The following is a 72,089-nucleotide window of genomic DNA, read 5'->3' on the forward strand; positions in this document are numbered from 1 at the left end:
TGCACTAACTGTTAATGTAGGCCCAGTTTAATATGCAACTTAATTTCATACAATATGTAGTAGGGGGTCCCTGCTACATCTCACTTTAAGTAAAGGGGTCCTTGGCTTAAAAAACGTTGAAGACCCCTGATTGTAAGGGGGAAACAATGCCATTAAGGACAACCCCAAAACATTAGGACAAAATCATATGACTATAATAATGTAATATTAAAATCATACCTGCAAACTCAGAAGGGCTGAAAAAGGTGACACATCTCTTCTGTGTTTTTCAGACAACGACAGCTACAGTCTGGTGTTACAATCCTCTCCAGTGAAATACAGACACACTTTTACACCGTTTAGATGTCAGCATTTTAACCGTGTTTACTCCCGCTGCTAGCTAACCATAGGCTAACGTTACCTGCTGCCAACTGTAGTGTTAACTATCGTCCCGTGCGGCGATGTTTCAGTTCCCTCTAACGTCTGTTTTCGGAGCATCAGAGAGAAGCGCAGGCATCTAAGTGGCACCGAAATAAGGCACCGAAATCAGCGTTGCTATTCGGTCCGGTAGATAACGGTCGTTAAGGCACCGGTGTCGTATTAGCACCGGGTCTGTGCAGGTTTGATGGATCGCGTACAAACCAATAGGGTGTCGGAATGACTATGTTTATACTTCTCATCCAACCACAATCAAATTCCCTCTCTCCGGATGGAGCGATCTGGATAGGGTTTTTTGTGTGTGTTTTTTTTGAACGATGACGAGCCGGAATGAAAACAAGCCGAACTGAAATATGAGTAACGAGGCTATTTTTAAAATGTAAGGAGTAGAAAGTACAGATAATTCCGTGAAAATGTAAGGAGTAGAAGTAAAAAGTATGCTGTAAAATAATTACTCCAATAAAGTATAGATACCCAAAATTTCTACTTAAGTAAGGTAACGAAGTATTTATACTTCGTTACTTGACACCTCTGCCTACAAAACTGGACCCAAATCTGCACTAATGAATGTGTTTGGGCGAGCAATGGCTCAACGGACTGTGTGGAACTGGACTCCCCTTTCATCGTCTTTCATCTTACTGTTTTTGTGCTGTTTGGTTCAGTCATCTTAACGTGAACACATTATCTTAACAGCTTTTTTTTTTGTATATATTTGTTTCTGTATTTATTATTTATTTCACATTACTGTCTAATATGTTTGTTTGGTCACGTATGCAAGAATCACCAAATTCCTCATTAAGGGTAACTTACTGTGGCAATAAACCCTTTTCTGGTTCTGATTCTGATCAAATTAATACAGAATAACGTCCTTTCATCAGAAAAAATAAAACATATTCTAATATGTCCAACGTTTTACATGAGTGCTTTGAGCTTTCTTATTGATAAGCTTATACTTTATGAATTATTAAGATTAAAAACCATTCCAACCATGATATACACTAATAGTCTTTATTCAGTCCTGTTGCACTTCTAACTCAGCTATACATTAATTAAGGTCACTGAGTTTTTATGATTGATGATGATGATATATATATATATATATATAAAATAACTGTGATAGAAGCCCACCCAGCTCCACATGGCATGTCTTTGACTGTAAACTGGCTGTCAGATGGATATGAGATGGAACAGTGCTCTGTTCTCTTAATGGCAGCAACAGCTGTAGTTTAACTGCATGGTGGCAACAACAGGAGTAAAATCTAATATGGAAACCTGCTACAACATACTTCTTTATCAAGTCTGTTTTGAAGAAAATGAGTAGTAGAAGAGAAAGAATCAAAGTACCCTGAAGCATTTTAAGATAACACATTTATAACTGAAGTCAAACACAAAGCCACAAATGACAGCTACCAACATCTGACCTTTGTCTGCTCTGTCATCTGAGCAGTGTGTGGCAGACGGAAAAAGACAAACGCATTTCCTTTGTCGTGTCTTCTTTATAGCTCAGCCCTTTTATTTCATATTAGAGAAACTATATTGATCCCATGCAGGGAAATGAAAGTTACATTACAAGGAACAGGCCAGACTCGCAGTAGATATTTGTGTCTCCAAGCATCAGGCAAACAGGTCTACTTAATGTGAGTGGTAAATGTGGACGATAGTGGAGGGTAGTGTAGGGGCTTAGTAGTGGGAGTGTCTCCTCCTTCCTCGTATAAATGGTCTCCCTCTATCTTTGTCAGAGTTTAGTGTCTCCACCAGGCTCTCAGGTCATCGGTCCTGCAACAGTTTGTCTTCCCATCTCTAAACTTAAACCTCAGGCAAAATGGAGGCCATCAAAAAGAAGATGCTTATGCTGAAGCTGGACAAGGAGAATGCACTGGACCAGGCCGAACAAGCTGAAGCAGACAAGAAAGCAGCCGAAGACAGAAGCAAACTGGTAGGTTATGAACACAGATCGAATGACATAGAAATAGTCTCATTAAACAGGTGTGACTCAGTGTTAGAGTTCTCTGAGGCAGAGGAGGATTTCTAGCCATAAGGTTACCTGTCACTCCGTTAAGTGACTGAGATGTTTCTCTCTCATGAAGTTATTAGGGGAGCAGTTACAAAAAGCTATTAATCACAATTTCATTTGTTTCTGACTGATATAAATCTGAGGTAGTATCTATCATCTCTGGATGGTATCTTCAAACTATTTCCCATTATGGCTTTGGATGATGACAATCTGATCAGTCTAAGAGTCAAAGAGTTCTACTCAGGCCTGAAGCTGAGACCCGAACCCGGCCTGTCTGCATCTTTAAGACCCGACCCGACTGAATCCTAGAGACGTGGAGTTATTTGTTTTGCTTTGCTCTGCTGCTTTTAATCTTCCCACTGCCCAACCTGAACCACCTGAGCCCAATGCTTCACAAAACAAAATGGCCCGAAACCTGGAATGTTGTGAATGTACTACCTTATCATGGGGGAAGAGGATCTACCTAAATGTATCTTTGGACGGGACAGCTTCATTTGCAAAATGAAGAGAATGCTGGAATCCCATCCCTGCGCTACCATCTGTTCCACAATGTATAATACTGTAGAAGAATGTCTAGTACTTCACTGGCTGGTAGAATCGGAGCACCCAATTATAAAAAATAAAAATGTCTGTGAATAGACATATTGACCACTTTATTCATGAGTTGGCCCTGATTATTTCTCAATCAGCCTCTGAGCAGCACCTAGCTAATAACGATTACTTAATCATTAGTTACTCTTTTGTGTAGCCCCAAGTGAACTGATTGATACATCATACTGAGTCGATGTTGAGTAATCCCTCACAAGGCTATACTTCATGATTATCTGATCCTTACTTACCCTGTACCCGTAAGGAAAAGCATAATCACGTCATGTTATCTCATTGTTAAATAACTTGCACTTATGCGAGGAAGACAAGCAAAATAGTGCTATTAATTGTAGCTCACACCAGGTAGATTGAGATGGCGGGAAGAGGCCTTTCAACTTGCTGGGCACATTATTTTCATGTGGTCTTGCTAATCACTTTTACATCTTGCAGAGATCTAATCCCAAAGTTACCCAGAACACATCTGTAGGTGATCTAATCGCATTCCAAACACAATGGAAAAATACGCCACCCCACAAAACGTAATGGAGAATGCAGTTTATTTGAATGATGACCCAATTATAAGTAGACAGGATTAGGGTAATACATGCGTTGCGGACCAATGGTGGAGAATGATCCCCCAGATCAAAAATGATTTCTTCTGTGTTCTTAGTGTTCACCATGAGATGATGGTCAATACACCACTGCACAAACTTTTTTACCCTCCTCACTAAAGCCAGTGTCTTGGGCTTTTCCAGGTGTTACAAAGTAAAGTGTATTATGGTTAGTATTGCATCATCGGTGACATGATTGTCTTTACTGTATATGCAAATTGATAAGAATCTAGCTGTACATTTATGTTTGACTTCAGCTCTGACACCATTATCTATTCCAGACACTTGATTACAATGTAGGTCAGGGCTATAATCCTTAGAGAGAGAGAACTATATGTGACTCAACAGACCTTTGAAAGACAGAGACCCAGACCGGTGTTAGTTTCTCTGCACATGTCTTCAAAAGGAAAGCTGAGACATCACCAGGGCCCGTTGCCTTATTGGTGTGTGTTCTTTTAAATAGTTGTGGGACTCATTTCTATCCTTGGAACACAATCATTAATTGTTTTGGTGTCAATGACACTGTCACGTTCTAAAAATAAATCTTGTAAATCAAACCTACCATAAAAGTTGTCATAGTTTGGCATAGCGTTTCCATCTGCTGTGTACTGTGGTTTCCTAGTGGGAGTCATATTTCTAATAGATTTCATGGTGGCCCACAGTTTCTTCATATTTCTTTGCACAGAAGTCCTTTCCAGTGGATTGCCTGTTTTGTCTTTTAGCTGTGTTGAGTTTGTGGTTCTGCTCCCTCTGTGCTGATCTTAGTTGCACTTAATAAATTGAATTTATATAGCACTTTTCACGAACTCAGAGTCGCTTGGTCCTTAATTCTGCAAAGCAAGCCTCCTGTGTTTGATACAACCCTAGACATTCTCTGTACTTGTAGATCTTGTTTTGCGTTGTTGGGAACAGAAGTTAATATAAGCTGTGATGACTTCTGTTTTGTTCAAATCAAACTCACGAAAGATGTATTTGCCCAACTAACAGCCAGCGTCTGGTGAACTCTCTTTCTCCATTGTATAATTTTTTTACATTATACTCTATTATTTGAATATGTTGCACTGTTATACTACAACATATACTATATTACATGTCTATGTTAATATGACCTATAAATGTTAAAGTGCAAAGAGTACGATTTTTACATAATTATAGCATCGTTAAAAGGTAATCTTGGTGAAAATGTCTATGCAGCCTATGAGCATCAGTATGCTTCACGTGAAGTGCTTTTCTGGGGATTAGGGTCAAATTCCCCTAAAAGTGAAGCCAAAGATGAATCTCTTCAAAACTGCATTCTCTGTAACTTCCGGCAGGGGGGTGACTCCACTGGCTCCAAAAAGAAGTCTCTTTCTACAGAAGTCTATGAGAAAATGAGCCTACTTCTTACTTGATTTATTACCTCAGTAAACATTTTCATAATGCATGTATGTCTCAATCGCTAGTTTCAAGTCTTCACTACAGCATGATGTTCATTTAGTAAATGATGTAGAGGATAACGCAGGGGATGCTTTAGGACCTGTCAATCATAACAGAGGCTTGGCAATGCTAACCATAATAACACTGTGGACATTAAAATAGACCATTAATAGAAAATACATCATTGCACTCAGCAGGGAGTTCCTTTTATGTGGTGCTGGTTTGCCCCGCCCCCTATGCTTTAGCCATGCCCCCTTTCATCAAATATCTTGTTCAGCATTTGGTAGCACCTTGTCACCCAGCTAGCTAGCTAGCGCTAGCTGGTAACTTAAGGAAGAGTCTGCAGATTTTCTGTACTGCTGTATATGCAGATGAATGGCTCTACTACCTGGAGGTCTGTGTTTACTGGCCAGTAAAACTCCTCCTGATCACTTGAAGGGTTGAAAATCAGCACCAACCATAGACGCTACTGGCTACTGTCATGCCCCCAGCTCCACCCTCTCGATAACACTTGTCGCATCCGGTTTAAAAAAAACAAGATGGCGATTGCCATACTGCCAAACTCAATGCTTCAAAACAACAGTCCACAAACCAATGGGTGACATCAATGCTGCTACGTCCATTATTTTTACAGTATGTGGTGTTAACACACCATGCCAATGTTGGATTTGGAAAGGCTGCATTCAACAATTTTTGTGGCTTTGCGAAAAAAATCCGACAGGCCCTGATGACATATGCCGATATGAACTAGTTTGAAGCTTCTCGCCTTACATGTTGTCTGCAAACAGGTTTTATCAATATATAACCGTTGAGATCATGGGCCAGTTTAAATTGAGTCAAGGACCTAACTACAGCCAGAACATATCCAAGTCAGGGACTTACGTCTGTTAAGGCCCTGATACACCAACCCGATAATCGGCCGTTGGACAGTCTGGAGAGGTCAGTGACTCGAGTCTGTTCGGTGTGTTCCGTGCCGTCGTCCGTCGGAGGAGCTGTCGGCCTTCATTTTGGCCGACCTGACTTGCTGGGTCAGAGGGCGGGCAGCCAGACTCAATGACCAATCTGATTGGTTGGAGTGCTAACCCGGAAATGACGAGCGGGATGAGTGTGACTAAGCCTCTCGAAATCTGACGAAAATCTTTTAAACTGACCTTTGTCGATCTGAAATGAAGACAGATTCAGCAACAGCATGGCCTATTTCTCGCTGAAAATGTTTTCAGAAACACGTTTCGGTGAACTATCTTAAAATATGAGATCGTATTCCGAACGAAGCTGCCATTATGCCCGGTTGAAAAATCCGGGAGCAGCCAGACCCAAGTCACGCTTTCGTCCAATCAGCTGCCGGTTTAAATTTTTTGGGCGACAATCAAGTCGGCGTCGCTTCGGTGTGTTTGACTTTGCACTTTTTGGACCTCGGGGAGCCAACTGATCAGTCCGACTGCCTTTTCTGCCAACGGTCGGCCATTGGGTTGGTGTGTCACGGGCTTTACATATGTGGGTTCATATTATAAAGTGCTAATTGACTCTCCTCATTTGCTAATTACTACGGCCACTAGAGGGTGACGCCCAAAAGGGTAAACGTAATTATGGGTCGTTATAAGCACAACGGACCTATATGGTAATTTTCTGGGTGAAAAAATCCATAGTCCTCATTATGAGTAAAACTGTAGTTTATCTGAAGTTATTATGAGGCTTCATTAAGGTCAAGTCAGTTTTATTTATATAGCCCAATATCACAAATTTGCCTGTATAGGGTCTGTACAGCATCCAACACCAATGTCTTTAGACCCTCACAGTACTACCAATAGATAATAAAATAATAATAAAATATATATAGGCATTCATTAGGACAAACATTATACATGCAATGTAAACATATTTGAAGGAAATAGATCCAGGAGGTTGTCGAGAGTTTTCCAGGTTTGACCAAACAGCTAGAGCCTGAGCCTCACTGCCTCCTCTCCGCCATGGAGACAGCAAAGTAGACAGGCTACACAAACACACAGGAAGCTAAACTTCTTGCACTTGGAGTTAGTCATATTGATTGGAAAGCTTCCAAAGTTACAGTCGTTTTGGTATTTCATTTACTCTTTGCACAGGATGTTTCCCATTAGAAGCATGTCAGGAAGGGATCTTTTAATGGCCAGTATGAAGGACTGATCACAGCAAACAAAAGGTGCTTCAATGTACATGTTGGCATGTGAGTATTGTTTTGAGACTGACCTTTAACAGGAATACATATATTATAATCCAGGGTTTTACAAACAATGTATTAAGCATGCTAATAAATTGTCTGATGATTACATTTTTGAACGTGATATTGCAAACCTGCTGACTCTGTGTTTAATCTTCTATTCCATCAGCATGAAGATGAAATTCTGCAAATGCAAAAGAAGCTGAAAGGAACAGAGGATGAGCTTGATAAATACTCTGAAGCCCTGAAGGACGCTCAGGAGAAGCTTGAGGTGGCCGACAAGAAGGCTGCTGATGTGAGTAATACAATTCCAAAAGTGCAATATGCAAATGTTGTGATTAATTCACTTTGTGACATGATATTGTCTATGCTTCACCAGTTATTCCAGAGAATAGAAACATACTCCTCTGTACCAGAACCTAGGCCTAGATATACAAGTGTTAGAGTGGAGTTGCCTCTTTAAGTTAATTAGTTAGTTCTTTAGGTTAAAGGTTAGTTAAGTACCTTGTCTATTTGTATTTATTTTTTCTACCTGATTATGTAGATGAACTGTCACTGCACAAAGTAAACCTGTAAATATCACTGACTCAGTAACCTGAGGCTCTGATTAAAGCTGTGATGCTGTCTGTATAAATCAGGCTTCTCCCTTACATTCCATTCCCATCATGCTCTGCATGGACTCCTCACAGCTGTCGGGGGGGATTCAGAGCCCTATTTTGGCAATGATGTCAGCCGCTCAGTCTTGACTGCAGGCTTAACAATGGTCAGAGTCCATTTTAGGTACTTAATCCATTCCTCCTGGGTCACAGTATGGATTTAGTCTCTTTCCTTTTGGAGTCAGTGATTTATATAAAATGTTTGCTACATATATATATATATATATATATATATATATATATATATATATATATATATATATATATATATATAATAACTTTACCACCAACCATGCTAATCTACAATCATTAAAGAGGAAAGAAAACATTCCAGGCTGTAATCTTCTGCCTCCTTTCAGTTTGAGAGAAATGAGTCTACATATAGAAAGTACAGCTGTCAGCAAGGCCATTGTTCTTTTAAAAGAATGCCTGGCAAAAATACCAATGTAAGGGCAGGGATCTAGGATGAGCAAGCTCCCAATTCTAGTTCATCAACTAAAATCACTCACATCTCATCCATCCCATATCACAGAGACTTTCCTTTTTTCAAAAGGTCAAAAGCAAACAAATAAAAAGCAACGTGTATGTACATTTTAACATATGGGAATTTATTTAAACGCAACCCATATAAAATAATCCTAAATTTCATTGTAGATTTGACCTTGTTCCGTTCATTCCCGGTGCCCCACTTAACGAGTGACTTCAAAGCCGTTACCATTGGAACCGTGATGTAAGGCTGCTGACTCACCGTTACTCGTGATTTTCCAACTACAGTATGTGTAGAATCAAAAGCATTCGTGCATTACTTCTTAGATGGTTTGATGTCCGAAGAGAGAACAGTAAGTCCGACTTTGTAGACAACAGGACATCGGAAGACAAGAACAACAGGGGATTTAGGAGCTCTGGGCCCTGTATGGGACAATATCAACACTGCATTTTCGATTTTCTCTAACCTTTAAATTACTGAACCCCAGCAGTTTTAGCAAGGATATCATAATTTTAAAAAAAATCATACACAGAACTGTACAGCAGAATAACAATAAGCCTGTAGCCACTGGGCATTTTACTATTCTTCTCTTTTATTTAGCCTAAAGTACTGCATGTCATGATTTTAAATAAATCAACAGTTTGTGGGTCAAAGATGTGGCATGTCAATTATGGTGTCCAAAGCATATTCATAATGCAAAAAATAAAAATAAATTTAAAAAAATTACATTATACTACTCAACTCTCCCCTCTTTACTCACTTTTATAGGTATTTATTGAAAAAAAATAAAATTCAAAGAGCTATTGAGCTCAGAAGTACAAAACTGTCCCTCCTGGGTAACGTTCCGGGCTTAAAATCTAAGTATAAAAATGTGACAAAAAAGGCAAAAATAATAATAGGCGCATTCATTATCTACTTTGGCATAATTGTGTCGATGTTTGCAGTGATACCTACAAATATAGTAACAATCCTACCCATATTTGTAAATGTTACTCAAGAAATACTTTTGTCCTTACTTTTGGATTTTCCTAATGTCCTTCCTGGGTAACAGACCTTAAAATCCATAAATTACCCATAATGCAATTGCATAGTCATGAAATATGATATTACATCATAAAGAAGATTTTGGAAGACCCCAAAACAACTGGAGAGTTTAGGAATTCTCTCTTAAAAAAGTTTTTATTTTGCTTTTTCGGTCACTTGTGCGCTATGTCCAAAAATCATGTGTCTTTCTGGATAACGCTAATAAAACATATTTGATGTTTTGATGTTTAAAAAATGCCTATTTCATGTGAAATATGTCATTAATGTTTCAAAGGCTAAGATATATTTTAGCTGAGTATGCAATGTTTGACAGAGTTTTGGTGGGAAAATCATGTTTTTGTCCTTCCTGGATAACAGTTTGTCCATCCTGGATAACGAAGATCTTCTGTCACCCAGGACATGTCCTGTGTTATCCAGATTGGACATGTTAATGAAAGTAGTTTTTTTTATTAGTATTTATCAATTTTCAAGCATTGTGTTGATAATTTTAGATTATATTAATACAATAATATGTATTTCTTTAATCTTTTATGCCATTTTTGCATTAAGTCATTCCTGGCAAACGGTATGTCATCCTGAGTAACAATGACACAGTCAAGTAATTTAACACAGATTTTCATGGTATTACACAGTCATGTTTTCCTTTTTGTTGAGTATACAATAAAAATCGGATAACCTTTATTGTAAAGCATTTTAAGACATCTTTCATAATTTTTCTGATTTTGGCATGGAATATTGTTTGACCAAAATCCAACGATGAGCCCATTTAATTATAAATACCCAAATATATCATATAAATTGTGTTACAAATTTAGTTTTTTTGAACAGTCCATGTTTGGTTAGCTGTAACTATGGATATGCCTAAACATTTATATGCTAAAAAGGTGGACATTTAAATATGTTTTAAATCCATTCCCGTTACCCAGGAAGGACATTTTTCATGGAATAAATCACGATTCATCACAAAAAAATTAAACTGCATTTCTAAATGAAATTCCTGTTGTTAAGATGTATATAGAACACTCCAATAAAAATAGAAATGGCATTTTTTGAACTCTTTCATTTATTTTCAAACTTGAAATCCTTATTTGTCTTTGACCCTTTTACGTTTAGCTGAATATCTGGGTTGTTACCTAGATTTTTTACCAAGTAACAACTTGACTGTACAGCTTTATTACTCAACAATAAACTATAAAAATACTATGTATTAAAATACCCTGAGTCCTAAATGCAAAATTGGTATAGCGCTTCTCCTACCACTTTTCTCCTTGCCATGTACATTATTTACATAGGTATTTGTCTGTGCAGGCTGAATGTTAAAGCATCGCAGCAAGAGTTAACACGTCTGGGCCAACACACACTTTGTCACAGATGGAGTACCACGATGTAAGGCTATTCCCATCTGCTGGTCTTCAGCAAGGAACTTGTTTTCCATAAGGTCCAGTGTGTCTACACTATGTGATAACAATTTTTTTTTTCAAATTGGTTTCAGAATAAATGTGCAATTGATTTAGCATTGGAATTTGAAAAAAGAGCCGAGGAAAAGCTACTTCCCTGTAAGCAGTTCAGACCTGTGCAGCCGGTGTGTCTCTCAACCATGTTTCTCTGTGCTCAGGCTGAGGCAGAAGTGGCTTCTCTGAACAGACGGATCCAGCTGGTGGAGGAGGAGTTGGACCGAGCTCAGGAGAGACTGGCGACGGCTCTGCAGAAGCTGGAGGAGGCTGAGAAGGCTGCTGATGAGAGCGAGAGGTGATCTCCTGCTGTCACTGGGATCAGAGGGATATGGACCTTAAAAGCCATGTTGGAATAGTACACTTAATAAAGGACAACTCCGGTGCAAATTGAACTTAGGGTTTAATAACACATGGGTACCTAGTCGATTGTTCTCTGGGATTTGTTTTCATGCTAATCGAATGTGACCAGTTTTCGCGCAAATCGCTAATAAGCTTATATAGCTATGTTACTGGTTACTGGTTGGACGGCGTTCGACTGGTCGTGTTTTCCCAAGATGGCAGCCGCCTGTATACGTGAACGGTCTTTCTAAACTGTCTTTTTAATAAACTGTCTGTACACTTACAAAGTTCTCAATGCTTAAAGTTTAAATGAAGGGACCCTCATTATGCAAATATTTGGAAGTGTGTGACTAGGCGTTATAAGCTGATTAGCGGTTTGGGCTCACATTTGTTTAATGGAAACAAATGAAGAGAAGATGGAGCTTCATGTGTTATGAATCCCTAGGTTCACTCCCTAGAACAGACAGGCCAAACACATTTAATATTAGTTTGTGTAGAAATGGCTTTATACCTGTGACCCGTAATAAAAGCTAGACTAAACTAAATGAAAATGGACAAAATGAAACTATCAAATCTAAAAACCATCATGAAATGTTTTACATTGTTAGTCAAAAAATACAAAATAAACAATAGCGTGAAATCAATCAATCACACACTGTAGCCAGCTCCAGATTAGTTCAGCAGTTTTCTGGCCTTCTGTGTTACACTAACAGGCATATAAATACAGTATGAATGAATGAACCTCTTCCACAGGTTAGGGAGAGAAACGCCACCCTAGAAACATGTAGAGCTCCTTAAAGGGGACAGATCATGAAAAATTCCCTTTTTCAGTGCTTGTGCACATGAATAAACTTTCTGTCCACATAATAAATATCTCTTTTATTGGCGACTATCAAGGAGTTGATCCTGTTTTTAAGCCGTCTAATATTCATATGGATATATCATATGGATGAATAATTGAATGTATCATTTCTTGTGCAGGTGGCTCGTAAGCTGGTGATTGTAGAAGCAGAGCTGGAACGTACGGAGGAGAGGGCCGAGCTGGCCGAGGCGTGAGTTCTCTTCTCCTCTGATTTGATTGGCTGTGTGTCACAAGGTCATGAGCTGATCAGTTAGGGCCGGCCTTCCTCGCTCTCATCAATCATAGTCCAGAAACATTACAAGCTGTCACAAAACACTGATTCATTTTACAAAGCACTATGTACTCTGTTTTGCATATTTCTACTACCATTGGCTGATTTTAGATTCCACACAGCCAGAAGATTTAAATGCTGCTAAAAAGCCTTAATAATAATGAGGATTCAGTAATATAATAACACACTGATGGTCCACTCTACACAATGGGCATTTGTAATTTGAACATTCAGTTCGTTTTGCTTCTGTACTTCTATTTTAGTACATTTTGAAAGCAGAACTTTTAAGGTTTGCCATTCTACAACACAGCGTAGCACCACCAAATGCAGTTCGCAGTCCCTTTATTGAAGTACGGAGGATGGGAAGGAGCTGCTCTGTAGGCTGCCGCTACCACAGCCCATTCTTCTTACATGCACTGGAGTATTTCATTGTGGTATTACTACTTGGTATTACTACTTTCACTGAAGTGAAGGACCTGAACACTCTTTTTACAATGTGCAACTCTCTCCACTGTTCACAGTTTTCTCCAAACTAATCGGATGTCCTTACTATCTCCTGTTTCTTTTCTTACTACCCTGAAATCAAACTAAACCAGAAAATGCGCAGAACTGGAAGAGGAACTGAAGAACGTCACCAACAACCTCAAGTCTCTGGAGGCCCAGGCAGAGAAGGTAGGGCCGACACAGCATGGCACAGCAGGGTTAGCTTTGGTTTGGCTCGACTTGTCCTCCTGCAAATCCACTCAAATGTAATACTAAGACTGTAACCTGTGTGAAGGTAGTTTTACACCGAGCGGGGACTGTGTCAGCACCAATGCCCTATCTCTTTTTTCCATACCTTTTTTTACGTTAAAGTGCTCATATTAGGCTTTTTGGCTTTTTCCCTTTCCTTTATTGTGTTATATATCTTTTTTGTGCATGTACAAAGTGAAAAAGGCCAAAGTCCTCCCCAAAGGGACTTACTGTACCATCTCCAACAGAAAACACTTTCACCAACTGCTCCAAACAGCTCTATTGTAGTCCAGCCTTTACTTCAGAGACCAACGTGGTCACTTTGTAACACACGTTATAATGATCACCTAATACTCTGCTTCTGACTGGCTAGTAGTCCTTACCTAGCTACTGTGCATGTGCGACTCCCAACAAAGATGGAACAGAAGTGAGATGCCTCACTCTGTAGCTAAAACAGAGAGCTCAACACACAGGGTGAAAAGAGGAGCTGCAGCAATGTGCAGTACAACAGTGTGCAGTTTTTATTAAACCATGTAAACCTATTCTGATATAACCTCTAAATACAATTATGGACCTGGAAATGAGCATAATATGAGCACTTTAAAAGTCGATGTGGAGTCACCTGCCAAATTGCTTAAACAAAGATCAGAACCTGAATTCTGTTGTTTCTCAACACAGTACTCACAAAAGGAGGACAAATATGAGGAAGAGATCAAGATCCTGACTGACAAGCTGAAAGAGGTGAGCGCCAAGGAATGGTATCAACATGTCCTCATAGCTAAACAACAGAAGAAGTCCATTTCCAATGACTCCCAAAACGACATCTATGAACGTTCTTTTAAAACCTGGCCATAACATGTGACCACTGTGGCAGTTTAATCATGTGACCAGAAACTTGCTCGAACCCAAATTTTTCCCAAACGATTCCAATAAATAAACGATTCCATTGGAATTGGAATTTTTGAAACGATTCCAAGTAGGAACCGGTTCTCGATGCCCAATCCTAGTTATGAGCTACTTGTACAATCGAGTTATACCGTCGTTTTCTGGGGGAGGACATCTGATGATATCCTAAACCCTCAACCTGTACACATAAATATACATATTCTAATGTAAATCCACCCTACACATTTCAGTAAGATGTGCGAGACGTGTTTGTTCAGGTTGTTGACCTCAGATGTTATCTGGTCGGACGGTGACTTGTGCTTTGTCATCTCAGGCTGAGACCCGAGCTGAGTTTGCTGAGAGATCTGTGGCCAAGCTGGAGAAGACGATCGATGATCTGGAAGGTACAACATTGATTTCACTTTTACCCAATACTAAGTGCACCCATTTAGTAGACTTTACAATACATAAGAACTAGAGGTTTGTGATGCGAGGATGACGGTGTGGGGATGGGAGCCATGGAAACGTCTGCTCTGAGCGTCACACAGCTTACCCCTCAGTCACATTAGCTACAAGAGACAGGGACAAAGCGGCAGGCTGCCATTCATTTTCAATGGGAGTGGCCGTTTGCCAGCGACAAGAGACGAACTTGCCGCTGCCACGAGCAAGGCGGGACTAAAATAGACAAGAAGTCTATTTTATGCAAACGGTCACAGAAACAACTCTATCAAACTTTAGTTCCGCAAAGCAGTAAAACGCTTTAGTGGTGTCCATGTTCCCGGTCCTGTACAATCTAACCTAACATGCTTGAAGGTAGCAACAGAGAATTTCTGTTTACTTTTGCCAAGCAACCAGGAGTAGGCTAGGCACGCCCAGGAACACCCATCAAGCGAGTGTGTGTCGCTGTCTTTTGTAGCTAATGTGACTGTAGGGTTAGACAGGAAGTAGACTGGTCCTGCCTGAGGCTGCAGAGGTTGGTTGTTTCCTTGCCTGTTTTATTTCAATCAGGAGACTTCATTTCAGATATGTGATGATTTATTGAACATGTGCGTGAAACGTACAGTACAGTCTTTGGAGATTAGACTCCACCATCATTTAGAAATCCTGAGAACATTTTTAAAAGGGGTAGGGCCGAAATATGAACCCCCCGATGGAGCCTAGACACTAGGCCAATGCCGAAAGCCGCCGGCAGAGGCCGGCCGGAATGGGACCCAGGAGCCGAGAGGGGCGAAGACTGGAGGAGCAGGGGAGGAGGAGGGTGGAGCACTTTTCCTGAAATGACAACTTAGCAGCAGAGAGAGACAGGTTTAAAACAGGGATGTCGTGCAGTGATTGGCTCGAGATTTCTTGACAACTTCTGATTGGTTAAGACTAAAGTCAACACCTCTACAGCGGATCCATTCAGGAGAGTGTGGAGTGATTATGTTTAGGAAGTCATCCTGAAAGAACTTGCGCTCATCTCCATTATTGACCTTGAGATATTAATAAAAAAATTGTATTGTCGTTTTTGTCAAAGGTTTAAATATATTTTATTATAAGATCAGGGAACATGGTGAAAATTTATAATTTTGTTGTCAGCTAAACTGACAGTAGAAATACATAAACAACTAAACCAACAAATCCATTGAGACAGTAAGATTGGTTTCAGATTGGTTGAGAGTGCAATAAGTGATGATAAGAAAATAGCTGGAGCCTGGTCAGGTTAATACATGGTAATGGAAGTGAACTTAATTGACTTTGACTCATATAGAAAGCAGAAGTTGAGGTGCATCCAAAAATGTAATAACTTCACTCTCTATCTAAATAGCGTTTGGATTGTAATAGTTTGGAGCTGTAGTTGTATAGAATCACGACATTCTAGACACATGTTGAATAGATTATCCCCAATTCTAACCAAGTTTCTGTTCTATTGAATTGCCAAAAACGTCCATGTGTTTCTATTTCTCTGGTCACTAAAAATCTTTATTATCACATATTCCACAATGCTAATTTCAGCCTCTCTTAAATTTGTCTTGTTCTGTGTGGACATACAGATGAGCTGTATGCACAGAAACTCAAGTACAAAGCCATCAGTGAGGAACTGGACCACGCCCTCAACGACATGACCTCTATGTGAGTACTGATATGTGTCATTTACAGAGCCGGCCTTTACACCGACTGCTCTGATGGTGTGCCACCGTTTCCTACTTTTGAACTGATCTGTATTTTTGAAGGTTGAGCATCTAATTGGAGGGCAAACACTTTTTTGCATTCTATGAACACTTGAATGAAATGTATCATCATGTAGGTAAAAGTGTTTCCCAGTCCAGTCTGGAGTAAGACGGGCTAACCCTAACTTGTTATACGTCACTTCACAGAGAGACTAATAATGTTTAGATCCTGTTTGATTCGAGCCATGAAAGTTTGTCAGTTATCTGTCCTTATGCAGCAACAGAAGTGTTTCAGTGTGTCCAGAAGCCTTCATTCAGCTAAAAAAAGACATCATCTGCCACTGACAGAATATTTGGAGTACAGCAGTTCAATTGTTAATGTTCATTTATTGCTTACAACCTTTAGCCTGACACCAGGCTGAGGAACTCACCATTGGCAGAGCTCAATCCAAGGGGCGGGATAAATGGTTGTCTTTCAAATTCCCTCTGCACGCAATAGGATAGCCCTACAACCAACGAGAGCAACGCTAGTTGATAGATTCAACTTTTGCCGTATCCGGTCGGCAAAACACCGAACACATCTTCCTTTTTTAAGAATGACTTCAGTGCTTAACTCCAAGTCTTCCAGAGTCGCGGCCAAAGCCGATTTGAAAGGCCGCTGTTCGCCAGCAGCAGCAGCCATCTTCTTTGTTTTCAAGTAGCAGGGAATGCCATAGACAATAAAAGAAATGGACCAACAGATCCCGTGTCTCTGGACGGAGACCAGTGAAGGATATTAGAAGTCACTTTTCCGGTGAGTGCTGAGCGTTACTGCGCAGCCTCCAACTGAGAGAGACAACGTAGATGTGACGTGAGCAACCTGTCTGAAAGTTGGAAGTCTTCTGGTAGCTGTGCCAAAAGAAATCTAAATCATTCCCAATCTTACAGAGACGGAGAGCGTAGGTATATGTAAGGAGATAACATGGACACAGGCTAATTATTGCTAACTAAAATGCTAGTTAACATTAGTAATTAAACTTAAACAGGCAATGTAAGTCCAAACTGCCTGTGAACTTCTCCTGTACTATACAGTAATTCCTCTACTATGAGACAGTAAGTCGAGTGGTTATGACACAATCGTTAGCCTATTTTTACAAAAAAACGTCTGCTACGGAGCCATAACGTGAGTTACAAGGTAATGGAGCCTTTTATACATTGTTGTGTTTCTTTAGAAATAAACAATGGACAAATAAAGCCTTTTATACGCTTCAGATGTAAAATTATTTGCTGTCAAAGTGACGTCAAAATGAATGGCAGTCAATGACTTGACTTGATGTGAGCTTAGCAGTACTCACAAATGTATTGCAAGCGGCAGTCATTTGTTGCTCTCTTGGTGAAACAGCTCCCTGTTTGGGTGACAGACGAGGACTGATAAACTCAGCCACGTATATCATCGGAGAAAACCCTGCTGACATGTTGTGTCGCTTGCATTAGTTGAAAAAAAAATAAAACACTTCACCACCTTCTCTCGCTTTTTGTATTTTCAGCTAACCATCCAGAAGCTCCAGCACCCTGTCAGGCTGTGGTTTCACTGCTCAACATCATCTCTTTGCTCCGTCTATCCTCATTCCTCAACTGGTGAACTGTTGAAATGTGCCTCTTGTACTTTGTTTTTAGCCCTCTCTTAACTTTTCAGCTGTCTTCTAATAGCAATTGTTCATTGTATGTTCTCTGTTTAAGGATGTTGTTTGTCTGATTTCACTCTCCATTGTACTTCTGTATCAACTCTGTTCTTTAGCAGAGTTCAACAAGAGAGAAGAAAGCTTGACTTCATGCATTTGTGTCCATGACTCTTTTTGTTCTACATAGTATGTGTGTGTGTGTGTGTGTGTGTGTGTGTGTGTTTGTTTGGGGGGGAGTTGTTACTAATTGAAATAAAGGGTTCATTTAATGGACTTGTGTTAGTAAAAATGGTTGGGAGCCTGAGGTGATCTCCATCTTGCAGAGTGCTTGGAAAACATGCAGAGATGCCAGGCAACTTCTTGGGGCCCCAGGCCGTTAGGGGGCCACCGAGGGCTAACTAACTTCACTCTGCAGCAATGTCTCAAAATGCTGCTATCACAGTGACGCATCTCTGTACTCTGAAAAACTTCAGGCTATCTCAGTTGTATGGGGATGCCATATGTAATGTAACGTTACATAATGCAGGTAAATGTAAATTTCAGGAAAAGTAAGTTGGGTCAGACGCTTTGCAGATTTCAAGCGACAAAATACAGTTGGAGGTAATAAAATTCATATTACAAATAATATTATTAAGATGCGCTGTTGCCATGCCTGTATCTAAAAACGTGTGTATCTGGAGCCTAGCTCTGTGTAGCTCTATTACTGTGTCGGACACAAATATGGCGGTGGGCATGTCGGCAGTGACGTCTTCGGTACCCATGAATGGTGAATCTTTGATGATAGCCAATATTCTGAATTGAAAGTTACAGGAAAATGAAATCTATCCTTATTTAGGTGAAAAAATAATAAAAAAAGAGGATGAGGAGAAAGCAAGACAGTGGTAGGTAGAGCAGATAATGAAGATTAAGTTGTGCAACAGAAACTCCAGGGGAATACAGCTGCAGCCTGGAGGGTGGGGGGGGTCCCCCTCCTTCTCTCTCCTCTCCTCTCTTTCCTCCCCTCGTCCCCTTCATCTCTCTCCTCTCTATTTCCTCCCCTCATCCCCTCCTTTTCTCTCCTCTATTTCCTCCCCTCGTCCCCTCCTCTCCTATCCTCTCTTTCCTCTTCTCGTCCCCTCCTTCTCTATCCTCCTCTATAACCTCCCCTCAACCCCTCCTTCTCTCTTCTCCACTATTTCCTCCCCTCGGCCCTTTCTTCTCTCTCCTCTATTCCCCTCCTTTTCTCTCCTCTCCTCTCTTTCCTCCCCCCCGTCCCCTTCATCTCTCTCCTCTCCTCTATTTCCTCCCCTCGTCCCCTCCTTCTCTCTCCTCTATTTCCTCCCCTCGTCCCCTCCTTCTCTCTCCTCTATTTCCTCCCCTCCTCTCTCATCCTCTCTTTCCTCCTCTCATCCCCTCCTTCTCTATCCTCCTCTATAACCTCCCCTCAAACCCTCCTTCTGTCTTCTCCACTATTTCCTCCTCTCGTCCCCTCCTTCTCTTTCCTCTCCTTTTTCCTCCACTCGTCCCCTCCTTCTATTTCCTCTCCTCTCTTTACTCCTCTCGTCCCCTCCTTCTCTATCCTCCTCTATAACATCCCCTCAAACCCTCCTTCTGTCTTCTCCACTATTTCCTCCTCTCGTCCCCTACTTCTCTTTCCTCTCCTTTTCCCTCCACTCGTCCCCTCCTTCTATTTCCTCTCCTCTCTTTACTCCTCTCGTCCCCTCCTTCTCTTTCCACTTCTATTTCCTCCCCTTGTCCCCTCCTTCTCTCACCTCCTCTCTTTCCTCCTCTCATCCCCTCCTCTCTTCTCCTCTATAACCTCTTCTCGTCCCCTCCTTCTCTCTTCTCACTATTTCCTCCCCTCGTCCCCTCCTTCTCTCTCCTCTATTCCCTATTCTATTAAAAGTATACTATAGTAGGCTACACTGTGAAAATACTTGGTAAAAGTCCTGCATTTAAATGTAACTTAAAACAGGCTAACTCAGGTTTAAGAGACAGGAACAGTTTTAATTGATTAAATCTCATGCATCGACGTAAAAGCGATGTAGAGTTTGGAACATAATGGTGATGAACCAGGCCCGGCGCCAGGACAAAATGACTAAGGGGACATGTAAAAATTGCGAAGGGGCTAAAATTTTGTGGGTTAATTTACCCAGGCATTATCCCCCAAAATGCTTAATAATTCAAACGTAGGGCTATTTTTCAAAATTAAATTTTTTTTTTATGATTAACATGTTTATTCTTATTTAAAACAAACAAAACACAAATCATACAACTCACAGCATGAGCACATCACCTCCCCGTATGGCCTATTCTTTTATTTGGCGGAGGAGTTGCTGGTTCTGATACGTCAGGTGGGCCGCCAGTGCAGTCTGCCTAAATGGCTTCAAACTCCCGAGTCACCCCTGAGCTTCTCCACGCAATCCAAAGCACTTTTAACAACGATCGCTCCAGTGTAGAAGTCTGTTTTTCCATCCTGCAACACCTTGTTAGGAGGGTCTAGAAGGGTGAGGATTTTGTGGACCATAACCACAGTGAACCTGAAGTGGGGCTCTTGCACTGCTTTTAGGAAGCCCTGCAGCAACTCTAACTTTGGAGCGCATGCCACTGCTGTCAATCTCCGCAATGAACTGCCTGCCAGCCTCATAGGTGTTCACGATCACTGACACGGTGCCAAGGTTACCGGTCCACCTTTGATCTAATAGTCTTTTCAGGCGTTTCTTTGCAGCCACAGTTGGCTTTTCCATGAACCTATAAAGCATGTCACTCACATAACAAAAAGCCTGCAGCGTTCTCCGATGACATAGCATCAACAACCACCAGATGTAACGGATGGTTGAAGGAATGAACATTTGTCTTTCTACCTGCAGTATTTGCTGGACACCTCCTCTTTTCCCCGAAATCACACTTGCACCACCGTAGCACTGACCGTTGCTAAGCCAGCCTTTGTCAGCTCAGAGAGGATCAGGTTTGTCAGACTTAAAGTGCTCATATTATGCTCATTTTCAAGGTTCATAATTGTATTTAGAGGTTATATCAGAATAGGTTTACTTGGTTTAATTTTCAAAAACACCATATTTTTCTTGTACTGCACATTGCTGCAGCTCTTCTTTTCACCCTGTGTGTTGAGCTCTCTCTTTTAGCTACAGAGTGAGACATCTCACTTCTGTCCCATCTTTGTTGGGAGTCGCACATGAGCAGTAGCTAGGTAAGGACTACTAGCCAGTCAGAAGCAGAGTATGAGGGCGTGCCCTGACAGTACCTAGGTAAGGACTACTAGCCAGTCAGAAGCAGAGTATGAGGGCGTGCCCTGTCAGTACCTAGGTAAGGACTACTAGCCAGTCAGGAGCAGAGTATGAGGGTGTGCCACGCTAGCAGCTAGGCGAGCATTATAATGTGTGTTACAATTGACCACGTTTGTCTCTGAAGTAAAGGCTGGACTATAGTAGAGCTGTTTGGAGCAGTTGGTGAACAGTGTTTTCTGTTGGAGATGGTAAGTCCCTTTGGGGAGGACTTTGGGCTTTTTCACTTTGTAAACCTATAACATGCAAAAAAAGATAATAAAAGACAAAATAAATGAAGGGAAAAAGCCAAAAAGCATAACATGAGCACTTTAAGGCATCACAGTGCTTCGTACTGGCAATTATGAGCAGTCTCTCGCAAGTCTCATTATTGCTATCTAAATCATGGACTGCAATTGCCACATTCTCACAACCTGTTGGATCCTTGGTCCCATACACGTTCAAGGTGTACCAGCTGTCTCCTACTTCTTTTACTATTTCACTGGTCACGGTCTTATTTATAAACCCTATCATTTCATTTTGAATGTCATGTGTAGGCTATGCGGCCTTTGTCGGGATAGTGCTGAATGTTTTTGCTAAGGCTGGGTTTTTCCTCAGTGTATAGCCTACTCCCATCATTGACATAAACAGCCCACTTTCCCCGTCTTCTCTTGACTCCACAGCATCTAACGTCCCACTGAGCGGTTGCTGGCGTGTCACAAGTAACTGAATTACGTCCACGATCGCATTTAAATACATGCGATTCCTCGCCAATTGCCTCTCGTTAGCAACCGGGGTGAAGTCAGTTTAATGTCTGACATTCGTCGGTTTTCGTGGAGGTTACCTTCAATAGCTGTGTGTCAATAATTCAATTTCCCCCAGTTTCAGGGTATGTTGGAGAACTTATTGAGACAGACGTTTCACAGTTTTAGTTAACTCCAAATCACCATAAAATGACGATGCAGTTTAGAGTGAAAAGAACTGAATGTCGCCCGTCACTACTGAGGTAGTTAGGGACTGTTGTAAAATTGCAACACTACTCATTTTAATCTTTAATAACTTTTTAGTTTTTCAACATATAAATCTCAAACCACTTCCATAATAGAAAGTTGCAGTCCTTAAACATTTCACACTTCTGAGTTAGTAGAAAGAAACTTTTCAAATAGAAAAATGCAGGAAATGTTTTTTGCACATTTCAAGATTGTAATTTTAACAGGTTTTTCATTTCTGATTTGATGTCAAGATATTGACATCAAACCACCTGTAATATTTCTACATATATTCTCTCAACTTGTGAAAGAATATCCTTTGAAAATACCATATCAATATCGCTGAACTGTTGTCTATAAAATGTGTATTTAAACATCATTTTAATAGGTTTTTAATTTATGAATATATTGACATCAAATCACCTGTAATATGTCTCAGACATCCTCTCACAACTTTCACAGCTGTTAGGTTGTGTTGAAGTCTATGGCCGACATATTTTCACATGTAAATCTGTAAAATGTTTATTTCAACTAAAACTAGAGTTGTTATTGCTAGACAAGTGGAAAGACGACCCAAAACAGCTTTTCAGTTTTATCTAGTTACTTTGAATGAAGTGTATTTCACGATGCTAAAATTACTTTTTATTTACATAGAGTCTGGTGGGTTTAGCAAACGCAATTTTGCGGATGTTTTTACGTTTAACTAAAGGATCTTACTCTTTAAGAGAAAAGTCGACCTCCTTAGAAATCCACTCCGTACTGTCATCAAACAATATTAACCTGAGCATGTCAGTGTCAAAACAAGCTAATTTGGGAAGGTACTGGACCGACGTCAAAGATTGTTTAGTCACTTAGACAAAAACATAGGAAAATAGGGTCCAGGTGGAAAAAAAAAAAAAAAAATGGTAGTTACACCAGGCTGCCTTGTTCTCTGCTAATGCTCGATGATTTGTTGATTGATTCGGCCACGTTTACACATCAGCCAATAACCTTAAAATCTGTTCTCGTGGTTCCATGGAATGTCAGGTTACAGAAACTAACAGACACAGCTTTAGAAAAACCCAGCTCGTTTTTATTCATTCATCTTGACGTTCAACACCTGGCTATAAACTTCAAATCTGAATTCAGTTCCATAATTACAAAACCACAAAACCCTCAACAGGAGTAATTGTTCTGTCACATGAACCCTCTGCAGATGTGAAGGATGGGCCAAGCCATGGTCACGGGGAGAAACACACGGTACTGATGCTGCTTCTGCTCTTCTTCCTGAATCACGCTGCCTGTTTGATCAAATCACAACCCTGTTCCTTGGTCACTGTACTTTCAACCCCAATATGGGTTATTAAGCTTTTCAGAGATCCTGTGGCCCCCTTATCCACCCACCCAACCCCACCACCCCACCTGATGAATCCCAGCTCAGTTCTTCTTGGTCTTCGGCGAGTCGTACTTCCTCTTGCTGGAGTACCAGAGGAGCAGCGGGATGCCGATGGAGGGCAGGGTCATCACGCCGAACGCAGCCCAGTCCAGCTACAACAGACACACATGGGACATTTCATTTTATTATCCATGCTCGGTGTGCAATGGGGGTCTAAAGTTTAGCAGAGAAAAATCACTAACGATCAAGGTTCTAATGTGCCAGTTCTGGAACGTGTTGATTCCACGCTGCCTGCCATTGTAGAGGTCTGTGCAGTACTTAATGCAGCTGGCGGCCACACCACATACTGAGTGTTACTTTGGATTTGGACAAACAACTTATTTTCATACGTTTATGTTCTTACGCTGAGTTTTAAACTCTGCTACTGGTCTGCAAAAGGCAGACTAGTGAACATCAACCTGGGTTTAACCCTGGTGGAGCCATTTGTAATTTAGTTATTTGAACAGGGACAGTGCACAAAAAACCGCCTGTAGTTCCTGGGCAGGTATATGGCACATTAAAATACAGAAAAAGTATTTATAATATACAATACAGATACATGAAGTCATACAAATCTACAGACATTATTGTCCCCCTATCCCACCCCCATAAACACACAGTAATTTACTACATCAATTCACCCCTTTCGGTGTGAGAGGGGTATTACAGTGAGTGGAACGCTTACATAGTGGGGGGAGAAGCGGCGGTCAAACTCGCGCTGAGCCAGAATGCCTCCCTGGCCGGGGGCGCTGGTGTAGCCAACCTGCAGGAGGGGGGACACACAGACACACACCTGGTTCAGCTTCACCGCACCACACACTTTAACTGCTTCCAGCATCAAGATCAAGGGCTTTTTACCACGACTTGTCCTCCCTCCTGGGCCAGGTAGCTGACAGAGGCAGAGGTGAAGTTGAAGTAGCCGGCCTTCAGGGGGCGCAGCACCACTGTGTGAGACACGTTGCTGGCTCTGGAAGTTCAACAGTTAAATCTGACAACTGGAAAATGATCAATGAGTCCATGCATGCATATCTGAAACCAATTCAAAACGGGAGGAAAAAAAAAAACTCATGACCTGAGCATCTCTCTAGAATTTTAGTTGTTACATCAGAGGGATATGTTCTGTGTGCTAACATGTTTTGCTGTATTCACGCGTGTGCTCTGTGTTCATACACACTCAGCGTTTTGACTGCTCCGATCTCGGCCACATGAACACACCTTTACCTGCCAAGCTTTGAATAACTCTCCCCGTCCCCATCAGTTCTACTGTGTTGTAGGTTCAGCAGTCTGGGATGTTGACAAATCATTTCAACTTTTTCACCCCGTGCTCAGTACCCCCTGTTTTTCATCTGTGACAGTGAATCACAGCAGTGTTTGACAAGAGAGTGAATCGGTGTCAGCGTGGAGCCCATTCTCCCACTAAACTCCATTAGTGACTCCATCCTACAGCAGCAGCAACAACAACAACAACCGCAGGCTGAGAGGACCGATAACAAGACATTTCAGTTCAAGGATACGGTGCAATCCTGTCCCATTTGACATTCAACATTCCTGACACGATTCCAAAGTCTTCAGGGGGGAAAGAATCATCCGACAGCTCCACCTCCAGAGCAGCACTGTAGAGACAGAGAGAGAAGACATGTCATTTAGCTGACCCTTTTACCCAAAGTGACAACATTAAGCACATTCAACCATGAAGGTCCAAACTCCGGCCGCAAGAATCAAGTCAAAGTACATAAAAAGAATCAGATGTAAGCACAATGGTTAAGTGCTGTTTTTTTTTTTCTTAGCCAATAGAGAAGAGATGCGTTTTTATTTTGCTGCTTGAAAGATGTGTAGACATTCAGCTGTCCTGATGTCAATAGGGAGTTCGTCCCATCATTTAGGAGCCAGCCATTCATACAACTCTATATTAATCTGTTTATCTAAATTATACCGTATGACCAATGTTTCCAGAACACACCCAGATAAATAACCCAGTACAATAGCAGCTATAGTACTATATATTTGTCACATTCTGCTAACATTCCACATTTCCAACTGCTGAGGGATGGCTGGGATTTCCAGCCAGTCAGGAACCAGGGTTTCCTGACTGGCCCGTACTGGACAAACACAAGCATCTCTAGCATCTAGCAACACAATGTGTCCCCAACATTCAGCTCCCTATCAGCTACGAACAACTCTGAAAGAAGTGGACCCTCCCCTTGACTCGACGTGCCAGCTGTGCCAGCTGTGTGCTGCTGCAGACAGTCAGACCCATTGGCTACATGGTGTCAGAACTGTGGCGAAAAGTTGAGACCAACTCAACTTTTGTAGAAACTCCACCCTGCGTCCCGCTGCAGTGGGCAGTCATGTGCGCGTACATCAGACTTGTCGGTGTGTTTTGAGTCGGTGTGGGGAACAGGAAACAACACTGCCTCTATCTCTGCCACAAGACAGTTTTAAAAACACCAAACACAAGCACTGAACTGCCCAGGAGTCTACGGAATAGCGGAACGTTTTCTGCAAGAACAAAGCACTCGCTAGGTATCGCTCGTCTCTTTTCCTTCCCTCTCTCCTGTGAAATAAAGATGCCTTCGAGTGCGGTCGGAAACGTCATGATCCATAAACGATCTGACAGAAAACAGTAACTGTGAATTTACTTGTACTTTTTTTGGTGCTGCTGATGTCGGCACAGTCCAAGGAGAACATTATTGCAGAAAAACAGGTTTCCCGCGACGTCTCACTATTATTGTGTACGCGTGTGTTGCCGCGACGTCTCAGCCTTTACTGTTGTTTTAATCACAGTTTATAATATCAACACACACACACACACAGAGACACAGAGAGAGAGAGAGAGAGAGAGAGAGAGAGAGAGAGAGAGAGAGAGAGAAAGAGAGAGACTGGAGCCGAGCACTGAGCCTGACCTGGAGCCCACGTTGTAGAGGTTGTACTGCAGGGTGAGGTCTCGGCCCTCCACAGCGTAGCGGTTCAGCAGGGACTTGGAGGCCAGCAGGCGGGCTCCCTCTTCTCCGGAGCCCAGGCCCAACACAGCCAGGAGCAGAAACACGGGCAGCACCATCTTCATCATCATCATCATCATCTGCAGAGGAGACAGCACATCTGACAGCTCACATACTCGCTAGCTCAGTGCAGCCATCTGGCTGTGAACTTAACAAGGCTCCATCTCTACTTTAATGAAGCTAGCAGCATTTACAGAAACTACATGTTTATGGAACAAATCACTGAATATGTCCCCGGCTAACAGTTAGCTGTAAAGCTGTAAACCGACCAGAGGTTTCCGGATAGTTTTTAATCAAAGCTTTATTTTACAAATTGTTCTAAAATGTTGACAGCATTCCTCAATAGATGAATTCATGCGTTTGACATTTGTAGCTCACTCTAACGTCAAAGTGCTCGACACTGTTCCAGACGCTTACGTGGACAAGCCGAGATATATCGTTAATGTTAGCGCTATGTGACGTTAGCTAGCTCCCAGAGACAGAGCTAACGCTACACTAAACGACAGCGTCTACATCATTCAAACTGAGCCAGTCCTGTTTATGTATCTCATTCTAAAATACCAAGTCAGAATTGACTGCAGTTTGTACAGTTAAAAGAAATAAAGGAACAGACCATTACCGTCCACTGCTGCTCTTCCAATCTCCGATATTGAGAAGGACTGAACGCGCATGCTCAGAAGGGTAAAGCTGCTGTTTGCATGACGTGTCCCCTACGTCCATGCGTGTACCGAGCAGCGCAGCGCCCCTGGTGGCTGGGGGTGGTGTTTCCTCTGACTGCAGGGGAAGTCCCTCCCCTTCCGGTTGATGACCACAAACATTTTAGAGGTTTATTCCATCCTAATACTACTTTCTGTCCAACTACTCGTAGTTTTAAAGGTTTATTTCACCCAAATACTAGGCCTACTTTATGTCTTCCAATTTGGTTTCTAAGAGTTGCATGTTGGGCAACTTTTAATTAATCTAATTTATTTGGAAACAACAATAACAATATATTAAACAGATTCCACACTGCGCACCCCACCCCCCATCAAAGAGAAGAAGAAATATGTTTTTTTTCCGTTGGTGCTGATGGCCGAGTGAGCATGCGACACAAACAGCGGAGGATGACAGAACCTCAATGCTCCCTGGGAGAGAGAAACCGAGACAGAGCGAGAGATAGAAATGACATTTTATCTACGTTTGACTTTTCCTGACCCTTCAGTATTGAAACCCCAAATGTGAAGTAGGTAACTACTAGGCTACCTACCAACTGAATGCCAGGTTAAAAGAAATATTGGTAACACTTGCATTCACTAGCACTTCTAAATTAAGATATTAACTAATATTATTAAATAGTTTATAAAGATTCCATGGCATTGTGTAATGTTACTCTTACCTGCAATGATAAACTGGCCCAGAGAGGAAGACCTTCTCAGCATCCTGAAGAGATGCATTCTGCAACACAGCCAGGCCATACATGATGGCAGAGCAGAAGAAAATGGTTCATTAATAACATAATTTAAATATACCATTAAACCCACACTGAAGACGGTTAGGCTACTGGTTAACTGACAGATAGTGCTACCTAATGACTTATTATAGTCACTGAGTCAACAAATAATATAAGACACCTGGTTGGGCTTACTAAAATAGGTATACGGTTTCAAAAAGCAGCTGGGAGTTGGCTTGACTCGACTGTGGTTATAACTCCACCTTCAAACCCCCCACAACTGATCCACAATGCAGCTGTTAAGGTGGCGCAGTGGTCCAGTGTGCACCCGGTGCCACGAGGGGGCAAAATGGGGGCTTTGCCCCCTCAGTTGTAGTTTCTGCCCCCTTGTTTCAACATCATACATCCATAAAATGTACAAACACAACAACGCTTACTATTAGGCTACAAGTTCTACTTGGCGTCTATGGGGTCTTTCAACTACTAACAACAATGTAATCTCATCTGCGGCGATATTTGACACAGAGAGCGATCGCTCCAGTCGTCCTCTCACTTCATTAATAAGTCTATGACTTTACCCCTTAAGGCTCTGACACACCAACCTGATGGCCGACCATCGGCAGAAAAGGCAGTCAGACTGATCATTCGGCTCCCCAAGCTCCAAAAAGTGCCACCATTCAACTGGAAAAAAAGTCATAGAACCATTCCAATGACTCCGAAGCTGTTGAGTTAAGGTAAATTAAGCTAAAAAACTTGCACTTGCGAGTGCTGACTCTGTTGCGACAGCGCGGGTAAAGCCTGGGTGAAGTTGTTCATTTTAGCCTACTTTATGAAAAACAGGGTTCTGCACCATGCAGGAACAGCTAGCCAGGGTTCTGTACCATGCAGGAACAGATGCCAGGGTCCTGCACCATGCAGGAACAGCTGGCCAGGGTCTTTATAGCTACCATCGGGATTTAAAAGTTAAAGAGAAAGGTGATGGCTTCCACTGCATATTGGGACTTCGAAAGAAAGAAAGAAGAGAAGATAGGAAGAACAAGATTATAAGGGACAAAAATGCAAGAAAGAAATAAGTTCAATAATAGTGGGCACAAATAGATTTGGCAATGTAAGTCAAATACCAGCCGCTATCTACCCATCCATTCATTGTGTATTGTGTCACAATATTAAACCAGCTCTATATATTGCTCATAATCAAACTTAAAACAAACATGAAATGAAAAGGCCACTTGTGCACCAGAGGGATCCAGTGTCCACACAGCCATGTGGTGCTTATCTGTGCTTTCTTTATTCTTGGCAAGCCAACAAAGAAATCACAGCTTGTCCTGCCATAGAGCCTCCAGGTGTATGCTGGTTGATTTAAACATGAACTATATTATCGATGAATGTATAAAAAGCCACTCAGCAAGAATACTTTAATGGTAAACCCAAGATATTTGGTGCAGCCGATTCAACAGATTAATATATCAGTAATAGTGTTTACCAAACTGAACCATATCCAGCCACTAGGTGGAGACAAAAAACCTTCTTCAGGTACAGTACAGTTCCCCTTGACATCCAGTTTGAAAGAGTCCGTAGCTTGCTGGACATGTGAGGAAGATGAAGGGACTCTATGTAGCCTACTGTGGACAATCCAACAACTGAGTCACTGTTATACTGATGGTACAGGCCTGAAGTCTGTATTCTGTCTAAAACCTAACATTGTTTTATTATATTAAACTTATTATGATCTGTTTGAAGGACTGGACAAAGACAGCAATAATTATTGAACATTTTAAGAACCGGAATTCCCTCGAAAAGCTTCCTTTTCATGACTGGGCGACAAATGTTACTGCGTGTGAAAGAATGTCACATAGGCTGAGGAACAGAACGATATGGTCTTGAGTGGCACATGTTATGTTATGTTTCACATAACAAATGTTATTACTGTATATATTTTGTCTTAAAACTAACCACGTATGGGTCACCCCTACTCGTATGTCGTACCGTATAGTTTAGTGAAACATATGTATGTTGAGCCTCTGTTATAACATTTATTAATAATCTTTGTTTTTTTCATCCTGTTTTATCCTGTTTTATATAGCAGATGTTAATAGTGTTTATCTTATGTCCTGTTATTGTAATTTATATCTGCCAATTGGGACTACAGATGGAAATTAGCCTTTGGGCTATAATCTGGCACTTTTACGTGTACATGTTCATTAAATGTGCATTGTCCTTAAATAAAGAAATAATAAAATGTGTTTCTTTCTTTTAGAAATGTCAGAGATAAGATGGAGTCATGGAGGCACATATGTCAAAATATGTCTGAAAATGATAATACAGATTTAGGCTACATTTTAATCAGGAGCAGTAACATTGCGTTCTCCATATAGGCTCCAGAGCTGAAGCATCCGTCAAGCATCCTATGGTTTACTGATGCGCTAAACACAGTGCGCAGGCGCAATAGGACTTGTTACTGAGAACTGTAGAGCAGCAGAAGGGCGTGCTGCTGCTGTCAGGTGTGCGGGGCTCCTCCCGGGTATAAAGCACAGCTGCCGCACATCAGTCAGAACACTGTCCCTGACAGTAGCTCTCAGATCAGATCAGATCAGGTGGAACACTGTCGGTCGCTGACAGAAGCTCTCAGATCAGTTTAGATTAGATCAGGTGGAATCCCCTCCCCCCCCCCACCCCCTCCCCGGTTTGTCACTGACAGCAGCTCTCAGATCAGTTTAGATCAGATCAGATCAGGTGGCCCCCCTGTCTGTCCCTGACAGCAGCTCTCAGATCAGTCATGCTCCGTCCTGCCAGCAGACTCCAGCCGCTCGCGCTCCTTGCGCTCCTGCTGCTGCTGAGCACGCGCGGCTCAGCTGTTCACAACGCCGCCACAGAGTCCGGACACACTAAACCGGCCCAGGACACTCAGGACGAGCCGGCGGAGGAGGACTCGAACCGGCCGAGGCACGGCGGGAGGCGGCTGGGGGACGCGGTGCGGAACGGTGAGTACGCATGCGCAGTTACAGCACTTTAACATTGGCCTGAGCGCATGATTTGTCTTGCTCACTAAAGCTTGACGCATATTGTTTCAAAGTGATGGGTCGATTATGTTATTGTTTCTCAGGGCGGTGGTGTGTGGCAGGAGTAGCAGCTGGAGTTTCCTCTTTAGATTTTTTTTTTTTTTAGATTTTTTAGATAGTTTTTTCTTTAGAAATCAACTTTGTTCTAAATTTTAAATTTTTGAAATAGGCCTAGCCATATGAGCTGAGTCATATGATTAACATGACCCACATAATTACAGCTAGCATCAGGATTTAAAAGTTAGAGAGAAAGGTAATGGCTTCCACTGCATATTGGGACTTCAGAAGAAAGAAAGAAAGAAAGAAAGAAAGAAAGAAAGAAAGAAAGAAGATAGGACAAACAAGAGCATAAGGGACAAAAACGCAAGAAAGAAAAGAATAAATGGATTTTGCAATGTAAGTCATATACCAGCTGCTATCTACCCATCCATTCATTGTGTAACTTGTGTATTAAACTAGCTCTGTATATTGTTCATAATCAAACTTAAAACAAACATGAAATGAAAAGGCCACTGGTGCAAAATTTGGTATCGATCAGATACCAAGTAAATAAAGGGCCAGTATCGCTTATAACGATACTTTTTAATAATTAAGAGCATCATCAAATTGCTAAATCTGAATTAATTTTCATGACCTTTAAGTGGTTTTGTGATTTTTTTCCTTTGGATTATTAATTAATTAAAACCCAGGACTGGATTTGTATAAATGTGCTGCGTTACCACTGTATCTTACAGCCTTTTTACAAATTATAGAAGGAGGTAGGATCCGTACAGATATAGATCTTTAAAACCTCTTTGAGACCTTTCTGTTTAACCAGAAACAAGTCTGAGGTCGCTAGTGCTAAATCCACCAGACTCCATTTAAAAAAGGAATAATATGTGTATAATATACGTGTATAGAGTCAACATATTTTCACATGTAAATTGGTAAATTTGTGTTTATTTCAACCAAAACTACCCTACTAACCAAAACGGTTTTTGATAGTTTTATTTAGTTTCTGTTGACTTTGTCAGAGTCTGGTGGGTTTAGCGAATGCAATTTTGCGGATGTTATTATGTTTCAAAAAGGATCTTACTCTTTAACAAAAAGATCGACCTCCTTAGAAATCCTTTCCATAAGGTTGTCAGACACTTAGAATATTAATCTGAGTCTGTCAGCGGCAAAACGAGCACTTTTGTGAAGGTAAATACCAGCTGCACAATTGCCCTGTTAACAGTGTTGGGCAAGTTACTTTCAAAATGTAATACATTATAGATTACTAGTTACTGTCATTTGAGAGTAATTAGTTACATTACAATATTACTGTCTCTGAATTGTAATGCGTTACACTACTTTTGCATTACTTTTGAGTTACTTTCACCAAAATAATAGCGGAAGTTTGACTTGGCAGCTAGCTTGTGAATTTCAATTTGTTTTTTTTCCTGTGAACAAATGCTTTGCGGTGTTGGGAAATTCTTAAAAAATGTTGCATTAAAATGCGTTGTAACTCGCGTTACTGAGATTGTAACGGGTAACAATATTACCGAAATTTAATTAGTAATGCGTTATATTACTGCGTTACAGCAAAAAGGAATACATTACTGTAATTGCGTTACTTTTGTAATGCGTTACTCCCAACACTGCCTGTTAACTTACATTGTAGCTTGTTTTGCCGCTGCCGCTGCCGACTGCAGCGATCTCGCTTAAAACTGGACCAATGTCAAAGATTGTTGTTCAGTCACACACAATACATAGGGAAATAGGGTCCAGGTTGAAAAAAACGGTAGTTACCCTTTAAGGACCTGTCTAATCCGTTGTGCCAACGGTTCAATGATAATCGTGAATAGAAGTGGACTTATTGGGCAGCCTTGTCTTGTGGATCTCTCAAACCGAAAGCAATCAGTGAGCTCTTTATTAATATTTTAACTCATGGCCCATCTCTAACAACCTAATGATTGTTCGATTAAACCCCACATTCTCCATGAAATTGAATAAGAATTTACATTCAACCGAATCAAAAGCCAATTCAGCATCTAGGCCTATCAGCATAGCCCGTATTTTGTTTTGATAAATATGTCTCACAGTGCAGATCCACCTGGCTGTAAGACGCTTCTGTCACGCCGCGCTCCACTATATTCCTATTGTGACGTCAAGCCAATCAGCTGCCGGTCAAGGGCGTGGAGCATCAACCATGGATGTATTAAATCGCAACACCACGCTTCAGTCGTGTTGCCAAAGTGGATCTGCACTGTAATGATTTGTAAAGTTCTTCTAATGTTATCAGGACTTTGATGTAATCGGACAAATCATGTTTGGTCCATATTGATATTTCAGGTAGATTTTTTTATCAAGTCTTTTGGCAATGATTAAACAAAAAGTAATTCAGGTTTAGCATGCTAATTGGTCTTTATCTTGCACACTCTCCCTTAGGTGTAACTGAAATGTTCCCTTCTTTCCATGAGGCTGGAGTTCCCCCCTCTGTCAGGACCCAGTTGAATGTTTTTAGGTGTCAGGGCTTCTTTGAGACTTTTGTACCACTCGAAAGTGAAACCTCCTGTGCCCAGAGATTTATTAGCTTTTAATCTGGTTATAGCCAAATACATGATTTCTTCTCTGTGAGATTAGTGCTTTATTTTGGTCTTCTGTAAGTAGGGGTGGGAATCACCAGAGGCCTCACAATACAATATAATCACGATCCTTATGTCACGATACCATATTATTGCGATTTTAAACAAATTGCAATATTCACAAATTTTTCCCAATTTCAAATGATGTCCCCAAAAGGAAACTTTGTTAGCATCTGTGTTATCTAAAAAGATACATTGTTCACTTCAATTTTATTGCTGCAAAATGGGATTGTCAAGCAGACAAACTGACCAACACAATTGGCGTCTGTGTATCGATACAGTATTGCCATGGAAAATATTGCAATACCATGCTGTACACATTTTTCCCCCCACCACTATCTCTAGGGGTTGGCAACTGTAATGATTTGAGTGGTGTCTCCATTTTCTGGTCATTGTCGACTCGGTGGTTCTCCTTAGTTTTGGGGTCCTTTATCTTATATATCGTGTTATCTGCCTGTTGTTTCTAAATTTTATTTCTTGGGATCCATTGACTTCTGACTTAGTTTTTTAAGATCCATTGTTCCAGTGTGACACTTTTTGCACTCTGCTGCTATCCATTCCAAATAATAAAAAGTAATCAATTCTTAAGTATGTTGAATGTGGAGATGTAGAGAACGTATAGTCTTTACCTGGTGGATTTAGGTGCAATCATGTAAACCGAAGCATTGAGAACTTTGTAAGCATACAGACAGTTTATAAAAAAAGACCGTTCACGTATACATGCGGGGGCCATCTTGAGCTATGTTACTGGTTACTGGTTGCACGGCGTTCGTCATTCGACTGGTCACATGTAGGGACCCTCATTATGCTACTGTGGAAGTGTGGTGCTATTTTGAGCCTTGTTAGTGGTATAGAAATAGCTATTTCTTTTTACTTTACCCTTGACCCGACAACTAGCTTTATACGCTAATTAGAACTGGTCACATTCGATTAGCATGAAAAAAAAAACATATCTAAGAGAACGGTCGACTCGGTACACATATGTGTTATTAACCCCTAGGTTCATTTTGCGCCGGATTTGTCCTGTAACCCATAATTACAATGGCTACCAAACAGTTCAGATAGGATCTGTAAGTTACAGTAAGAGATTTCTGTAATACGGCCTGTAAACAGATGGAGGAGCATTCGTATATCTAACTGAGTTTTCATGTCTCAGGCACAGAGCAGAGCCAGGTGGGCTGCAGGGAGCTGAGGTCCACCAAGTACATCTCCGACGGCCAGTGCACCAGCGTCAACCCTATCAAGGAGCTGGTGTGTGCTGGGGAGTGTCTGCCGTCCCACCTGCTGCCCAACTGGATTGGGGCTTACACTGGGAGGCACTGGAGCCGCCCCGACTCCCAGGAGTGGCGCTGCGTCATTGACCGGACCAGGAGCCAGCGGATCCGGCTGCAGTGCCAGGATGGCAGCTCCAGGACCTACAAGATCACGGTGGTGACCTCCTGCAAGTGCAAGCGCTACTCCAGACAGCAGAATGACTCAGGACACAAGGACACATCTGTCCACAGTGGGAAAGAGAAGAAACATCCGAGGAAGGCCGCACTGCCTGAGGAGACGGCCGCGAGGCAGTCCGACAACTAACAAATATTTAAGAGCCCGACCAGATAGAGGTCAAAGTCAGTAGTGTGTGGTTTGTCTCCAAACGTAGATTATTGCAACATAGAAAACAGTTTTAGTTCAAAACACAGTTTAATAGGAAGAAATACAGATATTTGCTTTTTTCAGAATCGTGTGTGGGTAAGGTACCAACCTGGAGTCAGGATATGGTTAGCCTAGCTTAGCATATAATCTGCAGGGGGAAACAGCTTGCCCAGCTCTGTCCAAACTTTAAAAATACACATACCTATATAAACACCTCGAAAGCTCACTGACTAACATGTTATATATCTTGTTTGTTTATTCTGAATACAATCACAAATGTAAAAATGACAATATGGTTTTAGAGGGAGTCATGCGCTCATGGTTCATTTGGTGCTCTACCTCGCTTAAACTACTCGCTCTTGCATTTGTTCTGAATCTGCCCCTATGAGACACTAATACTGTGGGCATCCAACATGGCCACTGTGGGGGGGATGGGCGAGATGCCCAAACACAGCAGGCAGTGTTAGCGAGTCTTATGCTGGATGTAGTTCTGTGCAACAGGGCAGATAGTTCATGTAAAAATAATAAAAAACCAGAATCAATTATTATCATAGTTTAAGGCTCAACAGATGTTGGATTGTAGACTTGTAAAACATAATGTTGCCATAATTAATAAAAGTTCCAAATGTGAAGTTAGACTTATACAATAGTAGTATGAATGTAATGTACAATATTTGCAGGGTACAGTTTTATGGGTTTTTTAGTGTGAATAGTATGTAATTTATTTTTGTACCAGAACAATTGAAGTTCTTTTTTTTATATTTTTGTTGTTGAAATAAATAATAATGAATGAAAAAGGAAATTGTTTACAACGTTGTGTTTGGGACATAATGCTGCAGGCGGACAGGAACTCCGTGACAACAGAGGCATTAGTCAGAGATGAAACAGAGGCCAGACTTTGTTTAATTGTGAAGGGGATCCCTTCCCCTCGGGGCGCCTGGGGCTTGTTCCAGCTGCCGCAGCATGTTAACACGCGTTATTGTTCCACGTCTCCGTTGATGTTTTTTCTCTCTAAAGGCTGTGGGCTGAGGGACGCAGTGAATAGAATAACCTGCTCTGGATGACAACAGGATGTTTAACTTGTCTTACCTGCAGAGGGAAAATAATTGGTGTGCCTTTTGTGGATAGTATCCTGTGGGTAGAGACCGAGGTAAAGTGTAGGAATGTTAATTAGCAGCTGGGGAAACATTACAGCAAGATGTGTATGGTTCGTTGGCAGAAAAAAAAAATGCTAAAGGTGAAAATAAATACATTTATCCAAATACTTTTGTCTTAAAGCTTTCCTTCTGCTTCAAATGGAAACATTGAGCATGGCGGCTATAGTTCTACTGTAGTTTTAATAGTGTGTGACGTTGAACTAGCTGAACAAGCTGATACCATTGACATTACAATATGAAGTAACAGCATTAGCATTTATTTGGAGTTTTTACCCACCAACCCCTGAGGAAAATATCTGTCTCTTTAGCTGCTCACTAGTTTCTAACTCTGTGTGTGTGTGTGTGTGTGTGTGTGTGTGTGTGTGTGTGTGTGTGTGTGTGTGTGTGTGTGTGTGTGTGTGTGTGTGTGCGCGCACGCGTGCATTCGTGTGGCGTGCACGTGTGTGCCAGGTTGATGAGAGTAGAAAGCTAATTGACAATAAAAAGCTCCATGAAGCTGAAAGGAAACTGTGGAGTCCTCTCATTCGTATCATAGTTATTTAATCAAATTTTGATTTTTAAAACTTTGATTTGTGCAGCTGTAATGCTATTACCTGTTACCTATTGAATAGCTTTCATACAGAAGTGCATTTTATAACAAATACACGTGTCCTTTCACCACATCTGAATACTATTTCCACAAATAAAGAACTGTTACACTGTCTCTGTTCACCGGCACACTTACGGGATAGAAATCCTATCCTGTTCATTCATTCATTTTAATAATAAATCATTCTTTAATACAAGTTTTTAGATTTAAATGCAACAGTACTGTGGCGAGCCAAACGTCATCACAGTAACACGGCAGCTTCAGTCTGACATCTGAAGCTGTGTCAGCAAAACCAACTGACACACTGCTGGAAATAAGCACAGATTTAATTCAATTTTATTTATAGTATCAAATCATAACAAGAGTTATCTCAAGACACTTTACCAATAGAGTAGGTCTAGACCACACTCTATAATTTACAGAGACTCAACAATTCCAGTAATTCCCCCAAGAGCAAGCATTTAGTGTGACAGTGGTGAGGAAAAACTCCCTTTTAGGGAGAAACCTGGGACAGACCCAGTCTCTTGGTAGGCGGTGTCTGACGGTGCCGGTTGGGGGTGTGATGAACAGTGGCGATAATAGTCACAGTAAAGATAATGGAACTATGACTAGAAATAGTAGTTGTAGTAGTTCATGGCGTAGCAGGGCCCTGCAGGGCGTAGCAGCGTGTAGCAGGGCATAGAAGGGTGCCAAGCAGGACCACGGTGACAGCTACAACCATGATTTAGGTGCCACCCTAATCCAAGGAAAACTGCGGGGCGAGAAAATATAAGGACTCCGGGGTAATAAGCTCCCCAGAGCTAAGTTAGTAACAAGCATTTCTGGGACATGGATGCACACAGATGGAAAGAGAGAGGAGAGAGGAGCTCAGTGTGTCAAAGGAAGGAAGTCCCCCGGCAGTCTAAAACTATAACAGCATAACTAAGAGCTGGTCCGAGGCAGACCTCTATAAGGGTTGGTAGATGAATCTGGCGACTATGAAGAGAAGCAGAGAAGAGATGAACTGCAGGAACAAACTGTCAAACACAAAAATACCAATAATGTTACAGAACATGAAGAGAGACTGATGTCCATAAATCTACTGCCCAGGTGCATGCTGGGAGGCTTCTCACTACACCTGCCCCAATGACATAATGACATAAAAACATTTTAGAAGAGAGGAACTCCAAAGGTGCAATGCCACACAAGAAGAATCACTGAGCACAACAGTACGACAAACCCAACAGAATAGACACAGTGTAGTACAGTGGGTTGCCATGACATCAGCTGGTGTCTCTTTATAGACCTTAACACCAACACAATGTGGATGTTAAAGGAACACGCCGACGTATTGGGACTTTAGCTTATTCACCGTATCCACCATCCGGTTAGAAGATTTCTGTGTCTCATGTGACCTTGTTGTTTGTACACGCTGTGACTAAACAAATCACAACATGTTAATAGGAAATTGTTGGCATTATTTTGTCACTTATTGGGAGCAGTAGGCTAGGTGGAGCCGGTTACCTCCAGGATCTGTGCTAAGCTAGGCTAGATGGAGCCGGTTACCTCCAGGATCTGTGCTAAGCTAGGCTAGCGGTGGGTGCGTCAGACAAAGTTATGACACGCACGGAGATGAGAAGAGTATGTATGGACTTATCTAACTCTGGGGGATACGGTGAATAAGATAAAGTCCCAAGAAGTCGGTGTGTTCCTTTAAATGACTAATAAAAAAAATGCTGCAATGGACAGAAGCACCTTGACATTGGTAGAGACATGTATCTGAATCTACACTATGGCTTTAACAGAGCCAGATAGGGCCAATATGTCATACAGTATTCAGTGGAATGGAGCTCCCTGCGTCAGATGTTGGTCAGATAGATCAGATCCCTGAACAAGGTGCTGGGACTATGTGGGGAAAAAAAAGGAGTGATAATGTGTTAAAGCAAGGAAGTGAACCATTTGACCCTGGTCCCTCCAACATGAGAGCAGTCTCTGATGCTTGCTTCAGGGCCATCAAACATCCCCACCAGTTATAATTACATGTCTATTGATGCAGCCCTTAAGCAGAGGCTTACTGTACAATACTTAATCTGAACTGACTCCACATCCTGCCGAACCCTGGAGTCTTACACTCATTCATTCATTCATTCATCTCTCATTCTTTGAATACAACAAACACAAAGTTCTCCCTGCAGAGTTCACACGTTTCTGAATAGAGGATTAGAGCACAGTCAGTGATACTGCTGGCCTCTTACAAGTCACAAGTGCTTGTCTGAAAGCCTTGTAGTCTAGACCAGAATATATTGTACCACTGCTGGCTTACAGCCACACTACATCCTATAAAGTCTCTCTACAAGTACTAATCTTCCTCTTTCCTATAATATGAATGCATGTTTGCTTTTGTATACATCAAAGAGAGGGTGGGAGCCACATCAAAAGCTGCAGAAATGCATCATCTGCAATCATACACAGTAAAAGAAACCAAAATAGAATCTTTCAAAGGTCCATTTTGTTGAGTGTCCTGAGGCTGAAGCTGTGAAAGGTGCCTTCTGCTGAATGTCTTTCGACATGTGTGTTCTGCAGTCAATAGCCTCAACAATCAAAGAGAGATTCAGACACACCTGTTTGTCATTCAGGCAGGAAGTTAGCGAAGGGAAACCCTGAGCAGACAATGACTCTGCGGTTCACAGGGATCACATGTCTAATCTCTCTACTAGATCCAATTATAATGATGTTAATGAAAACAAAGTGGAATAAATAGCATCTTTTCTACCAGTTTGGTTGACTGTTTTTGTATTTGTTGCTCTTTGCAAAGAAACGTTACACTCATTACAGATATTGTTTTCAGGGCAACTTATTTTCTTTTTTTCTTGATTTGGAATGAGTTACAATAAATTCAGAGGTATCAAAAGTATTCACATTCATTAGTAAGGTAGCAGTATAGATACTAGGGTTTAAAAGTAATCTAAGGGGGAAAAAATGCCATTAAGTACAAAAGGTTAGGCCGGGCCACAGGGGCCTATAGTGCACCACCCCACCTTCACAAAAAAACATTTTTCTAAAGACCATAATGACTATAATCTTATATTAAAATGTTAATGTTGAAAAATTTGGGATGCACCTGTTTCAGCCACATTTATACCCATTGAAAATGAACGCATTTTAGTACAATGCAAATACATTAAAGAACCATATATGTGTACTACTGAGCATTAACATGTGTTTCATGGAGCGGAAGATATGATGACTAGTTGCCTATAAGTTTAATAATGGTGCAAATAGTCAAACTTCAGACGCATGTTATCAATAGCCTTTATTGGAATGTAAATGTACATCCAAGCCTAGCTGCAGGAATCTGTGAGGGCAATGGATGTAAGATAACAAAACTGGACAAGAAAATTGCCGTTGCTTGGTTGGGATACGAGTTCTCTTGAGTCTCTGCCACGGACATCTTCGTACTAGGCTACATACGTCTGCTATTTCCTTGCTGGAGTGTGACGTGATTTGTGTCATGTGCAGGTGCGATGGATCGCGTACAAACCAATAGGGTGTCGGAATGGTATATGTTTATACTTCTCATCCAACCACAATCAAATACACTCTATCCGGATGGCACGAATTATTTGGATAGGTTTTTGTTTTTTTCTGTGTGTTTTTGAACGATGAAAAGCCGGAATGAAAACAAGCCAAACTGAAATAGGAGTAACGAGGCTATTTTTAAAATGTAAGGAGTAGAAAGTACAGATAATTGCGTGAAAATTTAAGGAGTAGAAGTAAAAAGTATGCTGTAAAATAATTACTCCAGTAAAGTATAGATACCCAGAATTTCTACTTAAGGAAGGGGTAATGAAGGGGTAATGAAGTAATGAAGTATTTGGACTTCCTTACTCGTACCTCTGAATAAATTAATCTGAATCTTCATTACCTGTCCGTGATGGTGTGCCTGGCTCATCTACATTAGTGGCTGCAGCCTCTCCTGTGCTGCTCAAATTAGCATCAGGGTTGGTTAATATACTCAGTGTGTTTTTTATTTGAATGTTTCCTAAAACCAGAAAATGTACCAAACACACAACCACATCAAGTCTGAGCACAGCCTGAGATTTTTTTTCCAGATAAGTAACTGTGAACTGATCGTAAATCCACGACAAGCATATTTCAACCAGTTAACTCATAGAAACGGGGACTTCATTTGTAACAATGACTAATGTAGATAGGACCGAGCACAGATCCCTGTGGCACACCATAACTGATCTGCTTGTGGTCTGATGAACAGTTGTTGTGTAAAACAAAGTGAGATCTGTCAGATTAGTATGATCTAAACCAGGACAGAGCAGTGTCAGTGACCAATGTAACTTTCTAGACAAGAACATCGGGAGCATCCTGTTACATACACTGTCTTTGCCGCATTCAGGTGCAGGTGATTCTCCCCACTCCAGCTCACAAAGTGGCCAACCACATCCCTAATACTCCTCCTCCCGTCCACTCTCCACACACCCAACAATGACTGTCATCAGAGAATTTCTGCAGATGGTATGTTTCAGTGCAGTGCTTTAAGTCTGCAGTGTAGGTGGTGAAAAGGAAGGGGGATAGCAGGATTTCATAGAAGATAATTATGATTACTTGAGAACAGACTTATATGAGCTCCAGTTATATGTCAGGTGTTCCACACTTACATACAGCAAAGGGAAGGGTGCTGCAAGCCAATCACTGTCCCTGCTTACTAGAAAGACCCCCAAAACAGCAAAAACATGCATGCATAGGAACACTTTGGTTTTCTGTGTATGAACATCTGGGAACAAAGAGTTCATGCAGGATGTGTATACCTCACAGAGCTAACTAAAAAGCAATAACTACAGTTATTTGAAGGTTAATTTTCCTGAACATGTTGTGTACAGAGGGATTGTTCTTCATAAGGACAGTTGTAAGCTTTGTGCTAATCACGTATAAGGAGATGTTCTTATTTTTAACAATACATTACTGATCACTACTATGAAGCTCAGCAGTAATAACTGGTGATGACTGCGCTAAGATGGTGCACTACAGTACACATTAAGGATACAGAGGTTCCTATCCTTTTGTAAGACACGCACAACCCTGCAGCCAGCTGCCAACATAAAAGCTGTGCTGCAGCTTTTATGTTGGTCATCAGGTATTGGGTGTCAACACCGACTGCTTGAGGAACATTTGATAGCCTTGTCACTTTCTTAATGATCTCATCCTTCTGGAAACCTGCATTAGCACCACCATGCGCTGAAATTACAGTCCATAGCGCTGATATGAACACAGGTCATTTCATGTCTTTAATAGCACATGATAAAAGAACATTAACAATATTAATAACAGCAGAATATGCAAGGGAGGCCAAAAGCCTAAAAGGCTTATCAAGGGTCTATGTATATATAAAGCTTAGGTTTTGTCTCACTGTGATCACATTTACTGCTGCATGTTGGATGGTAAGAATTAAATGCAGAGGAGAATTAAACTAACAGAAAATCATCTTTTGAGTGTTAGATGGTTATTTTATTATGCGACGGCTGTGACAAAAAGAAAAAATAACGTATTTCTCTGATTTAGAGCCAGCCAAGCCGACAGCCAAGCCTACTGTTAAGAAGGATTTAGCTCTATCATCATGGGGTATCGGTCAGAATGCATGAGCCACAAGAACTCAGTCCACTTAGCACAGGTTGATTATGTTTAAAATGGTGGTGCAAATTATAAGGATAACAAAAAGACCCATTACTATTTCCCAAATATTGCATCCTTAATTCCTCTCCTCAAGTAGGGTTGGCCATCATTTTGATTTTAACAATTCTGATTCTAATTCCGATTCTTCCTTTCGATTCCGGTTCTTATCAATTCTCAATTCGGATTCTTTGAGGGGTGGAGTTGAACATGCCTATTTTCACAAATAAGAGGAAAGATTTATTTAGATTCAGTGGTGGTTTGCAGTTGTAAAGGTTTTTTTTTTAATTGTAAAATAAAGCCACACTAGAGCGGTGCTTACTGTGCTCAATTTTCAATTTCAATTCAATTTTTTCAATTCAATTTTATTTATAGTATCATAACATAGGTTATCTTGAGACACTTTACAGATAGAGTAGGTCTAGACCACACTCTATAATTTACAAAGCCCCAACAATTACAGTAATTCCCTCAAGAGCAAGCAGTGCGACAGTGGCGAGGAAAAACTCCCTCTTGGGAAGAAACCTCGGACAGACCCAGGCTCTTGGTAGGCGGTGTCTGACGGGCCGGTTGGGGGTGTGATGAACAGTGGCGATAATAGTCACATTAATAATGGAACAGTGACTGGGCTTGCAACACAACAAGCACCTGGCCGCTTCGGAAACCAAAACTTGCGCATTAGCATCACTGGAATCGTAATTTTTGAAACGATTCCAAGTAGGAATTGGTTCTCGATGCTCAATCCTAGAGAGGAGTCATTTAACAAACACAAGATATCTCTGCTTCCGAGCCGTCATTAAAAGCAACAGCATTAAATATGACAAGCAGCACAACTGCCTATTGTTTTGTCATACGCTGCATTTTATGATTTCTGTCAGAGGAGAAGTGTTCTATATTTACTTTGAGTTCAATTCACAACGTAGCAAAATGTAATAAGAATTTACGGGGGTCGTACATCATTATTTGTTGTATTTAACACGCACATATTTATATGTTACATACATACATACACAGTAAATAGGATATAGACTTATAGTTTAATAGAGTTTAAAAGACTACAAATATTTGTATGAAAAGCACTTTACAAATACACTAGCTATATTAAATATACACAAACTCACTCTATCTATTATTAATGCGTGGATCAGCTCTTTATCCAGATTGCGTGTAGGCTTAAAATCCTCCACCCTCCACCCACCTGAATGGATTTATTTCACCAGTTTACCCGCATGGACACTTCACTGCCCCTCTCCAGTCCCTGCAGGCTCCGTTGCTTTTTAAATGGCGTATTGTAATGATGTATGTTTTCTTTAAGGATTTACTTCAATGATGGGAGAGGCTGCTGGTAAACGTTTCTATGTGTGCAATAATGGTTTATCTGTGTTTTTTTTCCCCCCAATGGTGCCTTCCAGGCAACGCTGCCTGGAAGGCACCATTGGGGGGCACTCGTTATGGTTAGGGTTAGGGTTGGGGTAGGGTTAGTTATTAAGGGTTATAATTCTATGGCACTGGCCTATTGATCAGATGGGAAAAAAAGTAGATGGAAGTCTGAGGGAGTTGAATGGGCTGCTATTGAGTAGTGGGCAGTTAAGGCACTAGGATGGTTATGATTATGGTTAGGGTTAGGGTTAAGGTTAGGGTTAGGTGCCTTGAAGATTCAGTTGGGGGCAAAAAACACCATTGAGCGCAATAATGTGACATCAGCTGATATCGTCGGACATTTCAGCAGCAAAACTGACAGTTGTTATAAACCTGACAGAGGAATCATCTTCTGGAATAATCCTAATGAAGTTAAACTGCTGTTTCTCGAGCATCTCTCTGGGGATGCATTTACAAATGAAGCCGTCTGTCCGACAGCAGCTCTGATATACTCACATTATAAAGAAGCTCGATGGTGTTTTAAGCCCCCAACGTCGACTTCAAGGCAGCGCTGCGACTGTTGACTTCAAGGCACCTAACCCTAACCCTAACCCTAACCATAACCATGTCATGATCGTGAGTTCTGTTATGTTCTGTTACCTGTTTTATTTTGAAGTCCGTCTTGTCTCCCTTGTCTTGTCTACCTTACTTCCTGTCCTTGGTTTTCTCTCCCTTGTGATTGTCTGATTTGTTTCACCTGTTGTGCCTCCTGTTCCTTGTTAGTCCTCGTTACCTTGTGTATTTAGTCTCTCTGTTTCATTTTGTCTCTTGTCGGTTCGTCATTCTCTGTCTGTCCTGTGTGAGTCCTGGTTGTTTGTAGTTTTGAATTTGTTAGTTGTGTGAGTTAAAATAAAGAGTTTGTTCTGCACATTCACACTGCTGGAAGAGTCTTGCATTTGGGTCCACCTGCTGCAACCCTGACAAACCATTGCTTAATCCTAGTGCCTTCCAGGCAGCGCTGCCTGGAAGACGACGTTGGGGGCTTAAAACACCTATAAATGTAAATGGACTGTTTTTATATAGCGCTTTTCTAATCTTAACAACTACTCAAAGCGCTTTAACATAGTACAGAAAACCATTCACCATTCACACACTGTGGCCGAGGCTGCCGTACAAGGTGCCACCTGCTCATCAGATAAACACTCGCACATATTTACACTCCGATGGCGCAGCATCAGGGGCAACTCGGGCTTCAGGACACTTCGGCATGGAACTGCAGGGCAAGGGATCGAACCAACAACCTTCCGATTGGCAGACAACCCCTCTACCACTTAGCCACAGCCGCCCCATAAAGAATGTTAATAATATTTCCTTCATTAATTAGGCCTATGTGTTATAACTGCTATAAATCATAATGTTAATTTGTATGACACGGACCGTGGATATATTATCTCCCTTTCTCCACCTCTACTCCTCTCTCTCTCTCTCTCTCTCTCTCTCTCTCTCTCTCTCTGTCTGTCGCCTCTTTGTGCCACGGGTGAAAAGACTTCCACAGAGACGCATCGGTGTATCCTCGATTATAGCTCCTCAGTATACACGTCTTCTTGCTTTAGTGATTCAGATAAACCTCATACAGTATAGAAAGCCAGACTTTGACTCTGATGGGATGTGTGGGAATCAGCTGATAGCAGTTTAGACGAGTATGTTTCATGCTCCGGATGGAGGTTTTTCACTGAGCCTCATCCAGCCAAAGCTGAGTGGATGAGCTCACCATCGTGATGAATGTGTATGTCCATTATCCAAATCATACAGTAGCCAGACAAAGCCTCCTGTTCACCTTCATCCTGCCGAAACTTTGCCCCCAAGACCCAAGGTGTCCTCTTACAAGACTTTCCCAGGGCTCTCTGACAATGACTTGACTCCAGCTCTCCTTGTCTCCTCTTTGGTGCCACTGGAAATAAATCCACTCCAAAAGTGTCCAGCTCATGCCATTATTGTTACACAGAGGTAGGGAGTTTTTTCCCCCTCTTTTGCTCTCAAAATGATCTCCAATTACCCTAAAAAGCTGTGTTTGTCACATCACATCATCGAGGTGGAGGTGTGGATGAGGAGCAGCTGAGAAAAAAAGAACCTGGGGGGCTTCGAAGAAGTCATTTAATCTGACAGAGCGTTCGCTAATTTTTACATCTCAGGAACCGGAAATTTGAGATCAAGCTTTTATGCTCGCTTGCAGTCCAGAGTGAGTGTGACACACAGATAAGGGGAGAGGGAATAATAGGGGTGGAAATGGGACAGGGCTTGAGTCAGGGTGACAGCAGCCATGCTCGCTGTTTGTTCTGTGACAGGGGTCAGTGTGCTCCCATGGGAGCAGAGCAGAGAACAATGCAGTCAGAAGCCAGAGCTCTATAGAAATCTAATGCATCGCCGAAGGATGTTCATCGTGTGTGAGAATGCAAGGCTGAGAAGAAGCCTTTTTTATCCTGATAACCCTGTTGGCATCCATTTGAATATCTGTCTTCATGCTGTCATGTAGTTCATATCTAGATTATCAGTTAGGTTTAGTTGATGCACTAAAGTTAAAGTAGCAAAGCATTAGTGAAACTTTATTTAATGACCCTTTTTAATAATCTCTAATCAGGGGCCATGACCTCGTCGAAATTAAAAAATGAAATGAATCACAATTGAATGGAACGAAATATAATCTTTTTAATCCTATGAAAGGTTTATTAGCATCAATCTTGATGGAGCTAATGAAGAACAGTGAACCTCAGTCTCAACATAAGAGAGAAAAACTGCCATCTAGTGTTGTAACTGGGGTAATGTTAGAACATGGGCACTCATCCATCCAATACGCAGGGCCCTCACTCGACATCTCTTCATTAGTGCATGCACAGTTTAGGTCTTGAGCATGTTTGTGTAGTTCAGGCCTGTGTGTAATGTGTGTAAAAAAAAACTAAGACAGAGGGAAAATGTGAATTTCATCTTGCGGGATAAATAAAGGCATGTTTTCTTTTTTTTTCTTAAAGGGGTGGTTCAGAATTTTGGACATAGGACCTCATTTCCAAATTAGCCAGAGTGTTATTTATCAGTGGAGCCTGTTTTCAACACTTTGTATCCAGACCTTCCAGTTGCAGAGTTCGCTGGTGCTAGGCTAGCGCAAGTTAACAGTAACTGCTAGCCTTACCCACCCCACAGTACACCCAAGGCAAATAAATTATAACGCCAGACTATCAATGTAAATGTCTGTTGATAGAATAATGTTAGAAAGAAAACTGATGACTGATGACATTTGGAAAACTGATGAGTGATGACATTTGGGGAGTGAGAATGTATTCAATGTCACACATAGTTTGGAAATCAGTAACTTTCTTTCCTGAGGGAATCTTTCCATGGAAAATTTCAATGTATTGTTGTTGATCTGTTAATAGTCAATTAACAGATCCAGCAGACACAAAGCAACATTAGCATGCATTTAAGTCATGTTGGTGTCCACCTGATGGAAATGAGTTTAATATGCACCCTCATATAGGCAATGCTTTTGCTCCCACCATCTCCTGAGAAAAATAGGCTATGTGACTACTTCATAGTCTGTGTTTGGTCTAACAAGACATGTGGACTATTTAGCTGTGTGGATTTACCCTGCAGAGATCTGAGGAGCAGCTAACCATAGTCCTCAGAAATCCACCGGAGTTTAGAACGCCAAGATCCGACATTCAAAACTTTAAGTAGTTAATCACAAGACTGCAATTATCATTGATATTTTTTTAATTGCTATATATATACTTAATTAATTGAATACCACAACCACAGCGGTTTTAAACTTATTGTCTGTAATTTTGACATGCAACACATCCTCATACCTACACGACAGACACTGGGTTGGGTATCATTTGATTCTGATTCTGCTATCGTTCTTAATTTCTTTATTTTGGATTCTTTGTATATACAAAGAATCCAAAATAAAGAAATATATATATATATATATATATATATATATATATATATATATATATATATATATATATATATATATATATATATATATATATATATATATATGGCTAACTGTGGATGTGTTGTGTCTTTGGGGTTGTTGTCCGCTCTGATCCAGACTGAAGTCCCTTAGCAGCGGGGAGTGAGGCAGAAAAACCAGGGTGGGAGAGCTGGCTAAATTAGCATTAGATTTATCTTCTATATTAATACAGCTAACGCTAGCTGGCAAGCATAGGTAGGTTAGCCTAGTGCTGTTTAACGTTAATTTTACCTTGATCAAAACAATTATACTTAAAATAACTTGATGAGCGTTGAAGATGTTGTAACCTTATACCGTTCCCCACTAAGCATTAGCATTAGCTACTTCTCAACGTAGCACATAACGTTAAGCTGGATCGAGCAATATTGAAATCTATAAATAAGTTAGGCCTCTGCTGTATTACTATGTTGGAAAGTGGCATGTAATCAATGACAAAATGATGCCGTGTTGCGGGAAAAAAAGCAGTATTATGTTCACTGAGTATAACTCTTTCTGGGACATTTTGTGATTTACAATTACTCTCGAACGTATCATCTGGGTTCCCGTGTTTTGACGGAAGTTAGAGGAAGCAGAGGGGTCAAAAGTTATATGACGCCACAGACAGGCAACTAAACAGAAAGTCCCATGTCAGAAATAAAATTACAGATTTTTCTGGGTTTGAAAACTGTTGGAAACATTTACGATAGTACACATCTCAACAAAATATATAACAGATATTGTCATTTTGCAGAAATGTTACATATTGTATCTTTAAATGCAGGAATGCAGGAGTATTTTCACAAGGTGGTATTAGTACTTTAACTACAGTAAACAATAATAAATAATTCTTCCACCACAGACCTACACACATGACAGTTACCGGTGTGTTTAATGCTATGGCAGACGGGAATAATACTCCTGCCATAGCACTCCTGTTTCCAGACATTACTAAAGACAACACAGAACTGCAGTTATTATTTCCCTTTTTATTTGCCATAACCACAATCCTTCCCTAACCTACCATATTTGAAATGCACCGATATCATTGAAAGTCAGAATTTGAAAAAAAGAATGTTGTCATTGAGGGTAGAATCGTCCAACATAATATATATAAATATCAATTTCCAACACACTCTTCTCTTCCTATGTCTGTTGATATGCAAACAAACCAGTCATATCAATTGCTTGTTATGACCTATGAACAACCTTTTCCCGGGTCTACATGCTAATGAATTCATAAAGTTGTGAGGTACCGAGCTAAGAAACTTAATGAGAAAGAAAGAGGTCTATCGTTATTATCTGAGATGCCAAATCATAGATTTTTGTGATTAAGTGATGGAGTTTAGATTCAATTAAATTTCTCAATTCAATTTTATTTATAGTATGAAATCAGAACAAGAGTTATCTCAAGACACATTACAGATAGAGTAAGTAAGTAAGTAAGTAAAGTTTAGCACATTTAAAACACGGTTGCGCTGACCAAAGTGCTGTACATAGCGCATTAGCCACAGGGTGATAAAATAAAAATAAAACACACAGTGATTTAGGCTAAAAAGTACGAGTAGTTCTTGACCATACTCTATAATTTACAAAGACCCAACAATTCCAATAATTCTCCCAAGAGCGAGCATTTAGTGCAACAGTGGCCTCCCTTTAGGAAGAAACCTTTAGATGTGTCCAAATGGTGCCTTCAACAGTACTGAGTACCTGTTCCAGCCAGAAAAGGCTAGAATTACCAACATCAGACTTCACTTTATGCCTCTCTTATTTACAAATCAGACCAAAAGGGTGTTTGCTGAAATCAACTTACAGGATTTCCAATACCTCACCATTTTGCAGCTTCCAGTATGTAAAATAACCTCAAGCAGCTGCTTTTGTGTTACTGATTATCTGAAACTACACGGTGTGGTGTTAAATATATAAAGACGATGTACCCTGCTGACATGGTTTCTGTTTCGCCTCACCTCTCCATACATAACATTTGTAAAAATTTCCAAAAAAGAGATGAGTCAGCATCATTCAGGAGCCTCAGTCTTGGGTGCAGGACGGTCCCTGAGCAGAGGTGGAAGGACCAGCCAGGAGCTGTGCAGGGCAGCCTCCGGCAGCAGCCACCTGCTCCTCTGCCCGCAGACACAGCTGCTGCAGAAAGTTGGCTGTCTCCATAACCAGGTTGCTCTCATCATCTACAGGGAGCAGAAATACACAGTAGTTATCTGTCTGTCTGTTGCGTTGGGCTGGGCGATATGGCCTAAAAATAATATTCTCCGACCAGGGACGGACTGACAATCTATGCGTTCTGGAAAAGTCCAGAATTCCAAAACACACAGATTGTCTGGTCGGAGAATCTAAAATAAAAAAAATCTAAGAAAAGCGATATTAACAGCCAACAGCAGGGGGCACTAATACGATCACTTACTGTATGCTACGTTAATTTGAAACATTAAACGCATTAGAAATAAATTGCGTTGTATATGAGAGGTAGTAGTGAGCTCACTTTTGCTGCTAGGATAAAGACTATGGTATTGAAATAAACGGGAAAACATCAGGCATGCATTGGTACCACTCTAAACGTGCTAAAAAACAGGGAGAGGGTGCTAAATAATTCACCAAATGTAAGCAAGTTTAACCAAAAAATCCTAGCTTGCACTTTCTGTCTCAGAGTGAAGTTTTTCCTTGTCTTTCATATTTGCGTTTACTATTGTGGAACTGGCAAAGACCTGGTGGTTAGTTGTGAAAGCTTCACAGACAACATTGATAGGGCCTAGTCATTTTCATCATTTCACAGCCTTAATATGAATCAAAAGTGTAATATGACATTGACAAAATGTTAAATTCAATGCTAATTCTTTAACACAAAGCAACACATATTATATCAATAATAGCTAATAACCTGTCTTTGAAATCATTTGTTTATTCAGGTTGAAGATAGTTGCAGCACAAAAGATGACAGGGACAGTGCAGGGATATGCCAGGATGTCCCAGGATGCTCTACATCACAATATTTCAAGTCAGATAGTCACAGCCTGGAAGAATTTTTTGCTTACCACCCTCAGCAAAAGCCTAAACACCTGTCTCTACAGAGAGTGTTTAGTTGTAAAGATGGTACCAACCGCAAATGGCTAATAAACACAACCCCAATTATCATCATTGGTTTTGAGATGTTACTTGCTGTGAATACCTTGTCTGATAGGCTACAGTATTGTGGCATAGTATCAGGACTTCCTGGCTAGTGTCTGTCGCGCACGGCTAGGGGCGAATGGCCAGATGATGGGCCTATTTGGGAGAAAGTCCAGTGCTGTTTTTTTAGCCCCAGTCCGTCCCTGTCTCCGACTATATATAGCAATGCAAAATGTATATGTATCTTCATATTTTTAAATCTCTCAAGGATTTTATGCTCAATTTTACCCTTTGATGCATACAATCACACGAGTATGAAGATTCTAGTAGTCTAGTCCCTGCAACCTACTGTATGTAAATAAGTAAGTGACGTTTATTTCTGGAGCACACTTAAACTAGCCTGACAAGCCAGACCCACATCAAGATGTTGGGTCTGGGAACTCACCATTGGCAGGCTCAATCCGAGGGGCGGGATAAACAGTTGTCTTTCAAATTCCCTCTGCACTCCTAGCCAACCAGAGCAACACTAGTTGATAGATTCAACTTTTGCCGTATCTGGTCGGCAAAACTCTGAACACATCTTCCTTTTTTTAAGAATGACTTCAGTGCTTAACTCCGAGTCTTCCAGAGTCTCGGCCAAAGCCGATTCCAAAGACCGCTGTTCACCAGCAGCAGCGGCCATCTTCTTTGTTTTCAAGTAGCAGGGAATTCACGCGGAACCGTCGCAACTCTGGTGTCCTTATGTTATGCCCGCCCACCGATTCTCTACATGATGTGATTGGCCTGACCAGAATTTGGTTTTTCCAGTTCGCAAGCCAACGGAGAGTTGCTAGACGGACCCTGGCTGCAAATTACATTTTCTGCCGCTAGGGTGCGTCTAGATTTCTAGGCTACACTTAAACAACTTAAGCTGACCAAAGTGCTGTAAAAAAACGCACTTAGGTACCGTATAAAAGGACATTAAAATGTAAACATAAAAGTAGAAGGAAAACACATGAAGATCATCCCAACGACAACAACAAGCAGCAATTCACAGATACTGAATTATAGACATTTATTACAGATTGAGAGATTAGAGAGTAAAAATGTGTCTTTAGCCTAGATTTAAAAACAGAAATTGAGAGAGAACACCTGCTATGTAAAGGCAGCAGGTTCCACAGTTGTGGAGCAACTGCAAAGGCTCTGTCAGCTTTTAGTTTGAGTCGAGATCGGGGGACATAGAGAGGAGAGATTTGTCCTCAGATAAAACAAACGGCGAGGCTGAGTGGCATTGAATAAGATCCGTAATATAAGATGGTGCCTGGTCATTGAGAGCCTTGAAGGCAATCAGCAGGGTCTTGAACTGGATTCTGAAGTGGACAGGGAGCCAGTAAAGGGACGGACAATCTGTGCATTCTGGACTTTTCCAGAACACATAGATTGTCAGTCCGTCCCTGGTCGGAGAATATTATTTTTAGGCCATATCGCACTGGGGTGATGTGCTCACATTTTTTAGTACCAGTCAGCATCCTTGCAGCTGCACTATGGACCATCTGAAGGCAACCTAATGAAGGGGAAGGCCTAAATAAAGGGAGCTTCAATAGTCCAGCCTGGATGTAATGAAGGCATGAATTACCTTTTCTAGGAAGCAGCCTTTAATTAATTTGTTTATCATTGGTATTGGGTGGTTATTTCCATTTCTATACAGATCACTGTGTGTAAACTTAGATAGCCTTTGAGAGGCTTTCTTGAATTTATATGTGAGGTAATCTTACCAGACCCCCCAAGGCAGACAGAGACACTAGATTGTCATAGGTGCTGAAGGGATTAGCCAAATGAGCCAGCCACAGATTGGATCAGATCGTATTGTTAGATAGCCTGTCTGGGATTTCCTGAGTTCTATTCACTTTTTGCTGTCACTCAGAATCCTTGATTAGCCCAGCCCAATACCTTTTGCTTCAATCTACCCATGATTGTTAATCTGGTTTAGAGATTTCATGACTGCTATGAAATTCCCTCTATGTATTCATCCAAAGCTTAAGTAAATATTGTTTTCTTCAATTTAAATCCTGAGTGAAGTATTCTTTAAAAAAAAGAATTCTTCTACCTCACCTTTCAGTTCTTTAAACTTCGGAGCATCCTTCTCCAGATCGGCATCCTGCTCCTGCAGAGACCTGCACATCTTTTTGTGGGTGAACCAGTGGAGCTTTTGGCACGTCACACTGCAGTAAGTCACCTAAGACAAATAAAAGACAATGACCTGGACGTAATTCAACATTGAAATTTCTCATGACATGACTGAATTACATTACAGAAGACTTTGACTTACTGCTTTACAAAGGGAGCACCTCTTTTGTGCTCCCCTCTCCCCACATGTAGCACAGTAGTCAGCATCTACAATCGCCATCTGACCTGTTACGGCCTGGTTCAACACTGAGAACGCTGTTGGTTCATTGCCCTAAAAATAAGATATAAGTGTGTCTTAAAGTTACAACAACATTATCCCTCATTGATCCTTTTTGCTAAAAATGATATCCTATATACTACACTTCAGTTCTCTGATATGTTCTTCACTTACAATCTCTACTGGTGCAATGCTCCTCACCAGCTGCTGAAGGAGCGTGGCCTCACAATAAGGAAACTTCCTGATACAGTCCCGAATGAACTTCTCTTGGTACTGTGGGAAGCCATCGCTGTCTCTCCCCTTCAGCAGGCTGGGACGCAGGTCACGGATAACAAAAAAAGACATAACATCTCTTAAAGCTTTAAATTCCAAGTTTGCTCTCAATGGTTTTTCCTGTACCATTGTACAGGGTGTGTTGTTCCTAGTGGTTCCTTCCTTTATTATTTGTTGTAGATATTTTGGGTCCCGAGAGGATGAACCTCTGCATTATTAAGCTTCCATCCTCAGACCAACATTTCACATCTCACATTCTAATGTGCAGATTACCATCAAAGTAACAGAGTAACACAGTCAGCAGTTGCAACACCAGCAGTAGCTGTGACACAGAGCTCAAGGAGGATATCACGGTGTTCTACATCTGAGCTTACAAGCTAACCAGGTGAACACATGTTCACATGTACTGCATGGGGGAGAGAGACCACAGTATGGCACGGTGGAAGACTGAGAGATACCAGTCTATCTGAGAGATTGCAGTTCTCACAGATGCAGTTTGTTTATTAATATAAGATAATCCTTTATTGATCCCCAGAGGGGAAATTCCAGTGTTGCCACAGCGCAAGACAGAAATGAGAATAAGAAAATAAGAAAAATAAAGTAAAATAAAATGGATGTTAAAAGAGTAAAATTAAATGAAGTACACAAGAACAATGAAAGACAAGTTACAAGGTAAGAGAAAAGTTAAAGTGACATGGTATATGATTAATTGCAGCGAGTCTAGAATAGAATAAACAGCATATACCACAAATATAATGCAGTATATGACTTGGTGACCGGTAGTGTAGTATGAGCTGTAACATATAGTATAAGTGCAATGTAACAGTAATAATAATAGAATACTACTACTACTACTACTACTACTACTACTACTACTACTACAATAGCATAATAACATAATAGAAATAGGTATAGCAGTATAATGAAATTCATTGTAAATAAAATAATTTGATATGTAAGTCTAGTTTAATATATAAAGATATATCAACTATAGCAAAGAAACTAAATGAATCAGTCCAACAGAGGGAGTGGTGAGAGCGTCTGGAGTGTGCCAGACAATCCAAAGTGACAGCAAACAGAGCTCAGAAGGGAACCTAAAAATTTAAATAGAAAACACAAGAACCTAAATCACACACATCAACTAAGTCAAAAGCACCATGTGATTGGCAGCCATGCCCCTGGTCATGGAAAATGGCAGTGTCTAGCCAAAGATGTGACCTGCTATATGTGTGCAGGAAAAGGACAGTCCAGTAAACTGTGCAAATCAGCAAAAGCAATGCATGTAGCAGAACTAGCAAGAACTGGCATGGCATGTCATTTGGGTATGATTATAATTAAACACATTTTCGTTGATACTTGGTAAGCGCCTCCCTAGGAAGGTTTTTTAGGCACATTTAGCTGTGAGAAGGCCTCAGGAATACACAGGACTAGGTGGAGGGATTATATCTCCACCCTGGCCTGGGAACGTCTAAGGATCCCCCAGTCAGAGCTGGTTAATGTGGCTCGGAAATGGGAAATTTGGGGTTCCCTGCTGGAGCTGCTGCCCCCCGCGACCCGACCCCGGATATGTGGATGACGATGGAATGGATTGTTGGTACCTGTCTCAGATCAATCTGAAGCAGGTACTACTACTATAAAATACTACTACTAAAGTTTCTGCTAAGATTATCGTTCAGCACACGTTTTCCATTAACCCAATTATTCCCACGCTGGATGACTTTCCCTTTCCCGAAAGTAAAGTATGTTGATGCCTGCCAGGTTTCAGGTGTAAATGTGGACAGAGATTAGTTCTGAAAACTGTGCTGAAATGCTCTTGATGACAGATATTGGTAGTAATGCCTTATGTGGCTTTCACACCGCTGAACGGTAAATCGCACACTCCAGTCATTTCAACAAGGGGAAGGTGGCAGTTGCATGTGAACGTGCACAGATTCTGCTCTGCCAGAGTTCAACACGCTGAACTTCTGGCGGTAACCAGCGAGTGGCAGGAGCCGCTTTTAAAAACTCTTTGCTCTTTTGAGAAACACTCTTGCAGGTAGGCAACTGTCAGTAGTCTATAGAGTTTTTGTGAAAAGAGACTAGCCTATACCACCCAGCACGATTTCAAACCATTAATTTAATTTTTGAAATGTGCTAGTTCACTCACATAACCTGTGAGATCCCGGTAGTCCAAGAGTGCACTACACCTGAACCCTTGTTCCTGTCACCCTATCAGACATCAGAGCATCAAAATGATCCCAATGATAGAATAATAAATAAATCTCAGCAGAAGATATTCCCAACACATCATCATAATACACAACAGAAAATGCATGGTGTCTCAGCATTATTATGAATCAGATAAGGCAATTCTGAAAAATGCTTCAATAGTACCCTTAAAGGCAACCATGCTACAACACCAACTCCCACTATGGTTTTGGTATTTATCATGATTACTGTAGCTGAGTGTTGGACTGCTATGGGTTTCCTCCAACCCGGTCTCACGCCAGGTCGTGAAATAGTCACGTTATTTTGATTTATTAATTTGTGTACAGGTCACGATTTTTTACGTTTATTTTGTGTACACGCCACGAATTTTGAACGTGTACAGGTCACGATTTTCAAACCTGCTCTGGGGGGACGCAACAACGGGTAAAATGAGGCGCCACACGCCGGCCACAACAACAGGACGGACCGCCACATGTGGGACGCGCATACCCTCATATGATGAGGGTATGAAGAGGGTGGCTTGGTTTGATCGACAGAACATGACCATATCAAGATAAGAGGAGAGAGAGTCATAAGATGGGATGCCAAGACTATACAAAAGTGTGCAATGGTCAAAAAGAGAAAGGACCGAGCCCTTAATAGCAATCCACATATTGATATAAACACTATTATGCCGGTAACTTGATGCTGATCTACCCATCAGCTGTAATCAGTGAAAGCAACTATAAAATAAAATGAGTTCTGGGAGTGCTGCTGCTCCTGTATTCAGAGGACACACTCAGAAGCCTCACCTCTTAACAAGTGCGTCCAGATTGTCATCTTGTTTGTGTAGGAAGGCCAGGCATTTCTGCAGCACACAGCTGATGTAATGCATCTTCATGGCCAGGACCTCATTTATGTCTTCCTGCTTCACACACTGCTCACACAGCATGTCCATCACCTGGTAACACTTCTCCAGGGCGGTCATGTCCACCAGCACAGGGTGCTCCTTCACCAGCAGGACTATCTGACAGATTGGACAGGTGGTTAGACAAAACATTTCTGGACGGAATAATGTCATTGATTGAGACAGGGAGGACAGTACATAAGCAGATCACCAAGTTCATAAGCATTCATCCTCTGGTAACCAAGGATATGTGCACTGTAAAAAAGTACAGACCCATTTAGTTATGTCCACTTATTTCTTATTTTTAACTGAACAAGCTTATACAAGTTTTGGATTTTGAACACAACTTTATGAGCTTTTGAAAGTTAAACTTGCATGTATTCATTGGGTCAACTATTTACATTTTTTTATCAGATATGTATGTGTTGATTGAACTTGGGTATGTTGTATGTAAGTTATCAGTTGAAAAAAAAAGTGCATGTTGCAACAAAAATGGTTGACTTGTGATTTTAAAATAACCTGTCTTGACGGCATAGTTAAAGCATGGACACAATAAATTAATTATACACCGCAGATAAGTGATGTAGCCTATGCAAATTTCTACTATAATATAACACGTGTTGTGGCAAACAAGAAAGCATTAGTACCTGTCAAAGGCTTGTGAATTGTGAATTTGGCATTTCACTTTCTTCTCAAATTGAAATGTACTTGAAAAGTACTTTTCAAAAGTAAAATGTTTAGCTCCGCCCACATTTAGCCCAACCCCAATCTACGTATTGCAGTCAGGTGCAATTGGTTCATTGGCTGGTCAATTCACATGATGCAAGGCGGTAAATAGAGTTGTGTTAAAATTTGCTGAAAAGTTTGCAATTTGTTCAAAATACAAATGTAACTTTATGAATTCTGTTTATTAATGTGTGCTTAGAATGTAGTGTTTTGTTGCCTGGTAATAGTCATTGTTGTGCTGGTTTACATTTGTAACCATGAGTTAAGTGACTGTTATGTTTGATAAGAAGAGCTGGAGTATTGCAGCATTAGACTCTGAGCAGTAATAGGCTTCCTTCAGCCATTAATCTGCAGTGTGTCCCAAGTGACAAAAGATCGGTGGATTTAGAGGGACTCCTATTTCGCACAGGGCATTGGGGCAGCTGCACCCAAGCACCCACACTATCTCTGCTATAAATGTGGTTATGTTATTATAACTTTAAACTGTGAGTTGTAATAAAGTAGAAAAGTATGTCTGTTATACTAAGCAAGTAAGGTTTCTTGCATTATTAAAGAAAGAAAATTATTTATTTTAACTTAAAGTATGAAGTTAAAACCAAGTAATACAAAGTTAAATCAACTAAAATAACAATTTTAACAAAACTAGAACACTGTAGTTACATCAACCTCATTAACTTTAATTTCTAAGTTGAAACAAAAGCAGTCTTCAAGTTGAGTGAACTTTGATTTTCAAGGCTGAAGGTGAACTTGCATTTCCAAGTTAAACTAACATGAAATTTATTACAGTGTGTGATCTTTTAGTAAAAACATTAGTCTGCTTAAGTTGAAAGTATAAGTTCAATTGCTGCCTTAAAAACATGAGTACACCTAACTTGAAAAGACAATTGGTATGAACACAGTTAGTTGAAAAATGTGGGTTTTTTTTGTTTGACAAAAGGAAGCAAGTTTCCTTGAATATACAATGTAAGATAGATGGTTGTTTTAACTCACAGTATCAAGTTCTAACAATAAATGATCATTAATTAAACATATTCTATAATCTAACTTTGTGGGTTGAAACTACACTATTCTTGATGTTGGCTTTACTCACATTTTTAAGGCAGCAATTCAACTTAAATTTTTAAGTAGAACCACCCTGGTAATTTTTACAGCGTGTACCACGTTATTGCAATCCATCCAGTAGTTGTAGAGAAATTTTAAACTAAATAAAAATAGCAACCTCATGGTGATGCTAAGGGAAAACTCAGGGATCAGTAGGCTTTATCCTCTGGGGAACACAAATCCATCCAGAGTTGTAGAGAAATTGCCATCCATTCTAGTTGAGCTGTTTTTATATTCTCTTTAACAAATGTTTTAATTGTTTTAACTGCTCTTCAATATTTTATGTAGGCACTTTGAATTGCTCTGTTGCTGAAATGTGCTTCTATCCATAAATTGCAGGAGTGTGTGTGTGTGTGTGTGTGTGTGTTATGCGCATATCTCTAGAACCATTAGTCCGATGGATTTCAACCTTGACAGGTGTCTTGCTACGGGCACAAGCAAGTGCAGTGCCAAGTTTGATATTGTTTGGATTAGAATTGTAAAAGATATCATTAAATATATAGGTAAAAGAAGCATACATTGGTTTTTGCCGCTCTAGCCGCTGGCCCCTCTCACACTGCACAGAGAGGGTCGAAGAAAGCAGCGGAGCTTTGGCAACTAAAATGTGAAATACACCTCAGACCCACAAAAATGTGCAAAATAGCACTACTTTGGACTGTCTTGTCTTTATTCTGACTTGAATAAACAAACAATTCCCGAATTTAAGGACGTTTCAAAATCCCACACATGCAAAGCACAACCAGCTACAGACAACAAGTGGCAGACAGAGTGTGATGCCACTTATCTTTAAACACTGCTGTCAGTATTACATATTGCACCTTTAACTTCTACCAAAGTCCTTTTCTGGTAAGATGCTTGTTACTCAAGTTTTGCTTTTTTTAATGGTAAATTTTGTGGATTTTGTGGGTTTGTATGAATTAAGTATTACGGTCACTGTTCACGAGCTAAGAACTCAGAACTGAAGCTGAATAAAGTGATGGCTATCTTCTTTCCGAAGGGAGTTTTCCCTTTTGGACATGGATATGGAAGGTCCCCAGAGGTTGCATCCTAATGACACATTTCATCGAGTGCCACCAGCACGTCAAAGTGTTCACATGTACCGTGCATGTACAGTCACCTGCAGTAAACTTGTTATGGGAGCGGGCCTCACCTTGACCGGGTTCAGGTTGGTGGTCATGATGACCTTATGTAGGGGTCCTGCCAGCCGGGGGGGGAGCCGGGGCTCCTTCTCCAGCCCCTGTGGTTTGGTGTAGTACTCCAGCTTCGCCCGCGAGAAGAAGTTGGTGATCACCGTGACACAGTCGTGCTGGCCTGGAAGGAGAGTGTCCAGGTTAAGATGATAAGAGATGCACCCCCTCCCCCCAACACACACACACACACACACACACACAGTCAGCATAGTGTGAGCCTGTCTCACCCACAAACGCTGCCATCTGAGCAGCAGTACGACCCACAGAGTTCACCATCTCCGTCTCTGCTCCTGCGTCCAGCATCATGGACGTGATGTCTGTCTTCCCTGGAGCATGCGGGTCAGTCATTTTCTTTTTAGAAATATAACACTACATTGCACCAACAATTCTTTTTCTAAACTAAAATGACAAAGAATGTTAGTGTAACCACATTTAAATTCATCTAAACTTCAAGAGAACCGTAGATAAAGGTAAAAAGCGGAGTGACACACACACACAGGTGTACCTGACAGGCCAGCGAACATGAGAGCAGTGTATCCATATTCATGCTGGTTGCAGTTGACATCAGCCCCATGCTGCAGCAGCAGACGGCATATGTCGGCCTTGCCCTTATAGGCTGCATGCATCAGGGGAGTCATGCCATACTTCAGAAACACAGGAGAGAGGCAACATTACATGAGCAGTTAGTTTATATATTTGCAAAGAAGCAAGCCAGGTATTTACTCAAAGCAGCATTAATCCAGGTGTTTGATCCCAACAAGCTGAAAATACAACATTGATATATTATTATCACCTTATAAAGTTGATATGGCGTACACATCAGCCAACACAGAGCAACATGAGCAACATGCTCATTCATCAGGAGTTTTGTTTGTGTCCACCTGATGAATGTCAGTCCAATATTCTCTCTCTTTTAGCTCTGCTTTGGTCTCCAGCAGCTCCGCACAGTAACCGCTTCCTGTGTATGCTTTCCAAGTGTATGTGTGTGTGTGTGTGTGTGTGTGTGTGTGTGTGTGTGTGTGTGTGTGTGTGTGTGTGTGTGTGTGTGTGTGTGTGTGTGTGTGTGTGTGTGTGTGTGTGTGTGTGTGTGTGTGTGTGTGTGTGTGTGTGTGTGTGTGTGTGTGTGTGTGTGTGTGTGTGTGTGTGTGTGTGCCGCCTCAGCTGATCCTGACACTCAGACAGTCTGGAGTGGCGTGATGCTATTATCACAGCTCTCAACCATATGGCTCCATCACAATGAATAACATATGTTACCGTGACATAACTGACATTGTGGGTGAGTTCATTTTGTAACATGAGCCTCCTGTAATTCCGTATCACTTTGAGCACCACAAACCAGAACATGAGAGTGAAGCAGGGCTGTGGTAGAGTTTCTCAACCTTGGGCTGGGGCCCACACAGGGTTACTTCAAATGACCGTACCTCGTCCAAACAGTTGACTCGTACTTCTTTGCTAGCGAGCAGCTGGGCAGCTTCCTGTACATCACCTGCAGACCAAAGCAGACACAGTCAGAATGTGGGCAGCAACACAGAGTGCACAAAGGATGGATGTCTAAATGAACTTACATCAACACAATTCATACATGTATACATACATATATATATATATATATATATATATATACACACTATCTAACAAAAGTGAGGACACCCCTCACATCTTAGTAAATATTTCATTTTATCTTTTAACGGGACAACACTAGAAGAAATTACACTTTGCTACAATGTAAAGTATTAGGTGCACAGCTTGTATAACAGTGTAAATGTGCTGTCCCCTCAAAATAACTCAACACACAGCCATTAATGTCTAAACCGCTTGCAACAAAAGTCAGTACACCCCTTTGTTAAATTCCCATAGAGGCAGGCAGATTTTTATTTTTAAAGGTCAGTTATTTCATGGATCCAGTATACTATGCATCCTGATAAAGTTCCCTTGGCCTTTGGAATTAAAATAGCCCCACATCATCACATACCCTTCACCATACCTAGAGATTGGTATACTTTCCATAAAATCATCTCTAAATGCAAATCAAACCAGCTATTAGGCTAACGGACATAAAACCATGCCAATCTCTAGGTATGGTGAAGGATATGTGATGATGTGGGGATATTTTAATTCCAATGGAAAAGGGAATTTTATCAGGATGCATAGTATGCTGGATCCAAATAACTGGCCTTTAAAAATAAAAATCTGCCTGCCTCTATGGGAATTTAACATAGGGGTGTACTGACTTATGCCCCCTGTATGTTAAGGAAGAACATTTATTTTTTTTACGATACATTATTCATTCACAAAGAAAATTGGTGTCTTTAAATATCAGATTTTTCCTCATTTTTTTAATTAAGGCATTAAGATCAATTTCCAAAAGATGATTTTTTTTCCCTCTTTTTAATCAACTTTAGCATGGGTATCCTAATTTTTTCACATGACTGTATTTTGAGGGGACAGCACATTTAATACTTAAATGAAATATTTACTAAAATGTGAAGGGTCTACTCACTTTTGTGAGATACTGTATATATATATAAAGCGTGTAAAGTGTGTAAGAGAGCAGTGCTCACCGGTGGCGATCAGCTGCAGGATCTTCCTCTCCGACGCTGACAGATCTCCTCTCTGAGGGGCAGCCATGCTCTCCAGTCACCTCTGCTCTCCTCTCACAGTTAGAGTCTACAGGTAGACTGGTACACTGCAGTGGACACAACCCTGGAACATACCACTGTCCCACACACAGGGGGGGACTGATCTGCGGGATGAAATAGTAGTCAATTATCTAATGATTATCTAATCAAGATGATACTGCAAGATGGAAGGATATAGAAAAGACTTTGATTACAGACGTCTATTTTAGTGTTTTAGTGTTTAGTGTGAATATTATGGTTATTATTTCATCTTGTCTTAATTTTTCTAATGGAGGGGTGATAAAGAGCGGGGGGTTCTGTGTGGGGGGGATTCATGTTGTGAGATGTATGTTCTGTGTTGTTTTTCAACTAATAAAAACTGTTAATCATAAAAAAAACAGACTTCAATGTTTCCCGGAACTCAAAACTCCTATGGTGCGATTTTGATGCTACCAAACGATCACCTCCCATTAGCATTCCATTGACTCCCATTCATTTTGATGCTACCAAATGATCACCTCCCATTAGCATTCCATTGACTCCCATTCATTTTGATGCTACCAAATGATCACCTCACATTAGAATTCCATTGACTCCCATTCATTTTGGCGTCACTTTGACAGCAAATAACTTTACATCTGAAGCGTTTAAAGACTCTATTTGGCCGTTGTTTATTTCTAAAGAAACAGGACAATGTATAAAAGGCTCCATTACCTCGTATCTCACGTTATGGCTCGGTAGCAGAAGATTTTGTAAAAATAGGTTAACGATTATGTCATAACCACGCAACTTACTGTCGCACAGTAGAGGAATTACCACATAGTACAGGAGAAGCTCGCAGGCAGTTTCGACTTAAGTTTAATAACTAATGTTAACTAGCATTTTAGTTAGCAATAATTAGCCTGTGCCCATGTTATCTCCTTACATATACCTACGCTCTCTGTCTCTGTAAGATTGGGAATGATTGAGATTTCTCTTGGCACAGCTACCAGAAGACTTCCAACTTTCAGACACGTTGCTCACGTCACATTTACTTTGTCTCTCTCAGTTGGAGGCTGCTCAGTAACGCTCAGCACTCACCAGAAAAGTGACTTCTAATATCCTTCACTGGTCTCCGTCCAGAGACACGGGATCTGTTGGTCCAGTTTATATACTGTCGATGGGTTCACCGTCTGATGGTCAGAGGACGTTCAGACAGCTTTGGTGGCGGCAGCAGAAACCCACACCCAGACAGGAAAACATAGGTTACATATTAGAGGAATGTCTCCTCGCTACTCCCTTGAACCGGAAGTTGTTCGGGCCCTCCTTCGTGAGGAGCCCGGATGGAAGAGCGAGGATAAAGGATGGAGGAGGGATCTCAGAGGAGCTATGAGCGAGGATACAGAGAGGAGGGGAGGAGGGAAAGCAAGTGGAGGAAACACGGATGGACAGATGGAAGGAAGCTGAGACGTACCAATGGACTTTTTATGTTAAGCACATGGCTACTAACATCACACAGCGACTCCACTTCCTGTTGGTTCTCAGGAGAGAGCAACCTGCAGGAGAGGCTGCTGCTGTCCATCCACAGCGTGGAGGAACTGTTCAGCAGAACATCCTGCCCTGGACCACCATCTGTGACCCCTGCTTCCCTCTGGTGGACACTTCATGTCCATCCAGTCACAGACAGACTCCGACTCAGCCGTATCCAGAGCCATACACTGACACTACCATACTCACACTACAGTCCATATTTATTGGCAACAGTTTAACCTGTATATTACCTCATATTACCTGTTTTTTACCTGTATATTATCTGTATTTTACCTGTATACAGGGCCACTTACAGGTTAAATCAATAATTTTTATTCCCATTTTTAATTCGTCTTTGATATATGTGAATATGTGTGTGAATGGACCATCACGATTGGTTCTACTCTGTGCAATGACAATAAAGGAAGCCTCTTCTCTCCCATATGTTTTACAGCTCTGGGTGATAAGACAATTTCAGGCTGTTGCTCATGATGTCCCAACTAGCTGATGTCACAGATATCACACTGTCACCTGCCCCAACACTGTGTGTGTGTGTGTGTGTGTGTGTGTGTGTGTGTGTGTGTGTGTGTGTGTGTGTGTGTGTGTGTGTGTTTCAGAGGAAATAACAGTACTTCTGTATAGCTAATCAGCTCTGAAGTCCGTCCCTCACTGAGTCATATTCTGAGCAGGCGTCAAGTTAAAGCAGATGATCACACTAACACCGGCATTTCATAATAAGAGCATGTCATTTCCCTAAATAACCGAGACAAACTTTGTGCCAGTGTTTAAATCCATTTCATTTCACTGAAGAAGGATTCTTAGTAAGCATTTTTTTTTTTATTGAACTAAGGAGTGGTTGATAGATCTGCCCCATGTCTCTGCATACATTTAGACTTTAGAATGAAATATGTGTCTTGCTGTGACTGCTGAGTGGCTGGATACTGCCTTGGTGCAGTTGTATTATAGTTAGGTAGATTCCTGGATCATCGGTTGGGTGGACAGTGCTGAGGTAAGGAGGACAGCAGCACAGACTCTTTGAAAGATGTCACCAAACCATTTCTATAAATGTTCCTGGGTGATGTCAGCCTTGACAGGATCAATGACCTGTCTTGTGAAGGCTACAGGCCATCTCAAACCCTTTATCATGCAGGCTACTGAGAACACATGTCACATCCAAAGCAAACAGAAGCAAGTGTTGTAACTGAGTTATCATCTTTTCTACAGGCTGTTACTGGATCCTTTTTTTGTTGCTTTAACAGCGTTTAAAAGTTAATTGTATTCAGATCAACTGATGTGCCATTATAAAGAGAAACACTTTTTTTTCTAAAGACACAAGTTGTCATGTTCTTGACACACTTTTATTTATTTTGCCTCTATTTTATTATTGTGTTTTTTTTTGTTTTATTTTCTGCAAGTTTCGATTTGATGTGAAAAATGAAAATGTGTGTGGGAATCATTACACTTAACCAAGTTAAGTAAACCAAATGATGTGAACTCTAAAACTCTTCCACATATTTAGCAGAGGCTTCAATAGTTCTTTACAGGAAACATACTGTAAAATGATCATACAGTGAGTGGAAGGCCTTCCCACGCTGAAGGTCTGATTCTGGTTTCAAAGCCTTGTCCGAGCAGTAATACAACCGTGGTGGATGAATACTCATACTCATAACTCATTTATTCACTTTATTTATATTTGTTTATCTTTGAAAGTAGTCAAAACTAAATATATACAGAGTCTAAAACTAGGTTTAAGCAGCTTATAAAAAGCTAGAGAATGTACAGTGTAGACAGCCAGCCAGCCTAATGGTAGCCACAGCCCTGTCTGCCATCCTACTGAAGTCAAGCTAAAACTGTCCCATGATGACAAGCCTTTATTTTACACTATCCAAGGTTCCTCTGCAAGGTTTTATGGGGTCTGGCAGCCCTTTTTATCTTACTTGAATCTTCATTGGCCAGTATAATATAATCAGTACTATTATGTTTATTATCCCCCCCCCCCCCCTTTTTTTGCTTTAGGGATGTGTATGTTGATATGTGTATAAATATGTAGATCTAGAATTAATGTTATATGTGGTTCTGTGTAATTGTGATTGTTGCAAAAAGGGAAAAATCAATACAAATATTTGTTTAAAAGGACATGTCTTTATTTTGAAGGCTAAACAAGTAACTTCCGGTACACTCCGGTTTTAGTGTTGTCCCGTTCTTTCCAGGTTAGACCTGCTGCTGAGCGACCGTCTATTCCTGCGGGCTTTTGTTTCTCTGGATTTTTTTTTTTTTTTTTCTCTGGAGCCTAAATATTTATTGAAAGGCTTTTTTTTAAGGATTGATTCCATTATTTATTTGAGCAAGAAAGATGGGCTGCGCTGGATTCACCTGCTCCAAACACTCCCTGTGCGTGCTCAACATCCTCTATGTGGTGAGTAGCACACATACCGTTAGGCTACCATATGGGCTCTAACAGATCTGCTCTCATCAATGATTCACCGTGGAATGCTCACTGTAGGCCTATCCACCATCACATTCAGCGAATGACAAACTCACGTTCATCCAGCTGCCTGCTTTCTTCCAGATGGGAGGCCACGCAGCGTTTAAGGCTGACATGGTTTCCTTCCAGGACATTTTATGGCGTTACAGAGGACGTCCTGTCCTGTCCGTCAGCTCTTATCACCGCTGCTTTATCAACCTCAACTAGGCTATAGGTGTGTGTGTGTGCGTGTGTGTGCTTGTTTAACGATATTTGTGGGGTCCAAAAACCGGGAGTCCAGTATACTTGTGGGGTCCCGACAGCTTTGTGGGGCCAAAATGCTGGACCCCACAAGTTTAAAGGGCTGTTTGAGGGTTAAGGCTTGGTTGTAAGATAAGGGCTAGAAATAGGTTATGGTTAGGGTGAGGGTAAGGGTTAAGGTTAGGCATTTAGTTGTGATGGTTAAGGTTAGGGTAAGGGGCTAGGGAATGCATTATGTCAATGACGGGTCCCCACAAAGATAGTGCCAGAAACCTGTGTGTGTTCGTGTGTGCGTGCGTGCGTGCGTGCGTGTGTGCGTTGCCCAAACAGGTTCCAACAAGGTTTTATTCCATAGTTCAAATGTGTCCCAATCATGATGTCATAATGATGTCATTCGCATTATCCGTTATCTGTAGATAAACTTCATGAAAGTGTAATACTAAAGGATGAGGTCACATTATTTCAAGTCAACACTTGGATGCTCATATGCACATTGATGGTGTTGTTGGTGGCTGTAATTGTCCCTGGTGTCCATGCCGGCAGTGTACAGTGCCCTTCTGATGCATTCCAACGCCAGTCACTGGGGATACGATCCACAGCAGCCCTCAGTGCAAATGCATTGGAAAGAACAGTTGAAGCCAATGTGAGGCTTAGGGCTGGGCCTGGGTATCGCTCAAAAAGGTACCGATACCAATACCAATACCGTGACTTTGACACCGGTCCCTAAACGCTACTTTTTTTCAATACCAATTCTCAAAAAGAAAAAATTACAACATTACACATAACGGCACAAATCTTTTTATTTATTTTTTAGCTCCTGCTATGTCAGCCCGTGTCTGTGTGACGTAGAGTTCTTCCTGCGTGACTCTACGACGTGTAACGTTAGACAGCCACTCACAGACATTATTAGAGCTTGGTAGTAGAATGCTGCGTGCTTATTGGCTTGCTGGCGCTGATGATATTTACTCCTTAGGTATTGAAATTGGGTATTGAATGACGAGGCATTTTTTGATACTCGATACTAGGCAATTTGGTCGGTGCCTAAAAAGTATTGAATTCGGTACTCAGACCTAGTGAGGCTTCAGCAGTTTGACAAATTAAGTGAGATGTCTTTGTCAGACATATGATACAAACAAATAGTCCTACATCAGACACCGACAGACATCACACACTACAATACACCCCTTGGATATGACCAGGCCAGCTGGACATCTAGTTTATTTTGACTGATTTAAGGCTTTTACGGCTTATGGTACAAAAGAGAATTTGGATCTGTTCTTGGTCAGAAGGGGTGGGCAGACCAAGAACAGATCCAAATTCTCTTTTGTAACACAAGCTTTAGGAGCCTTATTGATGATGTTTCACAGTACAAAGTCCTGCTCCTGTGGAGTGCAATAACAGCTGTGTTTCCATAGACTTGTGGACATGCGGGAGCATGCTGACCAATCAGAGCAGACTGGGCTTCTTAAGGAGGGGGGTTTAAAGAGACAGCGCTCCAGCAGAGCGTCTCTGACAGAGGGTGAATACAGGTGCAGCAGGCATGGGCAGTATGAGAAAGATAGTGTTTTTTGAACATTAAAGCATGTAAACATGTCCTAGTACAAACACAAAATACAAGAATGAACCTGAAAACAGTATATAATAGGTCTCCTTTAAGGTATCAAGAACAGTGGCCCAGATACAGCCAAAGTTTGAGGGGTTTCTTCCTAACAGAATACAGTATTTTCTCAGGAGTACTATAGGATACAAGTTCATTGATCCAGTGTTTCCAAACTGGGGATTTTTCAGATTGCCAGTTTTTAAGTATTATTTATTTTTTTGGCTGCAGTGCTTGCAAGATAAAATATTTCTCATGATGAGTCATCAGCCAGTATCCAGACTTTAGTTTCAAAGTAAAAATGAGATTTCAAGATTTCAGAAACTATTGCGATAACATATTTTCAAAAAGCCGCCAGGACCGGCCAGCTCCAGAGGATGTGAAGAAGACATTCTACATCTCTGACACATGGCCCAGAACCAGGCACTATTCAGCTACTGCAGTTTATAGGGAGTATAGTATGGTCTGTGTCAAATGTCTGTGTTTGGTGGCCACCAATACAGATTTTTCTCGGAGACCATCATCATAAGAACACTCTAGGTCCTTTATTGAAGAACTATGATATGCTAGGGCCCTATGTAGAAGTAAGTCTGGTATCAAGCAACCACATTTCCAATGGGGATTTCCTCAGGGTAACACTTTACAATAAGGTACACAAAAATGTAAGTAGTTAATTCAATTCAATTTTATTTATAGTATCAAATCATAACAAGAGTTATCGCAAGACTCTTTACAGATAGAGTAGGTATAGACCACACTCTATAATTTAAAAAGATCCAGCAATTCCAGTAATTCCCCCAAGAGCAAGCATTTAGTGCGACAATTCAATTTCAATTCAATTTTATTTATAGTATCAAATCATAACAAGAGTTATCGCAAGACTCTTCACAGAAAGAGTAGGTCTAGACCACACTCTATAATTTACAAAGCCCCAACAATTCCAGCAATTACAGTGATTCCCTCAAGAGCAAGCAGTGCGACAGTGGCGAGGAAAAACTCCCTTTTAGGGAGAAACCTCAGCCAGACCCAGGCTCTTGGTAGGCGGTGTTTGACGGGCCGGTTGGGGGTGTGATGAACAGGGTCCAATAATAGTCACAATAAAGATAATGGAACTATGACTAGAAATAGTAGTTGTAGTAGTTCATTCAGTTTGTTGCTCTCTGCAACCTCACCGCTAGATGTCACTAAATCCTACACACTGCTCCTTTAATGCTGTAGGAAGGGATTACAGTGTGGCCATGAGCAATAACTATGATAACTCTTTCATGGAAATATTATACATATTGTCAGTGAGCTGAAGTTTAATCATCACAGTCATGGTGTGATCATTCAGAATGGTGTAATATATGTCCTCTGGTCATATATGCTACTGTCTGTGACTATGATAGTAAATAATTTAACACAAGCTGGTGTTTGTCACAGTACGGTACAGTGTCCGGTGCAGTGGACAGTACGGTGTGCAGGGCAATGTACAGTATGGTGTCCGGTGCATTGGACGGTACGGTGTCCGGTGCATTGGACGGTACGGTGTCCGGTGCATTGGACAGTATGGTGTCCAGTGCATTGGACGGTACGGTGTCCGGTGCATTGGACGGTACGGTGTCCGGTGCATTGGACAGTATGGTGTCCAGTGCATTGGACGGTACGGTGTCCGGTGCATTGGACGGTACGGTGTCCGGTGCATTGGACAGTATGGTGTCCAGTGCATTGGACGGTACGGTGTCCGGTGCAATGTACAGTATGGTGTCTGGTGCATTGGACAGTACGGTGTCCGGTGCATTGGACAGTACAGTGTCCAGTGCAATGTACAGTATGGTGTCCGGCGCATTGGACGGTACGGTGTCCGGTGCATGTGACGGTACACTGTCCGAAAAATATGGAGAAAAAAAATAATCATGATTATTTTGGTCAATATTGAAATCACGATTATTTAACACAAGTACTCATTAACATTTGGATATAATGGATAGTGTCCAGGGTATAATCTGTTAGTGTCCTTTATCTCACAGAAAGAGTCTTTGGATCAGAATAAAATCTGTTTTACTACTGTGAGTCGGTTCAGCTTTACAGATATCACACATAACGTTACACAGCTAATCAACAGGTCCACGGACACAATGAATGTGCATCTCACATCACATGTTCACTCACTATGACCACCACTACTGTCATTACTAAACATTGTGCCAAAATATCAACACTAATGTCACGTCAGTGGGCTTATTTGCTAGCTAACCGTAGGAAAAATCCAGCACATAGACGGTACCTTAAAGTAACGTTATGTGAAACAGGTGATTTAACGTCCCTGTTCATTACAGTTTAACAACAAATCTAAATGCTGAGGGAACATTACTATGTTTTTTCATGTTGTTTTTGAACAGTAGGCCTATGCACCCCCACTAAGCTGGAAAAAGTTTTAAACAGTAAGTGAATACAGCATGTCGGGGGAATATGCCTTTAGACAGTATACTACAGCCGGGGGGGCAAAGGCAGAAGGGACCGCAGAGTTAGCTAACGTTAGCTGTTCCCAGACAACTGAGTTGGTTTTGCCTTTCTTTGCTCACCAAACGTTGCTGCCATCTTTACTCGCGGTGAGTTTTTAAATTCCAGCGGATGATATACACAAGACTTGCCTCCCTGACTTCGGGAGGGGCGGATGTGCGCATGCGGATGTGCCCATGCGCGTGTCATTCAGAACACAAGACAAAATAAGAGTGTTCTTGCAAAACAGAACATAGCAAAATAATAGTGTCCGGTGCAATGTACAGTACGGTGTCCGGTGCAGTGGACGGCATGGTGTCCAGCTTGTCCCTCACTTCCTCTCACTGCTGCTGCTCAGTCACACATCACACAGAGTTGATATGAAGCTGACCCAGATGTTGGTCTTCCTGACACGGTTTCATCCTCACCACTTTCATCACTTTTATTTGCAGTGCTACTACTATTATTTCTAGTCATATTATCCTCATTGTTACTATAAGTGCCACTGTTCATCATACCAACTGCTATAATTATTATGAATCATATTTCTGTATATCTGTATCTGTGTCTCTGTGTCCCAACCGGCAGCGGCAGATGGCCGCCCACCAAGAGCCTGGATCTGTCCGAGGCTTAAAGGAAGTTTTTCCTCGCCACTGTCGCACCAAATGCTTGCTCTTGGAGGGAATTGTTGGCTCTTTGTAAATGATAGAGTGTGGTCTAGACCTACTCAATCTGTAAAGTGTCCTGAAATAACTCTTGTGATTTGACACTATAAATAAAATGTTTGTATGTGTGTGTGTGTGTGTGTCTGTGTGTGTGTGTGTGTGTGTGTGTGTGTGTGTGTGTGTGTGTGTGTGTGTGTGTGTGTGTGTGTGTGTGTGTGTGTGGTGTGTGTGTGTGCGTGTAGATGGTGAGCCTGCTGATGATCGGCATCGCGGCGTGGGGGAAGTGTTTGGGTCTGGTCTCCAGTTTCCAGGTGGTGGGGGGCATCATCGGCGTGGGCGTCTTCCTGTTCTTCGTGGCGCTGGCCGGCCTCATCGGGGCCATGAAGCATCACCAGGTCCTGCTCTTCTTCGTATCCTTCACACTGCTCCTGCTATGGCTGGTAGCCCTGCCATTTGCTTCACTACTTCTATAGGATGGTAATGAATCATATGTTTGAACATCACTTATGATGTCAACACCCAGAAGCACCCAGATAGACAAGATATAGAGAAGCGGTTCTGTGGGTGTCTGTGAATGTGACGTCAGAGCGTTGGAGTGTGGCAGTGGATCTGTTCTCTGAGAGCTAAAGCTAAGTTGCCCGACTCAGAGTCATCAGA

At 41.3% G+C, this 72,089-nt stretch overlaps 4 protein-coding genes and 1 pseudogene across 6 annotated transcripts in view; 3 read left to right on the forward strand and 2 right to left on the reverse strand.

Moving 5' to 3' along the window:
- The first annotated feature begins 2,142 nt into the window (after positions 1 to 2,142).
- LOC114568002 (tropomyosin alpha-3 chain-like) lies at positions 2,143 to 16,086 on the forward strand (annotated as a pseudogene).
- Positions 16,087 to 23,080: 6,994 nt separating this feature from the next.
- Positions 23,081 to 27,163, reverse strand: ssr2 (signal sequence receptor, beta). 2 transcript variants are annotated; one of them, XM_028597636.1, is made up of 6 exons: positions 27,057 to 27,163; positions 26,348 to 26,523; positions 24,959 to 25,057; positions 24,303 to 24,411; positions 24,130 to 24,207; positions 23,081 to 23,557 (listed from the first exon to the last, which is right to left on the reverse strand). In XM_028597636.1, exons 1-6 carry the CDS (start codon positions 27,057 to 27,059, stop codon positions 23,447 to 23,449), a joined length of 576 nt encoding a protein of 191 aa, XP_028453437.1. In that variant the 5' UTR covers positions 27,060 to 27,163; the 3' UTR covers positions 23,081 to 23,446. The 2 variants fall into 2 exon arrangements, with proteins under 2 accessions (XP_028453437.1, XP_028453438.1); XM_028597637.1 differs by having other exon boundaries at positions 27,063 to 27,160.
- A 3,485-nt stretch (positions 27,164 to 30,648) lies between these two features.
- On the forward strand, positions 30,649 to 35,854 carry LOC114567788 (sclerostin domain-containing protein 1). Its single transcript, XM_028596893.1, has 2 exons — positions 30,649 to 30,853; positions 34,694 to 35,854. The coding sequence occupies exons 1-2, from the start codon at positions 30,649 to 30,651 to the stop codon at positions 35,113 to 35,115; spliced, it is 627 nt and encodes a 208-aa protein (XP_028452694.1). The 3' UTR covers positions 35,116 to 35,854.
- Positions 35,855 to 49,981: 14,127 nt separating this feature from the next.
- LOC114567789 (ankyrin repeat and MYND domain-containing protein 2) lies at positions 49,982 to 62,465 on the reverse strand. The gene is made up of 10 exons (XM_028596895.1): positions 62,399 to 62,465; positions 61,259 to 61,323; positions 60,343 to 60,481; positions 60,065 to 60,163; positions 59,798 to 59,958; positions 56,726 to 56,940; positions 53,628 to 53,763; positions 53,379 to 53,507; positions 53,162 to 53,285; positions 49,982 to 50,136 (listed from the first exon to the last, which is right to left on the reverse strand). Exons 1-10 carry the CDS (start codon positions 62,463 to 62,465, stop codon positions 49,982 to 49,984), a joined length of 1,290 nt encoding a protein of 429 aa, XP_028452696.1.
- A 3,710-nt stretch (positions 62,466 to 66,175) lies between these two features.
- The window catches only part of tspan13b (tetraspanin 13b), a 17,235-nt gene continuing 11,321 nt past the window's right edge, over positions 66,176 to 72,089 (forward strand). Inside the window, exons 1-2 of one of the 2 annotated variants that reach the window (XM_028597901.1) lie at positions 66,176 to 66,380; positions 71,675 to 71,842. In XM_028597901.1, coding sequence (XP_028453702.1) covers positions 66,318 to 66,380; positions 71,675 to 71,842 — 231 coding nt within the window. In that variant the 5' untranslated portion in view covers positions 66,176 to 66,317. Of the gene's footprint in view, positions 66,381 to 70,759; positions 70,878 to 71,674; positions 71,843 to 72,089 lie in introns of those variants that run through there. The other variant, XM_028597902.1, reaches the window with a different exon arrangement.

This window comes from Perca flavescens, chromosome 14 (genome assembly GCF_004354835.1).
Source record: "Perca flavescens isolate YP-PL-M2 chromosome 14, PFLA_1.0, whole genome shotgun sequence".
Classification (NCBI taxonomy): domain Eukaryota; kingdom Metazoa; phylum Chordata; class Actinopteri; order Perciformes; family Percidae; genus Perca; species Perca flavescens.

Bases quoted from the DNA above. Each gene is read 5' to 3' on its own strand.
- ssr2 (XM_028597636.1), bottom strand. The intron at 24,412-24,958 runs GTATCCTTGAAC...TTGAACTTCCAG, and splicing joins AAATGGGACAGGATTGCACC to AGCCAGCAACGTGTCTCACA. The intron at 23,558-24,129 runs GTAAGCGTTCCA...TGTCTGTTGTAG, and splicing joins GCCGCTTCTCCCCCCACTAT to CTGGACTGGGCTGCGTTCGG.
- LOC114567788 (XM_028596893.1), top strand. From the start codon at position 30,649: ATGCTCCGTCCTGCCAGCAGACTCCAGCCGCTCGCGCTCCTTGCGCTC. The intron at 30,854-34,693 runs GTGAGTACGCAT...TTCATGTCTCAG, and splicing joins GGGGGACGCGGTGCGGAACG to GCACAGAGCAGAGCCAGGTG.
- LOC114567789 (XM_028596895.1), bottom strand. From the start codon at position 62,465: ATGGCTGCCCCTCAGAGAGGAGATCTGTCAGCGTCGGAGAGGAAGATC. The intron at 60,482-61,258 runs GTACGGTCATTT...GTGTTTCTGAAG, and splicing joins GAGTCAACTGTTTGGACGAG to TATGGCATGACTCCCCTGAT. The intron at 59,959-60,064 runs GTGAGACAGGCT...CTCTCCTTCCAG, and splicing joins TCAGATGGCAGCGTTTGTGG to GCCAGCACGACTGTGTCACG.